Source organism: Mustela putorius, unplaced genomic scaffold (assembly GCF_011764305.1).
Source record: "Mustela putorius furo isolate JIRA1106 unplaced genomic scaffold, ASM1176430v1.1 tig00537227_pilon_pilon_pilon, whole genome shotgun sequence".
In the NCBI taxonomy this organism is placed as follows: Eukaryota; Metazoa; Chordata; class Mammalia; order Carnivora; family Mustelidae; genus Mustela; species Mustela putorius.
This window is the reverse complement of record NW_025422368.1, coordinates 30,625,199-30,697,287: the sequence shown is the minus strand read 5'-3', so window position 1 is coordinate 30,697,287 and position 72,089 is coordinate 30,625,199. Positions and strand designations below refer to the sequence as shown.

General features: G+C 36.1%; 1 non-coding gene and 1 pseudogene across 1 annotated transcript; one reads left to right on the top strand and one right to left on the bottom strand.

Annotated features, from left to right (window-relative positions):
• The first annotated feature begins 15,986 nt into the window (after positions 1-15,986).
• Positions 15,987-34,734, top strand: LOC106006131 (annotated as a pseudogene).
• Positions 34,735-59,052: 24,318 nt separating this feature from the next.
• On the bottom strand, positions 59,053-59,201 carry LOC123390083. Its single transcript, XR_006604726.1, has one exon. It is a non-coding gene; the product is annotated as a U11 spliceosomal RNA (small nuclear RNA).
• Positions 59,202-72,089: the final 12,888 nt, after the last annotated feature.

Below are 72,089 nucleotides of genomic sequence, written 5' to 3'. Positions count from 1 at the left end.
AAGGATCAAAGCATTAATTAGCTTTTGATAGGATATGAGGCAATAACAATTTCCCAGTTTTAGTAAGAACAAAAGTTTAGTTTTTTTCTTCATGACTAGAGATGCAGAAATACATATATTGAAATTTTATATATATATATATATATATATAATTTCAAATAGGACCTGATGCAAAGCAAAATTCCAATAAATGTCAGCTAATATTATTCCTATTACTATCTCAACCTAATGAAAAGGAAACTGAAGGGTAAGAAGCTTAAATAACTTGTCCAAGATCATATACATAGTTATGGATAGAGACAGAATTTGAGGCCAATTTTATGGAGGGCAGATTCAATTCATAATCATTACATTAAAATTTTTCTGCTTTTCCTCCACCTTTCAGTGCATGTGGACTGTGGGGCTCCTAAGTACTGACATTTTACAACCAACGTATTGTTGGTGACAAGCATGGATGCCTGCTTATAGCATTACTTCTGAAGCAACCCAGGAATATATAAATATTTGATAGAATATCAAATAGAACAGAACAAAATTGTTATCTGTGGAGAAGGGAAAGATATTTTAAGGAGTAGCCTGAACAATTCAATTTGCACTGAAATAAAATAAATTTGGACTACTACCACCAATCAAGTACAAAAATCTACGTCAAATAATTCAATGACTTCATGAACTCAGATTAGGAAAGAACTCTTTGTCTGTTTACTTACCTATTTATTTATTTAATTATTCCAGCTTTATTGAGATATAATTGATACATAACAAGGTTAAGGTAGATGTGATGATTTGATACATGTACATGTTGCAAAATATTTACCACAATAAGATTAATTAAGACATTCTTCTCTCACATAATTATTATTGTGTTGTGATTATGGAGAGAACATTTACAATCTCATAGTGACTTTCAAGTATATGATGCAATATGTTTAAGTGTGGTCACCATGTTATTTATGGAACTTCTTTCTCTTACATCTGAGTTTGTGCCCTTTGCTAAGTATCTTTCTCTCCTCCACTCCCTAGCACCTAGTAACCATCAATAACTCTCTGTTTCCATGACTTTGACATTTTAGATTCCATATAGAAGCAATAACATACAGTATTTTTCTTTGCCTGATGTATTTCACTTAACATAATGCCCTAATGTTTCATCCATATTTTCCCAAATGGCAGGATTTCCTTCTCTCATAGCTAAACAGCATTCCATTGTAAATATATACATATACACACTATACACACACACATACACACACACACACGCGCGTGTACACACCATATTTTCTTTTTCCATGTCAATAGACATTTATTTCCATATATTGGCTATTGTGAATAATGTTGAACCAAACATGGGAGTGCATATATCTCTTCAAGATCCTGATTTCTCTCCATTTGCATATATACCCAGAAGTGAGATTGCTAAATTAGATGGCAGTTTTATTTTTAATTATGCTGGAAAGTTCTATACTGTTCTCCATTGTAGCTATACTAATTTATATTGCCACCAATAATTCCCTTTACCCCACATCCTTGCCAGCACTTGTTATTTCTTCTTTGTTTGATACTAAGCATCCTAACAGATATGAGATGGTATCTCATTATGGTTTTGATTTGCATTTCTTTGATGATTATTAGTGTTGAGCACCTTTTTGTATACCTTTGGCCATTTGTATGTCTTCTTTGGGAAAATGTCTATTCATATCCTTTACCTATTTTTAAATTTAATTATTTGCTCTTTGGCCATTGAGTTGAATGTATTCCTTATATATTTGGCATGCTAACCCCTTATCAGATATACGGGTTTCTATATTTCTTCTGATTCCATATGTCGACTTTTCATTTTGTTGGTTAGACCTTTTGCTGTGCAGATGTCTTTTTGTTTGATGTAGTGACATTTGATTTTTGCTTTTGTTGTTTGTGCTTTTGGCATCGTTTCCAAAAAAACCATTGCTTAGATATTATCAAGGAGCATTTTCCTTAAGTTTTCCTCTAGGAGTTTTATGGTTTCAGATCTATGTTTGAGTTAATCCATTTTGAGTTCATTTTTGTGGGCAATATAAGATAGGGGTCCAATTTCATTCTTTTACATGTGAATACCCAGTTTTCCCAATCCTATTTATTGAAAAGATTCTCCCTTCCACATTGAGTATTCTTGGCTCCTTTATCAAATATTAGTTCACCATTCATACAAAGGTTTATTTTTGAGCTCTCAATTCTATTCTATTGGTGTATGGGTCTGTTTTTATGCCAGTGCCATGCTTTTTCCATTATTACAGATTTGTAATATAGTGGAATTTAGGAGACACAATGCCTCCAATTTGCTTCTTTCTCAAGATTGCTTTGGCTATTCAAGGTCTTTGGTTTCCATATGAATTTTAAGATTTTTTTTTTCTGTTATTGTGAAAAAAAAAATACTATTGGAATTTTGATAAGGATTGCACTGTATCTATAGATGTCTTTGGGTAGTATGGATATTTTAAAAGTATTAACTTCTAATCATGAACACTGAATATCTTTCCATTTACTTATGCCTTCTTTAATTCCTTTCATCAATGGTCTGTACATTTGTATAGGTTTTTTTACTTTCTTGGTTTAATTTATTCCCAAGTATTTTACTGGTTTTGATGCTATGGAGTTGTTTTATTTCTTTTTCAGAGAGTTCATTATTGGTGGATAGAAAAGCAACTGATTTTTGTATGTTGATTTTGAATTCTGAAGTATTACGGTATTTTTTAAATGTAAACACTTGTAGTTACAAGTAAAAGATGGACAGGTTTTATGTGAAGTGGTTAGGATTTTCTATATACAATATAGTGTCTTCAGAAAACAGAAATTTTACTTCTTCCTTTCCAATTTTGATGGCTTTATATCTTCTTGCTTGATTGTTCTAGCTGTAACTTCCACCATAATGTGGAAGTTGTTGTATGAGTATGTACCCTTGTCTTGTTCTTGATTTTAGATGACAGTTTCAATGTTTCACCATTAAGTATAATGACAGCTTATGTCTATCATATATGACCTTTATTATATTGACATACATTCTTTCTATACCCAATTTTTTGAGAGTTTTCAGTATGAAAAGATGCTGATGTTTGTCAAATGCTTTTCTGCATCTATTGAGATGATCACAAAATGTTTGTTTTTCTTTTTATTAATACAATGTATCACATTTATTGATTTGTATGTGTTGAACTATCCTTGAATTTCAAAAGTAAATCCCCTTTAATAATGGTGAATGATCCCCTTAATGAATTCAATTTGCTAGTGTCCTGCTGAGAATTTTTTTCATTTATTTTCATCCAGGGTATTGCTCTATAGCTTTTCTTGTTGTGTCTTTTTTATTGTGTTTTTATCTGGGTTTATGTCTTTATCAGGGTAATGCTGGCCTTGTAAAAAACTTTTGGAGTATTCTTTCTTCTTTAACTTTTTGAAAGAGTTTGAGGATTGGCATTGATTCTCCTTTAATTATTTAGTGGAATTCACCTGTGAAAGCATACTAGTCCTGGGCTTGTCTTTGTTAGGAAGTTTTTTGTTTTGTTTTGTTCTGTTTAAAAAATTTATTTATTCATTGTTAGAGACAGAGAGAGAAAGAGAGAGAGCACGCGTATGTGTGCAAGCAGGGCAGGTGGGGAGGGGAGTGGGAGGGTAGAAGAAGAGGAAGAGAGAATCTTAAGCAGACTCAACATTGAGCACAGAGCCTGATGTGGACTTTATCAAAGGACCCTGAGGTCACGACCTGAGCTAAAACCTGGAGTCGGTCACTCAACTGACCGTACCACCCAGGCACCCATTAGGAGGTTTTTTATTATGGATTCAATTTTCTATCTAGTAATTGGTCTGTTCAGATTTTCTGTTTTTTCATATTTTTGTCTTGTAGGTTGTGCACTTCTAGGAATTTATCCACTTCTCCCATGTTGTCTAATTTTTTGGTGTATAATTCTTTTTATTTTTGTGAAATTATGTAACATCTCCTTTTTCATTTATGATTTTATTTATTTAAGTCCTTGATTTTTTCCTTGGTAAGTCTAGGTAAAGATTCGTCAATTTTGTTTGTTTTTTCAATAATCCTATTCTTAATTTCACTGATCTTTTATACCTTTCAGGTTTCTAGTTCATTTATTTCTGCTCTGATATTTGTTATCTCCTATCTTCTGTTAATTTTGGACTTAGTTTGTTCTTATTTTTCTAGTTCCTTGAGGTATAAATGTAGATTGTTTAGTTGAGAACTTTCTTTTTTAAATGTAGGCCTTTATGACAGTAAACTCCACTTTTATCTTTTCTTCTGCTTCATTCTCTAAGTTCTGATAAGTTCTTTTTGTATTTTCCTTTTTTCAAAGTATTTTTTTTAACTGGCTAGCTTGCTTTATTTATTTATTTATTTATTTATTTATTATTGACACATAATGTATTATTTGTTTCAGGGGTACAGGTCTGTGAATCATCAGGCTTACACATTTCACAGCACTCACCATAGCATATACCCTCCCCAATGTCCATCACCCAGCCACCCCATCCCTCCCACCCCCCACCTCCAGGAACCCTCAGTCTGTTTTCTGAGATTAAGAATCTCTTATGGTTTGTCTCCCTCTCTGGTTTCTTCCTGTTTCATTTTTTCCTCTCTTCCCCTGTGATCCTCTGCTTTTTTCTCAAATTCCACATACCAGTGAAATAATATGATAATTGTCTTTCTGATTGACTTATTTCACTCAAGTTCCATCCACATCATTGCAAATGGCAAGATTTCATTTTTTGCTGGCTGAGTAAAATTCCATTGTATATATACACCACATCTTCTTTATCTATTCTTCTGTTGATGAACATCTAGATTCTTTCTGTAGTCTGGCTATTAGACATTGCTGCTATGAACATTCAGGTGCACATGCCCCTTCAGATCACTATATTTGTATCTTTATGGTTAATACCAAGTAGTGGTATTTCTGGGTAATTTACAAGGTATTTTCAAAATTTTTCTTTTTGATTTCATCTTTGATTTGTTTGCTCAGCAGCATGCTATTGGACCCTTACCTGACTGAGCCATCCAGGTACCCTTTCACTCAAAAACTTTCAGATAAACTTACAAATGAGATATGTAGAATAAACATGGTGAGAAGCTGACACATTCTATATATGAATGTAAAGTTCAGTATTTTTTATCATACTTTAAAACCTTTATAGTTAAAATAAACTCTACCATATTACCAAAAAAATATTTTAGCCTGGTTCTTGAATTCTCATGTTTCTTACCTTAAAAAGTAATACTTACTGAACTAGTCAGAGATATTATTTTTAAATGCCCCTTTAACTATTCCCATGATTCTCTTACTGATCATGTGAAACAGCCTATCAAAAAAGACAAATAATGATTCTTGCTGAAGCAAAGGGGACTTTATGACATCACACCCTGAAAAGCCAAAAAACCCATAATCTCTAGTTTGACAGTTGTAAAAGGCATTTCAAAAATTGACTATAGCTACTATGACTTTAGGAGAGTTGGCATATGACTAGGGAAACAAATCTTAAAACCTCTTCTCTAGGGAATGTACTCTAAAAGATTTTATTCTTAATTCATAAATACTGTCACCCTTTCCTTCATATTTAATACAGATTATTGCAAAACATTCCATTTTATTTCATTCTAAAATGAAATATCTCATGTTATATGTATAGAGTTAGCTATTATTCATTATATTATATGAAATAAACTTTGCTTCTAACTTTGTGTTAGAAGTTCAATATCTTTGTGTTTTTATTGTGCTATATAAATTTAAATACTTGGTTTTCATTTTTTTAGTTATAAATGATAATGTTCAGGTATAAGATTTCAATGAGAATTCAGTTTTATTGATACTTCTTGGTTAAGTGAATTTTCTTGTATTTATGTGAAAAGTATATTTACTTCCACTATACATGCCTTTCTTTTGCTTATTCTGAACCTATTTATCATAGTCCAACTCTCAAAAATACAATTTATGTAATAAAAATATTTTTGAAACTGAAAATAATTCTTTTTATTATTGGCATTTCTGTTTTTAATAGAAGAAACACTAATCTTTTGCAAATGGATTCAGACATTGGTGACAGCATCCAACAGAGAAGAAATATTACTTTCAAGCTAGCTCAGTAGATTTGTAACTGAACTAAAATCTTTTGATTATATTGTGGGGGAAAAAGTAGTTTTCTGGTACTGATTTATGGAATATTAACTTGTAGTAACTGACTATTCGTTTGCTCTCCCAATTTGTGATTTACATTTTCAGTATCTTAACAGTGTCTTTTCAAAGCAGAAACATTGGCTTTAATAAAATCAAGTGCATCCATTTTGCATTTCATGGATTGTGTTTTTGATATTGTATTAAAATTCTATCACTAACTCTAAAGCCACATAGATTTTCTCCTACCTGTTTTCTTGTAGAAATTTTGTTGCTTTTCATTTTATATTAGGCCGATTTTGAGTTCCCTATTTTTGGAAGTATATGAATTGTATCTAAGTTCAATTTTTCAGCAGATAGGTGTCCAATTTTTCCAGCATTATTTGTTGAAAATAATATCCTTTTTCCATTGAATTGCCTTTGAATTTTTTTTGTCAAGAAATACATTAAGAATATTTGTTTAGGTCTATTTTGAGCTCTGTCTTCTATTTCATTGGTCCATGCACCTGCGCTTTCACTAATACCAGGCTGCCTAGATTACTGTAGCTTTTAAAATAAGTCTGCAAATCAGTTCATGTCAGTCCTCCAACTTTGTTTCCCTTCATAAATATTTTATTGACCATTCTAGGCACTTTGCCTTCCCATTTACAACATTTTAGAGTCAGTTTTTCATTATCTAACTTATATCTCCTGGGATTTTGACCAAAATTCTGTTGAATATAGCTCAAGTTGGGAAGAATTCAATCCTAACTATTTCATGTTGTACAAGCTATGAACATAAACTATCTCTTCATTTATTTAAGTCTTTGATTTCTTTCATCTGTAGTATCTACCTACAACACTTGTATATATTTTGCTCTATTTAATCCTAAGTATTCAGAGGAAGTTATTATAATGACATTTTAAAAAACTCCAAATTCCAATTATTCATTTCTGATATAGGAAAGATGTTGACTTGTGTCGGTTGACCTTGTATCTTGCCAACTTGCTATTCTTACTTATTTATTCCAGAAGACTTTTGAAGATTCTTTGAGGTTTTCCACATAGACAATCATGTCATCTCTGAATAAAGACATTTTAAGTTTTTCCGTTCTGATTTTTTTTGGAAAGATTAGAAATCTTAAGCAAAACATTTTAAAATTGTCTTATTATACAAGCTAAAGCTCCCAGGATAGTGTTAATATGGATTTTTCTCTGTAATTTCTCTATTTCATTGAATTCTGGCCATTTTTATTTATTTTTAAAGATTTTATTTATTTGAGAGAGAGGGAGCTAGCACATGTGCAGGTATGCAAGGAGGAGGAGGGGAGAAATGGCGGGGGGGGGCGCGGTGCAGGAGAGAGTCAAGACTACCCTGAGGACAAAGTCAAATGCAGAACTCCATACCCTGACCCTGAGATCAGGACCTGAGCTGAAGTCAAAAGTCAGAACCAAATGACTGAGCCAGCCAGGTGCCCGAATTTTGGTCATTTTTAAAATTATTTCTTTTCCCTACCCACTTAATATTTAATTCATTTTTCTTTATTTAGACTCTCAGGGTGAAAACATAGATCATAGATTTTTGTTGCTGTTGTTTTTAATAGACGCATTTAACACAATATATTTCTTTCTTTCTTTTTTTTGAGAAAGAGAGAGCGAGTGAGCTGAGGGGAGAGGCAGAGGGAGAGAGAGCAAGAGAATCTTAATAAGGTTCCATGCCCAGCACAGAGCCCCACCCAGGGTTCCATCTCACCACTCTGAGATCATGAACTGAGCCAAAATCAAGAGTTGGATGCCTAACCAACCAACTGAGCCACCCAGGCATCCTTTATGCAATATAGTTCTATCTAGGGACTATGTTAATTGTATCCACAAATGTTGATATGTTGTATTTTCCTCTTTCATTCAGTTCAAACTGTTTTCTAATTTTCTCTGAATTTTTGCTTTAGTCTATTCTTTTTAGAGTGATCTAAAAGGTTTTTTAAAATGTTTGATGATTCTCCCTGACATCTTTTTTTAAAAATGATTTATAGCTAATTTTGTTATGGTCAAAAAACTCATCTTGATTATTTCTATCTTTAATTTATTAAGACTTTTCTTTCTTTTTATTATTAGGACTTCAAAAATAAATAAATTTTATTAAAACTTTTCTTTATGACCTAGAATATCATCTATCTTAGTAAATTAGTGATGTACACTTTTAAAAAGTACATATTCTGGGATACCTGGGTGGCACAATCAGTTAAGCATCTGACTCTTGGTTTACATTCAGGTTGTGATGTCAGGGTTGAGAGATGGAACCCCACCTCAGGCACTATGCTCAGTGGGAAATCTGCTTGAGATTCTCTTGCTCCCTCTCCTTCTGCCCCTCTCTCCTGCCTTCTAAGTAAATAAATAAATAAATATTTTTTAAAAATAAAAAATTATATACTCTGTTAGAACAGCAGAATGATTAATGGCAAAGTTTCTGGAGGTGAGTGCTTGGCTTTGCATCTGCACTTTACTGCTTTCTAATATAAAATCATTAAAAAAATTAATTAACTTCACTGTAACTGAGTTTTCCTATTTTGAGTTGGAATTAAAATGAAGTTACCTACCTTATCGTATGGTTCTAAAAACTTTTTTTTTTCAATCATATAAACATTTTGGTCCTTTTCTACACCATACATGTTTGCTGTCATTATTTGTGTTATGATTATATGACATTTGCCTTTGTCATTATCATCTGCAGCAGGAACAATTATATCAAATAAACTTGAAAAACATATTGAGAAACAATAGCTGATATGTACACAGAAAGTGAGAAGTACATAAGGTCATGAACAAGGGAAGTGGGTGACTGAAAAAGACATCAGAACATAATTTCAAAGGTAATCATTTTTCACACTATACTTCCCCTACAGCCAATCTCCTCCACATAAAGTTACAAAGAACTCCACGATACACACACACACACACACACACACACACATGCGAATATATATGTATCTATGCATATATATATATAGAGAGAGAGAGAGAGAGAGAGAAATTTGCTTATGATTACCAAATCCACAACTCTTAGCCAAACCTCTTTGAACTCCAGCTGTCTTAAGCTACTGTTCGCTGTAAAGGTATTATTTAGATCTCTCAAAGACTCTTCAAGCTCCACATATCTATGCCTAAACTCATAAACTTTGCCCTGAAATTGCTATTCTCCAGTTTGTTATAGTATTGAACCACTCATCTTCTTGCGTAGGCCAATATCCCTCATTATTAATATATCCGAAAGTCCCATTAATTTTTCCTTTTAAATATTGTTGATTTAAGTATTGTTACATTTGCACATTTTTCTCTTTCCTTAGCATCATTATTTTAGATCAAGAAATCATTGCTCACATGGACAATTATGGACTTTTAACCATTCTGTCATTCATTCTCAATGCTTCCAATTTCATACCTATATTTTAGGCAAAGCAGTCATTACAAACTGCAAAGTTGACCATATTACCCCCACCTAACCATCTACATTATGTAAAAATTGTTTGGCTTTCAATTTCCTTGAAAGATCTTGGTCTGTTTCCCAGTCATGTTTGTTATCATGCTTTCTCCTTTTTTCACATCTCAATCACACATGCCTTCTGCACTCAGTCGATGTTTTCTACTCTTAGCCAAAGTACCTTTGCACAGAATTTCTTGTGCCTGACCTCTGCCCTACTTTTCTTCAAATTAGTAAATTTGAAAAAAAGATTAGTAAAAAAAGGATTAATCAGACTTCAGTCAAATGGTATTCCCTCAGGGAGACTTTCCTGATTTATTTGTCTATGCTCACTTCCATTGCTTCTATAAAATGCAGAAGTTTAAAAAAATGCAGAAGTTTATGCATGTGATCTTGTGATTAATGTCTGTTTCCTCACATATTTTTAAAAGCAAGTGAGCAAGGACAGTGTTATTGTCAACTGCCTTATCACCAGTAACCTGCAAATGTCTGATCATACTAGGCATAAATCATGTTTCTAATATCTAAAAAAAAAGGAATAAAATTCCATTTCAGGGTGGCATAAGTTAGAAGAATCAAGTGTTATTTAAAAGGAAAATAAGCAAAAATTTTAGCATTGCAAGAGTATTAGTAAGAAGAGCAAGGTTCTTGTCATATAATTTTATCTTTGAATTGATATTGTTTACTAAAAACACAAATTCCATTTCCTTAATGAAAAAGAGCCATTATATGGCTCTTAATGAAAAAGAAAACCACTATAGAACCCTAGAGAAATAAAGAGAGATAGAAAGAAGAAACAAAGAAATAAAAAAGCAAAGGAAGGAAGGAAGGAAAGAAATGAAAATATTGAGTTCTGGCCTGACTTTTGCCAAAGAAATCATACAATAAAGTTGCACACAACTCACATACTGAAAATAAGCTCTTCTGGAATATAATTCTTCTCTTTGGACCAATTTCCCATTAACCTGTAACAAATCACTGCAAATAATTAAGTCCATTTTCTTTGAGCTACACCAGAAGCAAAGCCAGAAACACGAATTTGATAGTAAGATCATTTGGGAGATGAAACCACAAAACATCTGTGGGAAAAGCAGCAGCGAGCCTGGGGGATCTGGGAGTCAGTTCAGAATCTGTACTTCAAAATTATCTCTCCCACAAATTAAGGGACCTGGGGTATTTATTCAATGATTTCCTTCAGTCATTGGTGGATGGTTACTCCTGGGGTGGATGTCAGTTCCCAATACTGCTCTGTCTGGCACATGGACAAAGTAGAGTCTAATCATAAGGAAACTTGAATAATTGGAAGATAGACCAGAGTGTACTGCCCTGAGAAAACCCCAAATGATATGGATGGGATATCAAAACAGTCTGCTGCAGACTACTCCTTGCACTCATTCATGTCCTGTAACAATATATTCTTACAGCTCCCATACCACTCATTCAACATGAACTTCATTCATGGCTGGCACTTCTATTGTCTAAGTTTATTATTGCCCAGTGGAGTAACTCAGTCTCTAATTTCCAAGAGGGACAACCATTGGTTATGATGCCTTTTCAAGCTGCTGTTGCTGCAATAGTCCATTATTGGGCATGGACAAAGAAACCATAGTAGATTCTCTGATTTCCAGATATATACTTACTGGTCCTCATGTAGCATCAACCCTATCTCCTGTGATAATACAAGTCATTTTCCCTACCAGTATAGTATGCAAAGGGAGTATCGCTATCTTTGCCTCTCTGTCTCCTGTGAAGAACTTACTGTATCATTTGATAGATGCCTGTTAATGGTCTCTCTAAAAGCCCAGTTGCATTCCAGAATCTGGATCCTGAGCGATATAGTTCTCTGCTGCAGAGAACATGGTCTGCAGAGAACCAGGAACCTAGGGGTCTCTGCTGCTAAATTCTTAGACCTTTCTTCGGAAAAAATTTCCAAAATGAAACTTGAATGCTCATTTTATTTATTTATTTTTTTATTGCTCTTGCTTTGTTTTCTACTCTATACTAGTGGTCTCCAGAGTCAATTAATGTGTTACTAATACCCCCAATATCCTAAGGGGCCCACCTAGCACTGTGTATCTTTCTTAGAGATAAGAGTTATAAGAAACAACAACTTATTCTTTATCTTAGATGGGATATGCTAGATTATTGTACCTCTATAATATTCACTAATAAGGAAATCCCCCGTATTTCTGAAGGGTTTATTTTAGACGCTACGGTATTTTACTGTAGTTCTTTCCATTGCTTGCTCTCTGAATATGATCTTAAAAATGTCATCGGTGTAAGAGAACAATTTGAGGTTTGATAGAATATCCAGATGATCAAGTTTACTTTGCACTACATTGTAACAAAGAGCAAGAAAATAATTACAGCTATAGCATAAAACAATGAAGGTGTATTGCTGTCCACTCCAAAGGAATACAAATTGTTCTGCTCTTCCTTCTTAGGAATGAAAAGAACACATTCACCAAATCAATAGCTACATGAAAGTGCTAGAGGCTTTGTTGATTTGTTCTAGTACCAAATCCATATTCAGTATATCAGCTGAGAGTGGGGCTATCCCTTGGTTAGCTTAAGACTGTATTCTACCATTTGCAAACCTTCAGGATTTTTGGTGAAACAAACAGCCATATGACAAGACTACCACACCCGTCTTCAAGAATAGCTCTACTCACTGCCATTCAACTTGAGATATCCATTGCTTCTGATTTTCTATGTGGGTCACAGATGTGTATGTGGCCTTCCTTACAGTGAAATCTTGACTCTTGCTCCACAGCTAGCCAGTGTAAGGATTCTGTCAGCTGCTAAGTGTATTTATCTTAATGACAAACCCGTGACTAGAAAAATGATCAGTGATTGGTTCTCATACCCTTTGGATCCACTGTGAAGCAAACTTAAGGAAAAGGTGCATTTATCATCTGACCTGCATGTTCCCTACCCCAAAGAAGGATCATAATGGTATTTTATGTTCCTCAGTACTGCTTCAGTTCCTAATATATCTATTAGCCCTTGGAAGATATATTGCAAATCAGAAAACCAGATTGTGATTTTCCACTGTGGTAAATGACATTAGCATTCTGCTCATCAACTGTTTATTGTTTCTGATATTTAGTCAAATAATGACCTCCTTGGCTGCCCATCTCCCTACCCCTAATAACATAATGGTTTATTCACCCTCATCACATATTCCCATGTATTGATGGCCTCCTGCTGGCCATTCCAATCTTGCCGCTGATTATAGTAATTGCATACACCTTGCTGTTGACAATTACATGCTGCTATGTGGCTTCTGGTTCTCTTGAATCCAATCATCTCCACTGATGGCATAGTTTAAATTGCTGTATCTGCCTGCAATGACCTCTTTTGAGGTCCCTTTCTTCCCACAAAGCCATCCTAACCAACTACCCTTCTATGACCACATTAAATTCACTTCTTTGTCATAAAGTTTTCTCAGATTCCACCAGCCAGAATTGGTTGCACTTATGTTTTTCCCATTTTTAGTTTGTACTGGATTATCATATCTTCTCAGGGTCTGTATTAGAGGCAGTGTGTGTTTAACTGTAGTATAAGATCCTTTAGTACAGAAACTTTGTCAAGTTTATCAATTTATACCCTGAATTCTTCTTCCTACAGCCCTTCCTCCTTTTAGGAATGGTTGAAGTCATCTGAATAAAATTAATGCGTGATTTGAGAAAATAGACAGTATATAGTACAAAGATTCTGGATGCTTATATGTTTCAATAATTAATATTTGATTAATTTGTAAATGCTAGAAATTGAGCAATAAGAACAATTCAGAATTGTGATTCTTTAGACCTATCTAAGGCAGGGGCTAAGGTATAGTCTATAAAAATGTATTTACTATGCATGAGAATCTCATCCCTAAAGAATGACAAGTAGAATGGTAATTTATTCGTTTTAATGAAACAATTGATATGTCTTACACAAAAACCCTTCTGCATCTAGTGTATTACATTTTCCAGTGAATAATTTAAATAAAGTAACATGGATAAAGTCCTTGTAATGGTCAGTTTATATATATACATATATATAAATGTATCTATGTATATCTTGAAATGATTAGAGGAAGAACATAACAATAATGATTTCTTTACATTAGCAATTCTGTTCTAGTTTATTTTATCTGAAGATCTCCAAGGCTTTACAAACATTAACATCTCCCTCTTATCCAGTGAGATAAGTATCATTATCCAAGTTTTATATTGAAGTGATGGAGGCACAAAGAGATTAAATGATTTCCTCAAGGTTACCGCCAGTTATGACAAAGTAAAGGATAGAAGTTAGATTTATGAATCTCAGTCTTATGCTTTAACTATCCTTGGGCTCTGTGTATTTGTCACCAAAGACATCCAGATAAAAAACATTGAGAACACAGTAAACAAAGACCATATAGGTAAAAGCCAAATATTTGGATATTCAACATCAAATTGATTAAATAGGTAAAAGCATTAAATACAAATCTGGAAAGCTAACTTTGTTATAAAGAAGGTGATCCATAGTTTGTAATTAAATAAAGCTGGATGAGTTTTATTACTTTATATGCCAGTCAATTTGTATGTAAGAGTATAGGACTGTGCTTCAAGAAAAGCCTAAAAATATGTATGTTTCTATATTTACATCACTTGGAACTTATTAATGTGGGCTTTGGTAATCTATACACCTAATAACCATATCTGGGTAATATGTTTTCTTTGCGATTTGTTTTTAACAATCTATCGTGTCAGATTAAAAGGTTAAATTACTTTTCTCCGTGACCTCTATGTGAAGTAAGAATTGTATTGTGAAAGCAGAACGGAATTTTTTCTTTTGTTCTGGTAAGTCAGGCAAAAGAATTGTCATTGTACAGATTACTTAAATATTCATAAATAAATACTTGTATTATGGATTTGTTTATCTACTGATTATTTATAAGAAATAACATTGATCTCAGGTAACCATTACAAAGTTCTAGGCATTCTTTTCGTTGAAACTGTATGTCTGCACCTCTTGAAGACAATCCAGTTACTTTGGTTTTAATATGCAAGAATCTGAGCGTATATGTGTTTCTCTGTGCACACATGCTTGTGATAGATATTTTTTAAAAGATAGAAAAACGTTTGTATCTACTCCCGCAACTCTTCTCTTTGATCTCAAGAGAGGAAATGTAGTATATTTGAAATTCACAAGTTTTTGTGATTCAATCATTCCTCCTACTGAAATTTTTGACAAATTGTTTTTTGAAATAAATTGCTCTTGGGAGTGGGAGGGCATTATTATTCAATGACCTTCAAAAACTCAACAGAGAGTAATACTTACATAATGTAACCTCACTGCTGATCAGGCTTGAGTCCAATGATTTGATCAAGTAAGTGGAGGTTCTCTTCATCCCTTGACTAGAGGACACATATACTGATGCCTTCCTCTACTTATTCTACCTATCAAACTCCTGCTCCACCTCAAGATAAAGTAGATTCTACCTATTTTCATTTTTAAAGATTGTTTGTTTGAGAGAGAGAGAAAGAGAGTGAGTGAGAGAGAACACACAAGCAGGAGCAGGAGAGCACTAGAGGAAGAGGGAGAAGCAGACTCCCCACTGAGTAGGGAGCTAGATGTGGGGCTCAGTCCTAGGACCCTGGGATCAAGACGTGAGCTGAAGGCAGATGTTTAACTGGCAGAGTCACCCAGGCACCCCTGGATTCTGCCTATTTTCTTAAACCTTACTTGATTGCTTTAGAACATGCTCTCCGTTAATACATATTGCATTTTTATCTATCTGTCTCTCCAATAGACTATAAATTTCCTTATTTCAAGTATGGTATCCTTTTCATATCTCTGCAGGCATACCTCGGAGACACCACCTGTTCAGTTCCAGATTACTACAATAAAATGAATATTGTAAATAAGCAAGTCAAATAATTTTCTTCTCCTGTGCAGAGAAGTTATGTTTACACTAAACTATACCTTAGTCTAGTAAGAGTTCAGTAGCATTATGTCCAAAAAAATATGTATTATAAGGGAAATACTTTATTGTTAAAAATTACTAACCACCGTCTGAACTTGCAACAAGACATAATCTTGTTGCTGGTAGAGGCTGTTCCTCCGTGTTGATGGCTACTGATCAGGGTGGTGGTTGCTGAAGGCCAGGGTGTCTGTGACAATTTCTTCAAATAAGACAGCAATGAAGTTGACTCTTCCTTTCATGAGTGGATTCTCTGTACAGATGATGCTATACATTTCATGCACAGTAGAACACTCTCGAAATGGGAGACAATTCTCTCAAACTCTGCTGCTGTTTTATCAGCTCAGTTTATGGACTATTCTAAACCCTTTCAAAAATCCTTTCAACAGCCCTTTCAGCCGGAACTGCCACCTTCCAGCAATTTGCCAAAATGACCAACACAAAGGGAAAGAGGAGAGGTACCTGTTAAATGTTCTCTAGGCCTTTTAGAAAACATGGAGTTGTTCCTTTGGCCACATACATGCGAATCTATAAGAAAGGTGATATTGCGGACATTAAGGGAATGGGCACTGTCCAAAAGGGATGCCCCACAAATGTTACCATGGCAAAACTAGAAGAGTCTACAGTGTTACTCAGCATGCTTCTGGCATTGTTGTAAACAGACAAGTTAAGGGCAAGATTCTTGCCTAGAGAATTAATGTACACATTGAGCTTATTAAACATTCAAAGAACCAAGATAGCTTCCTGAAGCATGTGAAGGAAGATGATCAGAAAAAGAAGGAAGCCAAAGAGAAAGGTACTTGGGTTCAACTGAAGCATCACCCTGCTCTGCCCAGAGAAGCACATTTCATGAGAACCAATGAAAAGAAGTCCAAATTGCTGGAACCCATTTCCTATGAATTTATAGCATATACATACAAAGAAAATAAAAGACCTCAAGACTGTAAAAAAAAAAAAAAATCCTTTCAATAATCTTCATAGCAGCTTTACCAGGAGTAGATTTCAACTCAACAAGCCACCACTTTCTTTGCTTGTCTATAAGAAGCAACTCCTCATTGTTTAAGTTTTATCATGAGATTGCAACCAATCAAATATAATAATGAAAATTTTGAAAAATGTAACACAGAGACTCAAAGTGAACCAAGGCTGTTGGAAAAATGGTGTCAGTTGATTTACTTCACACAGGGTTGTTACAAACCTTCAATATGCAAAAAATGCAATATCTGAGATGCACAATAGAGCAAAGTACGATAAAACAATATATGCCTGTATAATTATTACATACAAATCCATAAGTGCTACAACTACTAAGTGTTATTCTAAGTTTGCAGAAATGACAAACAGTCTCTTCCCTTTGGGAGATAGAGATCTCAAAGTTTAGCAGAGAAGACAGATGAGAAAAATATTTAAACAGCAATATAATAAGCCCAAATAGAAGTTATTATTTGAAGCCATACCCTAAGGGCGTCAAGGAAAGCTTCCTACAGTAGGTGACTCCTAAATTCGGTGTTAAGGAAGAATCAGGCATGAACCAAGCAGAGGATGAGTGGAGGGGAGCGGTCCAAACAGACAGGACAGCATGAAAGACCACGTTGGTTTATAAACTAGTAAAGGCAGATACAGAACTTAAATTTTGAGATCGGGATCAGAAAAGTTGAGATTGAAACAGAAGTCACAGTTACCAGACCATGGAAAGGATCTTAACCTGGACAACCACATATTTCCATCTACCAGGTTTTTGCCAGTTGTGCTGACACAACTAGAAATAGCATTCCCCTTAACTCCTATGTGTCCCACTTTGGACAGTAAATTCTAAGGTCACTGTAATTTAAGACTATATCCTGATTTTTTTTTTATTGCAAATAGTAAGGAGCCTTTGAAAGATGTTTATAAATATTGATAAGGTCAATAAACCATTTAGAAAGACTAATCCGGCAACTGGCTGGAAGATGACATCCAAGGAAGTGAGATTAAGGCCATAAAAACTAGTACAGAGCCCCCAAAACAAGCCAAGTGAGAAATGATACAGACCTGAGTGGTAGTGATGGTAAACGGGGTCGTAGAGAAGAAATCATTTCAAGAAGTGTTTAGGAAGTAAAATAACCATCAAGTTTGAATGATGGAGAAAAACAAGGAGGAAACCATTAGATACTGTGATTCAGAAGAATAAAGGCTACTAAGTGAAGGCATAGAAATGGAGAAAACTCTAGGATGTGTGCTTTGATGATGGAATAGCATAAAATGGATCGTAATGTGTGTGGCAATAATTGTAAGGTAACTGGCAAAGTTTCTTAGACACAAATATCAGGCAACGTTAATATCAGCACTGTGAAGAGTGATCCTAGAAAGAAGCATGGAATAATCAGGAGCCTGTTTGGACAGGACAGATGTGGGGCACTGGGACAGGCCGCCCAGTTCTGCAATAGCGTCCTGGTGTGAGCTGCCCTGTGAGTCAGGGGTCAGAGCCAGCAAATCTGAGCAGGAATCTGGTAAACAATTCATTATTGAGGCTAAAGATTGATAGCAAGATAAATGAGCTGATGATACAATAGGTAATCGACTAAAACACAGGTAGAAACAAAATAACAAAATCGAGGACTCCCTGCTGGGACAGGGAACAATGAAGAGAGCATCTGTGAATAAAACTGACAAATAGATGATTGCAAAGCTGTTCCTGACCACAGAAACTGGAAGAATGACAAGGAAAGAAGCGGGCAGAGGTAAGACAAAATAAATGAGTGCTTGCTCACTGAGGTTCAATTTCACTCAAATAAATCGGGTGCCTGTGTGGCTCAGTCGATGAAGTCTCCAACTCTTGACTTCAGCTCAGGTCATGACCTCCCTCATGAATCAGGGTCATGATCTGAGTGTCCTGAGATCCAGCGCCCTGTCAGGCTCTCCACTCAGCAGGGAGTCTGCTGGAGATTCTCTCCCTCTCCCTCTGTTCTTCTGACATGTTCTGAATTAATGAATAAGTAAATAAATAAGTCTTTAAAAAAAATTTTACCCAAAAAATTAAACTATCAAGTGCCAGACTTAACAGATGAGCTTGTGAATTCACAGGCAGCGACATCCGCGATCAGTGGAAGCAAAGGCCGAGGGTTTTGCTAGAGCCGCTGTCATTTCTTTTTTTATTTTTTTTTAGTAATTTTTTTTTTTTTAAGATTTCGTTTATTTAACAGACAGAAATCACAAGCAGTCAAAGAGGCAGGCAGAGAGAGAGAGAGAGGAGGAAGCAGGCTCCCCACTGAGCAGAGAGCCCGGATGTGGGACTCGATCCTGCGACCCGGAGGTCATGACCTGAGCCGAAGGCAGAGGCTTTAACCCACTGAGCCACCCAGGCGCCCCCATTTCATTTTTTTTTTTCACACACAATGAGAGCAACAGAAAAGTGAAATTTCAAAATGAGATGACAAAATAAGTGTTGGTTGCTATGTGATCAGGTCTTTATGCTTTATAAGATAGCCAGAATATTCTCTTTTATTTTATGTAGTCATATGTAAGAAGGTAAACAGATCTACTTATTGTCAAATGTGACTGAAATTTTTCAATGAAATAAATTATGCCAATAAAAATTCATCTTCTGGAAGAATATTTTATCTTACAGATATCCTTCCGAATTTTTCTTTCAACAACCCTCATATATTTCAGAAACTTGGTATTCTGCTCCTCACCTAAAAATCCTCACTGCAAGGTGATGTGCTCTATTGAATTACAGTCACAGGTAATAGCATGGAGGAAATTAATAGCTAAAAACTATCATGACAATAAGTACCAAGTAAGTAAGTAAGGTTCGAAAATTACTGAATAGTAGTTGGAAATTTAAAGTAAGAACAACTTTCAAAGTGATATCTGGACGTTAGATTCAAGCTAGTATGTCTAATCTTGGATATGTGCTTAAAAGTAGGATGTTTTGTCACTTAATTTATTAATTTAAAACATTTATTAATTTATTATTAATAATTAATTAATTTAAAGTTATTGGTTAGACATTTATTAATTTAAAGTTATAATTTGTCTAAAAATGGTATATTTTATGTCATACCCAAATGAATGGTGTATTAATGAAACCTCTTATTAACCAGCCACTACATTAACCAGCCACTTATTAACCAGCCTCTACATTAAAACAAACAAAACAAAATGCAAAATGACCCTTTCTGTCATATTTGCAATCAGTCATCTATTTCCAAAATAACTCTATATGGATCTCTAGTCAGGAAAGATTATACACAATGAATTGATAGATTAAGGAACAATAAAGAATAATATCAGCATAATCTATAAATGGTCAACATAATTAGTGTTTGCAAAAGTACTTACTTCAAAATTGGGCTAAGATTTAAGCAAATTAAGTTCCTATGTAAGTCTGAGTTTTTATAAGTAACATAACTAATATGCCATTAAGGCCCATTGTTAGTTTCATTGGGAAATTATCTTCTCATTGCATCTGTCCAGCCTGAATACAATTCATTTTATCATCCCTCATAACTCACTTCTTATGGTTTTATGGAAGTGTATGTAGTAGTTTCACCTCTGGCTTTACCCTGTGTTCCACTACATCACAAACTCATTTAATGGTGATATTAATGATTTTAGAAATCACTACAAATGGTTGGCAGCACCGTTGTCGTTAACGTCTCAAGGGAACCATACAAGTGAGTTTTATCAGCTTGAGGCTGAGGTATTTGATGAAGTAATAACAAACTCGCTCCGAATTGTCTTTCATTACCCTTTATCTCTCCTAGAGAGAATATAACTTATTCAAATTATAATGGCCTCTGTTATCAATGAGGTTTACTATTTATTTACCTGCATCCAGACATGCAAATGCACATGCATTCTGGTATTTCAACCTACCTGTAATGAAATTTCTTCACTATCAGAATCATGCACAATCACAAATTACAAACTAGTTTCTAGTATAATTTGCTTAGCATTAAAAAAAAAAAAAACCTACTCATTCTTTTAATATACTATCTTGATTAAAGGAGTAAAATCCAATCATTAGGGTTGAAATACAATATATGATAAACAACTTTTTTAAAATAAGATCACATTTCAATTAGGAAGTAGTTTTGTTTTTCTCTTAAGCAACATATGAAGTGAAATTGTGCTGAGGCTAACTTAGGTTAAGTGGAGAATTACTAAAGACAGGGACTCCCGCTCAGCACAGATATCCAGGCATCTACTTTTTATTTTAGCTTAGTTATCTTTATTTATGGCAGTAGTCCTTATATTTGTATAAGCTAGGGAATTTCAAAGCCTTTTCATACTCCCTATCAGCTGTATCCCCTTAAGGGTTGGTAAAGTAGGGTAAAAAGTTACAATTATGTGTAATTGACAGAGAGAGGAGATCCAGCAAAGTGCTCTGATAGCCTGTAAAGAGAATCAAGGGAAGAGTGTTCCCTGGGCCATTTCTCTTTCCTCTCTGCCTTGTCTGCTTTTGACCTTGAGAATAACTCTGTCTTCCTTGTCTCTTTTAACATATGTTAACAAACGATGCAAAAAAAAAAAAAAATCTTACAATGAAGTTAATGATGATTCATTCTTACAACGAATATTTATTGACTACTGGCTTCTTGCCACACCTGTTCTAGATATGGAGGATGATATTCTACCTTCACTGTGTTCTGTTAAAGGTAATGTGTATAAAAGCTATGGAAAAAATAGAAAAATCATGTAAGGTAGAAGGACACTGCGAGGGATTGCTTTTAATTTTAAAAAGTGTAATGGAATAGGCCTCAATGACATAGTAATAGACTAGAAAGAGATGAGGTAGTAAAACTACCTTATAGGAAAAAAATGAAGCATTTGTAACAATAACTTCCAATGGCTTACCGTTTTCTATTTTGTGAAATGTTTTTGATATACCATTAGATTCAATCCTCCCAATAACCCTGAGAGGTAAGCAGGACAATTGTGACTATCCCCATCTTGCAGATGAGAAAACACATTTGAAGAAATTAAATGTCACAAGCATACCCTGTATTAATTTTCCCTTTCCAGACCATATTTTAACCCTTTCATTTAACACTCCACAGGCCAATGCATTAGCTTCATTGGAGATTCTTTCAAGCAAATGAAAGTCCCTAAAATTAAAGTGCTAATATTACAGCAGTTGGTGACATCCACACAGGTAGAATCATGTCTGTTCTATTCACTAATGATGTCATTTCATTAAGCACATTAGTGCCCAGCTCCACTGGACTTCCTGATTCTCAAATACACCCATTAATTGTTTTCTGCTTTCTCTGACTAGAAGCAGTTAAATACTTGCCCACATAATCTCTTTTTCTATCTTACCATTATGATATCAGATATTCTTTAAAGTTGTTGTTTTCTCACATTTTCAGATGGTGGACACTATTTTGTCATTTGGGTCTTAACTCTGTCATCCCATTCAGATTATTTATTGTCTATCTACTCCCAACTAGTGTGTGAACTGTCTGTGAGCAGAAATGTTGGCACCGTGATCAGAGTGGTTCAAATTCTCACAACTTGGGGTGCCTGGGTGGCTCAGTGGGTTAAAGCCTCTGCCTTTGGCTCAGGTCATGATCCCAGGGTCCTGGGATTGAGCCCTGCATCGGGCTCTCTGCTCAGCAGGGAGTCTGCTTCCCCCTCTCCCTCTGCCTGCCTCTCTGCCTACTTGTGATCTTTCTGTCAAATAAGCAAATAAAATTCTTTAAAAAAATAAAAAAATAAATTCTCAGAACTTTACACAGCACATTGTAAGCACCTTGCATTAGTTGTTCTAGTGAATAAATATTGGCTTTCAAGTCATCTCACAATTCCAAATATGTACTAAGCATCAGTAACTACAGAAAGTATTTGGAACTAATAAAAGTAATATGCACTATATCAAGTTCTTTTCTTAGCATTAAATTATTTAAATACCCTTACTATTATCATTTTCAGATCAGAAAAGTAAAGCAGGGAGAGCAGGTCTAACAACCAATAACTCTCAGAACCAAGATTTGGGTACATAGTCTTAACCACTCCGCTCTATGAAATTCTTCTTTGACACTATCCCAAAAGATTATGACTATTTCCTGTGAATTATTATGATTATACTTAGTATAATATTATCTTTGAAAGATTATGAATCTTTCCAACACACTGGCAAGTCTAGGCAGTGCCATTTGCATGATTGTTACATGAACATACAAAATAATGTGAATATTACTCAAATTAATTGTGATTAATTAATCACAATTGGGAAGGGAAGGTCATTGTTTTATTTAGAGTACTTTGAATAGCTTATATTTTTCTCCCTAATTCTATTGCCTTCTGCTCTTTCTGACTGGTGAGTAGTTAAATAGTTGCCCACATATTCTATCATTTTTCTATTCACCACTAGAAGAAATGTAAATAAAAGTGTAAATATTTCAAAAAGAATACCTTAGTTCTATAATGTTCATACATAAATATACATTGGAAAGCTTAGATGTGTACCTGGAGGAAGGAGGAATTCCCATCAAAATATCAACGGAAGAGAAAACTAGAAAAACTTCTAGGGTATGTATTTGTCTATGTTGTAAAATTAATAAGAAGGAACTCTTATTTCAACATCATAAATATGAGTTATCAGAGAAATTGGATATTATGGTGCAGGGGGAATATTTATGCAAGACTTTCCCACATACTATAAAAGATGGGACTTTCTTCTTTGCCCTAAAGTGAAAGAAAAAACAGGATCAAGAAAGCCACATGAGGGTATAGACAACGGCATGAAGTCTGAACCTTGCACCCACGATATAGTGTTGGTGAAATAGCAGAAGTGAGTAGTGATCTTTTAGTGATCTCTATTAGTTATTCCAAGTGTATTCCGCAGAGCCCATAAGTAGGATATTAATGTTACACGAAACAAGATTTCTATGGCAGATACATTTTTAAGATGCTTGATGAAAGTCAATTAAGTGTTATTTCTGAAAAACTTCTTGGAACTTTTAATGCATCAATGTGACTTCCAACTATTCAAAAGTCAGTTATGGGTTGCAGGGTTTCCCAAATTAACTTGAATTCGAAATCACATTTTCATAAAAAGGAATGATGTGCCTTAGAGTTTACTTGGGATTGCTAATTATTCTGATTAGTAATGATAGGAAAAGCCAATTAGCTCATGTCATTCACCAGTTGATAATGTATAAAGAGTAGCTAGTGTGGTTGCAATGGGTAGAAGATAAAGGGAGAGCACTTACTTGACAACATTTTGGTATAATTATATTGGTAGTTCCTACAGGTAAGATTCTCTGTATTCAAATACAGTTTCAATTATATTACTATCATCTTAGAAAAAAAAAAAAACCTTATAGTAGGTTAAGCTGTAGTTGAAGATTTTATGATTATTTCTAGGTATGTATTTAAAAGGGGTCTTATAGGCGCCTGGGTGGCTCAGTCGGTTAAGTGTCTGTCTTCCGCTCAGGTCCTAATCTCAGGGTCCTAGGATTGAGCCCTGCAGGGGGCTCCCTGCTCAGTGGGGAGCCTGCTTCTTCTTCTCCTTTTGCCCCTCCCCACTGCTTGTGCGCTTTCTCATGCATGCTCTCTCTGTCTCTCTCTGTCTCTCAAATATAGACCATCAAAATATATATATATATATATATATATAATCTTAAACTAAACAAACAAAAGAGGTCTTATTGTACCTAGATAGATAGGTGTATTTCTTTCGATCCTGTTTTGAAATAATAGTTGTTTGTATGTAACATTAATTTAAAAGATTTGTAAGAAAGTCATTAATGCCTGCAAAAAGGATGTATAATCTAAGTACTATTTTTCAACATAGGAATTTAGCTTTTTAAACCTGTTATCATTCTAAGAATATATATCATTTTATCATGCAGCAGCTTTTCTCAAATGTAGGTATGGATCTCTAGAAAGAAGAAGCATCTGAAATTCTAATTTTGCATACTCAATCTATAAGGGTGTAGAAGATGTCAGACTAAAATTTCTTAGGTAGATCTCTTCCTGTCTCTAGGATTTATGACAATAAAATACTAAAGAGAAAAGTATAACATCTACCTCATGGAATTTTTTGGAGTCTTAGAAAGAAAGAGGATGATACTGAATAAATGAAAGATCAAATGACAAATACAGTAAATAAAAGATCAAATAAATGAAAGATCAAATGAGAACATGGTTACCTCTTACTTTCCACATGGTTCATAAGCAAGCCCACAGGCTTCCTTAAGTTAATGTCCAGAGGAACTATATTAAGGGACCTCTTACCTTAGAATACTGGGTGTGACCTCAAAAGTGATTAAAGGTCAATGACAATGCCTAGCAGAATATTAGAGCAGTTTAAGGCAGAAGGGAAAACACGGTGAAAGCGCAGGGAAGCCATAGAACTTGACCAGGTAGTTAGTACAAATATAGTGTTTGGTGAACTTTTTGGAGCTCTTAAACAGGAAATGAATTTCTTATTTAGGAATTTGCAAACTACTTTGCATTGAAGTAAAACACAAAGAATGTATATATCATTAGTTTGCAGTGAAATTAATCATCATCAAGAGAACACAGCCACATAAATAACAAGTAGATAAACATATAGAGCATTATTGATGCCAGGGAACACCAACCGATCCCCTCGAATCCCTTGAACAACTCTGTTCATTCCAAAAGAAACATTATAGTTTATTTATTTTTTTTAAAGATTTTATTTATTTATTTGACAGAGAGAGATCACAAGTAGGCAGAGAGGCAGGCAGAGAGAGAGGAGGAAGCAGGCTCCCTGCTGAGCAGAGAGCCTGATGTGGGACTCGATCCCAGGACCCTGAGATCATGACCTGAGCCGAAGGCAGCAGCTTAACCCACTGAGCCACACAGGCACCCAGAAACATTATAGTTTAGTTTGGTTTTTTTTCCCCCTCCTTTTGGGCCTTACCTAATTGGAATCCCATAATATGTACTCAATATAAAGAGATTCACCCATCTTATGCAATCGTATAGTGACTGTTCTATTTGGACAATTAATAAAAATGATTACAATTTGTTATTGTAGATCATAGAAAATAATTCTATAAGTTACCCTAATATTAAGACAAACTTTCATTTGAATAAACCAATGACTTTTTTTCTTTATTTCAAATATGGTACTGATAAACAAAGAACTATCCTGAACTCTTTATGCATAGTTATAAAAATTGAAATCAGTATCACATGAACATAAGAATTTTTTCATGTATATAGGAGTGTAACTATAATGTAAAAGGAATGATTTTCATGTATGGTCCATAGGATTCCTTTTGTTTCTTGGCTGTTGGATGATGGAACCTTTTGAAAATCTGGAGATCACCTACATAGATCACTCACTTGAAATCTTTCCATATTTACATACACAACTTTTTGCATTTAATTTCAGAGCATCTGACCACCTGAGAGGATTTGCAAATCTACAGTGTTCAGATGAAGAATATTAACTTTAAAGTCATACTTTAGCAAACATTTGTTTTTGTTTTTCAGAGAGGGAGGGAGGGAGAGAGGGGTGGGGGGAGGAGGCAGGGAAAGAGACAACCCCAAGTAGGTTCCATGCCCAGGGCATGACCCCATGTGGGGCTTGATCCTACAACCCTGAGATCATGACCAGAACCAAAATCAAGAGTCAGAGCTTAACCATCTGAGCCACCCAGGCACTCCTACAAACATTAAAAACAAACAAACAAACAAACCAGTATACAGCAACCAAAATACCCCCACAGAGAACTATTGTTTAGAACAATAGTCTCCTTCTTTTGTAGAGAAGAAAATCATGGAGGTTTTTTTCATAACATGTTTTAAAACATAGGAAGTGGGCAGAACACTTGCCTTTCTGGAGTGATTGAAAATAGGCCACCAAAGCTTAATTAGCCTTGCCTTTGAGTAGTCTCAGATCTATTCTTTTGTTCTACTCTAGTTCAGATACAGTATATTGGGAATCTCTCTCTCTCTCATACTCTTCTAATGTGTAATTTTTGAAAAGTCTTCAGAAATTCTTAGGTTTTTCTCATTTTATCACTGGGTCATTTTTGTGAAAACAGTGTCAGTCGGGGTCCAGTTATAGCTAACAGAGAGTGCTCTAGCTATTTCATGCAAAAAGTTACTTAAAAGGAATACAGTGCTACCAGATCAGTGTTTGGGCACCCTTGAATAATTCAAGAATCACACCATAGAAATGACCACTAAACGGCCCATGACAAAAATCAGGAAATGAAAGACGGACACTGCTTCCCTCAGTTATGACTTCATGATCACAAAATGTGAGCTGGAATCTGGAGATCCCAGAATGACCCCTTCATCTCTTGGTTTGGGGAACGTAGCACCTGCTGTGATGCAAGCATGAAGAGATTCCAGGCTCTGCTGCACCAGCCCTATTCATGGTGGGGCCCTTCTCTCCACTTAGATTAGCTCGGAATTCAAGACTTACCTGATCACAGTTATCAGTACAACCTAAACTACACCCAGAACGCCTGCTACAAGGTAGTACATAAGGAAGACCACAAGGGAGTAGAACCTATGCTGAGCAAGCTTATTTACCTTTCATGCTGCAGCTATCTCGCAGCATTCAAACGGGGCTTCGACTATGCGGATGTGATTATCACAACAGCAATAATTCTCCAAAATGAAGTTGCTTTAAAACCTTTTTTTTTTTTTAAGATTACACTGTTTTTAAGTGTTGGGGCTATTATAAAACAGCAAATAAAGGATATAGAACTGACACTATGGGGGTGCCTGGTTGGCTCAGTGAGTTAAAGCCTCTGCCTTCCACTCAGGTCATGATCCCAGGGTCCTGGGATCGAGCTCTCTGCTCAGCAGGGAGCCTGCTTCCTCCTCTCTCTTTTTGCCTGCCTCTCTGCCTGCTTGTGATCTCTGTCTGTCAAATACATAAATGAAATCTTAAAAAAAAAAAAAAAAAAAAGAACTGACACTATGTGACTGAATCCTATACAGTGAATAACAGACATTGCTCACAATATCTTACTATAGTGAAATTATTTTTGCATTAAATATTGCTTGAAATAAGAGAGACTGAAATTGGCTCAGGCTTACCTTTTTTTGGTTTGTTTTATGCTCTTTAAAATGTGTGTGTGTGTGTGTCCTTCTTGTGGAGGAATTTTTCACTAAAGTAACATTTTTGCAACAAAATTTGATATGCACATTCCAGGTGTCTAGAGAGACAAGAAAATAGCAAATATTCTTTACTTTTTCTGTATTTAGTTAAACTTTTTTCTTACACAAGTTAGGAGTATTGTATTGTAAATGCTATATACATTTTTAAAAACTTTGTCTCTATAATGCTCTATAATAGTGATGTCACATATGTATTCCCTGAAAGCAGATGTCCTATTTTTAATATATAAAAACAAGAGATCAGAATTAAATGTATGTATATATGTTTCTCTGAACTTCTGGGTAGCTGAGCTAAGTATCGATCTGCTTTTTGAACTCCAAAGAAGGACACTCATATTAGGGTTTTCTGTAATTTATGCATAATAAAAGTAATTTTGTTTAAAATCAATAGTTTGAAAAGTCTTTGTAGCCCAGCATGATACAACGGGAAAAGTAAGTTAGCTATTCAGGCATACATCATATTTCAATTGTAAGGTGTCAGATACATCCTTATATTCTCCATTCGTTAAAACTAAGATGCTTCTCTCTCTGCCTCTGCCTCTGCTGTGCTCGCCGCTCTCTTTCTCTCTCTGACTCTCATGAATAAATAAATAAAATCTTAAAAAAACTAACTAAAATAAAAACTCTTTGGTATGTTAATACAAAATGTTTTAGGACATTTCCTTATCAAAGTGACCTCTATCCATTTAAGCCTTGTTAGTAAGTGATAATACTATTTGGTGGATGACCTCACTTAAAATTGAATCCCACCCAAAAATCTAGGGAAAGATTCCATCTTATACAGCCCGAAACTACACGTGGAAAACTTTTATTAAAGAAAATTGCAGACAATAATATAACAAACACAGAAAAAAAATGTAGAGGTATAATAGAAGTTACATGTGTCTAGATTCTCAATTAGAAAAAAAAATATGCTCTACATTTGTCTTCGTCTGCACTCCTGCTCCTCTCCACCTCTGACATCTAGGGATTCCAGGGCCTTGAGCAGGAGGTACCACAGGAGAAGGGCTCTGGCCAGCCAGGCTTGCAGCTGTGTGCCCTTGCTCCCACCCCTGCCCATTTCTGGAGGGTCTCACCTTGAGAATCTTTGGGGTGTGTGTGTGGTGTGTGTGTGTGTGTGTGTGTGTGTGTTGTGGGAGAGTCAAAAAGCAGCGGACACTCTTTCTTCCCAGTGTCATTGCAATTTTTCTCAATTGCTCCCTATGGCCCTCAAGCAATAGCAGGAACCCCCTAGGGGAAGAACTGACAGAAGCCAGGTTGAAATGCAGCCTTTCTAGCGCTGTTGTCCCCAGGGCCAATCACAGCATTTGGAAGCATCAGAACGGCTATTTATCCTTAAATAAGGAAATTCTACCTTCAAAGCTTTTGTAAGAATTACGTAACTGCATATAACATATGTAGAAATGGCAAGCCCCAAGGTCCTCAGAAAGTGGATTCTCCAACCACCTCAGTTCCTTCCTGTCAGGGCCAGCTGTCACAGGACTGTGTTTGCTCGTCCCCTAGTGGCAGACACCCGCACTCACATTTGCCTGAATTGCTCCTACCGCTCTTGTTTCTTGAGACAGTGTGCCCAGAAGGTCAAAACGTAAGATAATATTATGTTCAAATCGGATACTTTGGAAAACCTAATGCAGACCTTATTGAAACAAAAAGAATACAAATACTAGGTGGAATACTCCCCCTAAAAAAGACTATTAAAGTGAGAAAATAAACAGCCTAATTACAGAGAAGGAAGAACACGTGCTGCTTGCCCAGCCTGAATGTAATTTTTGGTTCTGCTTGTCACAATTTCAAGTTAAGTAGCATTATGTTGTTCATGCTTAATTTACTTCGGAGCTGCTTAAAAGGACCAACTCTTGATGTGTTTGTGTTTTCTGGAGACACATCTGTTGACATTGCCTCCATCTTATAGCCAAACTACAGAAGTTGATTACAGCGTCAACCCTCTACTTAGAAATAAGACTGCCAAAAAAAGAAAAAAAAAAGAGAGAGAGAAAAGGAAAAAAAGAAAGAAAAAAGAAAAAAAGAAAGAAAGAAAAGAAATAAGACTGCCTTTAAAGAAACATTTTTTTTCTATATTGCAAAAATCTCCTGTAATTTCAAATATTGCAAACCAGGTTGGAGATATATATATATATATATATAGTCAGATTTACTTCTTTTAGTGTGTGGTTTTTGTTTTGTTTTGTTTTGTTGGTCAAATGTTAAGGGATAGCCACAAGGGGACTTCTTAGTTCTTAGTGCATATTAAGTTAACAGTGTACTTCCTAGATATCCATTGCAGTATGCTCTTATTTTTATTTTTACAAACAGCATAAAAACAAAATTTAAAATTATTCTAGTGGATGCAAATGGACTTGTGATTTCAAAGTTGGATTCTACTAGGAAGAGTACATTTTAACCTGATATATTTTTGAGAGATGAAGAGATTTTTCTAACAGCTTTCATATCTATATTCAAATCTCTCTCTCTTTTAAGAGATTTTATTTATTTGTCAGAGAGAGAGAGAGAGAGAGCAAGAGCACACAAGCAGAGGGAGCAGCAGGCAGAGGGAGAAGCAGCTTCCCCATGGAGTAAGGAGCCCCGTGTGGGACTTGATCCCAGGACTCTGGGATCATGACCTGAGCCAAAGGCAGATGCTCAACCAACTGAGCCACCCGGGTGTCTTTATATTCGAGTATCTTTTAAATGCTGTGAAAAACTTATATAGACTAATTGATCTAATGTTTATTAAATAAAGTTTTCCAAATAAGCATTTTCTAGGAGAGACTTCATGTTGAAATTAAAGAATTAGTTATTTAGTGGTGACTTTATTCCCATTTTCCACTTTTTAAACTCGGCTTATCTTCATTTGTTGTCTTTTACAGATAAGAAACATTCAGGTCAGCAACATCAATAGGTTTTATTACCAAAAGAAACCCCAGATGTTATCATCATCTATTCTGTCAGTTTAATTAGAAATATTGAAATGTGCTCTATCCCTGTTGAGCTTCAGACTCTAGAAAAACCTCGTTTTCCACGTTCTTAAAAATCTTATGCAGCTACTACTTTGGGAAATGAATCACTTTTCACATTTTAATGGGACCAAAGAAGAAGCAATATTTGGGCATTTTTGTTTTCAGACAAATAATCCAGGATGTTTTAGAAAGCAGTGATCACATTTAACATGGATTTTAATCCCATGATCATGGTATTGTAACAGAGGCACAAGCCCCATTTTTTGCCAGCAAAATAAGACAATAAGCTTTCAGTATGTTACAAAATTAAATGGACTGAAAAATTACAGGTGGTTTATTTATTTATTTTTTTATTTTAAAGATTTTATTTATTTATTTGACAGAGAGAGAGATCACTAGTAGGCAGAGAGGCAGGCAGAGAGAGAGGAGGAAGCAGGCTCCCTGCTGAGCAGAGAGCCCGATATGGGACTCGATCCCAGGATCCTGAGATCATGACCTGAGCCGAAGGCAGCGGCTTAACCCACTGAGCCACCCAGGCGCCCCCAGGTGGTTTATTTAAAGAAATTTTTTTTTTTTATTTCACGACCAAATGATTTGTTTTATTTCATAAGTAATGCTTCAGGGCAGTGACTCTACATAGTTCTTTAGGAACCCAAGCCAATGCCCTCTTTTCCTCTTGAGTGAGGGACTTCCAAGAATCCCTGGGCATCACCATTTCAGTCAACTAGAAAAGGGAGCACACATCAGATCTGGGAGTAGTCCAGCATTTCCACTAGAAATGAGCCAGAGCTCAGTCCCATAGCCACAACTACCTGTGGAGGAGAAACTGGGAAGTACAGGCTAGTTATGTGCTTGTGAAGAAATATATCTATATTATGGATAGCTACTAGCATTCCCTGCAAAGACTGTCAATAATCAAGTATCCATCCATATGTTCCTTCCTACGCATGGAACAAGCTGAGACTCCTTTCTCAGGGGAAGACCTGAAGTCCTATGTAGCTCAAAGTCTAAAATCCCTTGATGATGTATGGATTCTCCATCACATTCAGAAGCAGATCCTACGGCCAATATCCTGAAAAGACCAGTTGTCTTCTATTCTAGCATGGAGTAATTGGGCCTCTGACCACTGGGATCACTGAGGAAAGTTGCTTAATTACACCTGAGTACACCCTTTGGTAGAAATTCACAGAGACCCCAGCTCTTGTGGCTCATGAGCTCTTTGTCGTCTTCTCTTCTTCGCCATACCGGGACAAGGTATTGCTCAGATTTTGCAGCCTGATTCTGATTTATAGAAATAGGGAAGCCTGAATAGGTTTTAAGACTTGAACAAACTAAAAGTGTTTTAGAACACAGTGATGGTTTCATTGGTACTACTAGTGGGTTTTTTTTCTAAAATTAATTATATTTTACTATCTTCCCAGATAGTTTCCAACTCCTACTGTTTGGGTTTCTCTTCAGTGTATCTGTTCAAATTAATGACAGCTACCCAGCAACATTGAGTGCATCTAAAGAATAGGTGTAAATGGTAGGGCACACTTTCTATTAATGAATTGTTGAGATACACACACACACACACACACACACATACATATATGATTTCTTCATTGTATTTCTAATTCTGAGCTATATTTTGAATTAGTGAAGTTGAAAAATAGAAAAATTTTGAATAATCTAAGTGTTATAGAAAAAGGTCAGTTCAAGGGTGCCAGGGTGGCTCAGTCAGTTAAGTGTCTGCCTTCTGCTCAGATCATGATCTCTGGATCCTGGGATCGAGCCCTGTGTTGGTCTTGCTGCTCAGCAGGAGTCTATTGCTCTTGCTCTCTCTCCCTCTGCCCCTCCCCACCGCTCATTCTCTCTCAAATAAAGAAATAAAATCTTTTTTAAAAATGTTCAGTTCTTGGGGCACCTGGGTGGCTCATTGGGTTAAAGCCTCTGCCTTCGGCTCAGGTCATGATCTCAGGGTCCTGGGATCAAGCCCCACATCGGGCTCCCTGCTCAACCAGGAGCCTGCTCCCCCCTCTCTCTTTGCCTGCCTCTCTGCCTACTTGTGATCTGTCGGTCAAGTAAATAAATAAAATCTTTTTTTAAAAAATGTTCAGTTTAAATAAAGAATCATGCATACACATGCATATGCGGAATAACTGTTTTATAGATATTTAATAATGTGCATTTACCCAAGATTGTAGAACATCTGATTAATATTCTCTCTAATTACAGTTATATCTTGCTTAATGGCCATATGTATTTCACTCTCTGTACCAGTGTGCACGTGTGTAAATCCAGATCAAGCTGGAGAAGACCAGCACATTTCATTTCAAATATTCTCTAGTTTTCTGTTGCCATCTTAAACTGGAAAACAAGTAATTTAATGGAATGAAGTCACCGAAGCCACAAGAGTGAAAAATAACCCATTAGTAAATAAGGAAAAGACTATCAAATAAGGGAAGAATAAGTTGGAAAGCTTTGATAGGCTTGGGTCCTAGATACAATAAGTGGTAAGTTAAAATATAATCAGCAATATGATATTTATGATACAATAAAATCCTGGCATGGGCACAAAAATAGTGGGTCATAAACAGAGGCTTTGAACTGCATTTTTCAAAACCTTGCTACTGAAACAATCGTAACTGTTATACAAGGGTAATAAATCTGCCACAAAAATCTGATACTTCATAATATCATCTAATGAAATCAGACTGATACTGATTAATTTAAATGTTCATTATTATTATAAGCAAAATCTATGAAGTAGAGAAAGATACTAAGAATCAGGAACAGTATGCAAGTGTGTCTTAGGAGGAGAATAATGAAACACTGCAGATAAAATTAAAAGTCAAAAGTTCTAAGTGCACCCATGTTCATAGTATCATTAATCAGAGCCAAGAGCTGGTGGCAATTTGGATGTCCACTGGCAGATGAATGGATAAAGAAAATATGGTAAATATGTGAAATAGAATATTATTCAGATTTTTAAAAAAGAAGAAAATCCTGCCAGATGCTTCAACATGGATGCACCTGGAGGATAGTATGTGAAGTGTAATAAGCTAGTCCCCCCAAAATAGGTACTGATTATTTCACTCACACGAGGTATCAAAACTAGTCAGACTTCTAGAAACAGAAAGTAGAATGGTGATTGCCAAGAGTTGGTGAAGGGGGAGATTATGAGTTGTTGTTCAATGGGTACTGAGTTTTAGGTTTACAAGATGAAAAATTTCTTAAGCTGTGTGGAACAATGTGCACACAGTTAACACTACTGAACAGTACCCTTAAAATAATTAAGATGTAAATTTTATGTTAATTGTATGTAGTATTTTTTACCACAATTTTCTAAAAAAATGGGTGGAGGGGAGATGGAGATAGATTATGTAATGGGGATGGGGTTTTCTTTTGGGGAGATAAAAACATTTTGGAACTAGATAGAGGTGATGGTTGCACAACATGGAGAATGTACATTTTTAATGGTTAAATTTATATTCTGTGACTATCACCACCACAAAATTTTTTTTTAAAGTGACTATGAAGTTTATGCAAAGTAGTAGCGAAGTTCACACATACTTAAGGCAGATTGCCGGCCAGGCAAAATATAATAGCTTCACACATGGTATAACCATTTAATCATCACACACTTAAGGTGTAGGTGCTATTATGATCCATATTTTACAGAAGAGGAAAACGAAACTGTTTTCCAAGAGCTCGTAGCTCATAGGTCATTCCACTGAAGAATGAAGTGAAACCATCTTCACTAATAGCCTGTCCTCTCTCTTCCTGAGAAAGTGACAGAGTGTAGATGGTCTCCAGAGATGCTTCATTTACTGAAGGAATACTTGTTCCCAATTCAGCCCACGTGACTTCTAATTATAAATCACACGTTTATTTAAACAGTTTGAATGAGTCTCTGTTCTTTGCAACCAAATGACCCCTACCGAGATCTCAAATGACTGATATAGATAGGGGGCCCTTGTGATCAGAACAGGAGTCCAGCGTCAGGGTCAGACTGTCAGCAAAGTAAAGCTGATACTGAGTAAAAACATGAAGAAAATGGGACCGGGGAAGAACCGGCTGGTCAGAATCAGTTTGTTGGAGCTTGAAGAGGAGAAAGTTGTAGTAGATTGAAATTAAGGTTAGCCTGATAGTAAAATTTAAATCTCAGAAATTCTAAATGGAACTCTCACTACCTATATATAGTCCCCAGAAACTAGATTAGAAGAATTTTGCTTTCAGCTGCACGTGCAAAAGTGATCATACTGTTCATATGGGAAACTATTGTTTTGGCAATACTATTTTCTTTCTGTTTTATTAGTTACAGGCTCATGATCTGTCATCCTGTTGAAAAGGTGAGGTCTTGGAGTTAGATTGGTTGGAGTCTAATTTGCCACATTCTAGTCAAACCATTTAGATATGCCACTGAGTAGCAGTCACTTCATATGTGGAATGACACATGTGGAGAAGAATAAAATGGAAAACATGTAAATTAACTACCCCCATGCCTCATTGGTGATTCCAAGTGTTCACTAATATGTTACTATAATAACTATGATTACTACTGTGTATGTAAAATACCTCACCACATAGAAAACTTCCTAAAATAATACTCCCTCGGTGAAAGCAAGTGCCATTTTTTCCCCCACATATACTTATTTAAAATAAGATTCCTGATGGAAAAGGTTCACAGTGATTGATTTTTCAGGAACGCTGAATTTTAGCCTTAAAGTGCTTCTGGACCACTGAAAACTTAATTTAAATATTTTGGGTTTACTGAGACTTAGAGTCATTAATGCTCCTCATTAATATCCCAAACATAATCCAACTGATTATACTTTTACTTCAGACCGAGTTTCCTTTTAAGCATTTGCTGTTTCTTTTGTCACTTTAAACTGTTAGTTGTAACACTCAGGGGGGCATTCTGTGTTCTTACAACTTTGCAATTAGCTCTTAGCTCTCCCCTAATTGCTGCGCCAGCACACCTCTCTCTCCTCCAAAGACACCCTCTTTCCCCTATGATGTGTTTTTTCGCCACAGGCTAAAAGTACCAGTATCTCCTTTTCTAGTCGTAGGAAAACTGCTCTGACCTCACGTTCTTACTCTTTTCTCTTCCTAGTGGCTGATGTTATAAATATTGGGCTTTGGGGTCTCCAAATCTTGGTCCTTCATAACCAAAGCCACATTTTGTAATCCTGAAAGAACTTTCCTGGCTCAAGAAGAGCAGAAGCATATGAAAAATTGTTTTAAAAACTCTTGCCTCTGTTATAAAGGGATAAAATCTGTGCATATGTGAGTGGAGTGTCTATGTATTATTCATGCATGAATGTGTTCTAAATGGTATTTGTCGGGGGGCACCTGGGTGGATCAGTCATTAAGTGTCTGACTTCGGCTCAGGTCATGATCCGAGGGTTGAGGGATCAATCCCTGCATCAAGTCCCACACTGGGCTCTCCACTCGGTGGGGAGCCTGCTTCCCCCTCTCCCTCTGCCTGCTGCTCCCCCTACTTGTGCTCGCTTTCTGAATAAAATCTTAAAAAATAAATAAATAAATGCTTTTTGTCTGCCGTTAATATAATATCCTAAGTGTTCTTTAATTACTGCAAGTATCCTATTCCTTTTTCTACCCTTTTAACTCATAGCCTATGTCTTTTTTTTTTTTTTTTTTTTAATGTGGAGATATTTTGTTTTGTTTTGTTTTCCCCAAGATACAGCTGGGTCTTACTTTTTTTTTTTTTTAAGATTTTATTTATTTATTTGACAGAGATCACAAGCAGGCAGAGAGGCAGGCAGAGAGAGAGAGAGAGGAGGAAGCAGGCTCCCTGCCAAGCAGAGAGCCCGATGCAGGGCTTGGTCCCAGGACTCTGGGATCATGACCTGAGCTGAAGGCAGAGGCATTAACCCACTAAGCCATCCAGACACCCCTGGGTCTTACTTTTTCTGCAATCTGACAATCTTTGCCTTTAACTAAAATATTTAGATAATTAAAATTTAGTGTAATTATATGTGTAAATTTATACTACCTGGCTGTTTATTTTCTATTTGCTTCATTCATTCTTTTTCTTTTCCTCTTTTCCTGTCTGTGGAAGAAATAGTATTTTTTTTTTCAGTTATCTTAATTTTTTATTTTTTATAAACATATATTTTTATCCCCAGGGGTACAGGTCTGTGAATCACCAGGTTTACACACTTCACAGCACTCACCAAATCACATACCCTCCCCAATGTCCATAATCCCACCCCCTTCTCCCAAACCCCCTCCCCCGGCAACCCTCAGTTTGTTTTGTGAGATTAAGAGTCACTTATGGTTTGTCTCCCTCCCAATCCCATCTTGTTTCATTTATTCTTCTTCTACCCACTTAAGCCTCCATGTTGCATCACCACTTCCTCATATCAGGGAGATCATATGATAGTTGTCTTTCTCTGCTTGACTTATTTCGCTAAGCATGATACGCTCTAGTTCCATCCATGTTGTTGCAAATGGCAAGATTTCATTTCTTTTGATGGCTGCATAGTATTCCATTGTGTATATATACCACATCTTCTTGATCCATTCATCTGTTGATGGACATCTAGGTTCTTTCCATAGTTTGGCTATTGTGGACATTGCTGCTATAAACATTCGGGTGCATGTGCCCCTTTGGATCACTACATTTGTATCTTTAGGGTAAATGCCCAATAGTGCAATTGCTGGGTCATAGGGCAGTTCTATTTTCAACATTTTGAGGAACCTCCATGCTGTTTTCCAGAGTGGCTGCACCAGCTTGCATTCCCACCAACAGTGTAGGAGGGTTCCCCTTTCTCCGCATCCTCGCCAGCATCTGTCATTTCCTGACTTGTTGATTTTAGCCATTCTGACTGGTGTGAGGTGATATCTCATTGTGGTTTTGATTTGTATTTCCCTGATGCCGAGTGATATGGAGCACTTTTTCATGTGTCTGTTCGCCATCTGGATGTCTTCTTTGCAGAAATGTCTGTTCATGTCCTCTGCCCATTTCTTGATTGGATTATTTGTTCTTTGGGTGTTGAGTTTGCTAAGTTCTTTATAGATTCTGGACACTAGTCCTTTATCTGATATGTCATTTGCAAATATCTTCTCCCATTCTGTCAGTTGTCTTTTGATTTTGTTAACTGTTTCCTTTGCTGTGCAAAAGCATTTGATCTTGATGAAATCCCAGTAGTTCATTTTTTCCCTTGCTTCCCTTGCCTTTTGCGTTGTTCCTAGAAAGATGTTGCTGCGGCAGAGATCGAAGAGGTTGCTGCCCGTGTTCTCCTCAAGGATTTTGATGGATTCCTTTCGTACATTGAGGTCCTTCATCCATTTTGAGTCTATTTTTGTGTGTGGTGTAAGGAAATGGTCCAATTTCATTTTTCTGCATGTGGCTGTCCAATTTTCCCAGCACCATTTATTGAAAAGGCTGTCTTTTTTCCATTGGACATTCTTTCCTGCTTTGTCAAAGATTAGTTGACCATAGATTTGAGGGTCTATTTCTGGGCTCTCTATTCTGTTCCATTGATCTATGTGTCTGTTTTTGTGCCAGTACCATGCTGTCTTGATGATGACAGCTTTGTAATAGAGCTTGAAGTCCGGAATTGTGATGCCACCAACGTTGGCTTTCTTTTTCAATATCCCTTTGGCTATTCGAGGTCTTTTCTGGTTACATATAAATTTTAGAATTATTTGTTCCATTTCTTTGAAAAAGATGGATGGTACTTTGATAGGAATTGCATTAAATGTGTAGATTGCTTTAGGTAGCATAGACATTTTCACAATATTTATTCTTCCAATCCAGGAGCATGGAACATTTTTCCATTTCTTTGTGTCTTCCTCAATTTCTTTCATGAGTACTTTATAGTTTTCTGAGTATAGATTCTGTGTCTCTTTGGTTAGATTTATTCCTAGGTATCTTATGGTTTTGGATGCAATTGTAAATGGGATTGACTCCTTAATATCTCTTTCTTCTGTCTTGCTGTTGGTGTAGAGAAATGCAACTGATTTCTGTGCATTGATTTTATATCCTGACACTTTACTGAATTCCTGTATAAGTTTTAGCAGTTTTGGAGTGGAGTCTTTTGGGTTTTCCACATATAGTATCATATCATCTGCGAAGAGTGATAATTTGACTTCTTCTTTGCCGATTTGGATGCCTTTAATTTCCTTTTGTTGTCTGATTGCTGAGGCTAGGACCTCTAGTACGATGTTGAATAGCAGTGGTGATAATGGACATCCCTGCCGTGTTCCTGACCTTAGCGGAAAAGCTTTCAGTTTTTCTCCATTGAGAATGATATTTGCGGTGGGTTTTTCATAGATGGCTTTGATGATATTGAGGTATGTGCCCTCTATCCCTACACTTTGAAGAGTTTTGATCAGGAAGGGATGTTGTACTTTGTCAAATGCTTTTTCAGCATCTATTGAGAGTATCATATGGTTCTTGTTCTTTCTTTTATTGATGTGTTGTATCACATTGACTGATTTGCGGATGTTGAACCAACCTTGCAGCCCTGGAATAAATCCCACTTGGTCGTGGTGAATAATCTTTTTAATGTACTGATGAATCCTATTGGCTAGTATTTTGTTGAGTATTTTCCAATCTGTGTTCATCAAGGATATCGGTCTATAGCTCTCTTTTTTGGTGGGATCCTTGTCTGGTTTTGGGATCAAGGTGATGCTGGCCTCATAAAATGAGTTTGGAAGTTTTCCTTCCATTTCTATTTTTTGGAACAGTTTCAGGAGAATAGGAATTAGTTCTTCTTTAAATGTTTGGTAGAATTCCCTCGGGAAGCCATCTGGCCCTGGGCTTTTGTTTGTTTGGAGATTTTTAATGACTGTTTCAATCTCCTTACTGGTTATGGGTCTGTTCAGGCTTTCTATTTCTTCCTGGTTCAGTTGTGGTAGTTTATATGTTTCTAGGAATGCATCCATTTCTTCCAGATTGTCAAATTTATTGGCGTAGAGTTGCTCATAGTATGTTCTTATAATAGTTTGTATTTCTTTGGTGTTAGTTGTGATCTCTCCTCTTTCATTCATGATTTTATTTATTTGGGTCCTTTCTCTTTTCTTTTTGATAAGTCGGGCCAGGGGTTTATCAATTTTATTAATTCTTTCAAAGAACCAGCTCCTAGTTTCGTTGATTTGTTCTATTGTTTTTTTGGTTTCTATTTCATTGATTTTTGCTCTGATCTTTATGATTTCTCTTCTCCTGCTGGGCTTAGGGTTTCTTTCTTGTTCTTTCTCCAGCTCCTTTAGGTGTAGGGTTAGGTTGTGTACCTGAGACCTTTCTTGTTTCTTGAGAAAGGCTTGTACCGCTATATATTTTCCTCTCAGGACTGCCTTTGTTGTGTCCCACAGATTTTGAACCGTTGTATTTTCATTATCATTTGTTTCCATGATTTTTTTCAATTCTTCTTTAATTTCCCGGTTGACCCATTCATTCTTTAGAAGGATACTGTTTAGTCTCCATGTATTTGGGTTCTTTCCAAACTTCCTTTTGTGGTTGAGTTCTAGCTTTAGAGCATTGTGGTCTGAAAATATGCAGGGAATGATCCCAATCTTTTGATACCGGTTGAGTCCTGATTTAGGACCGAGGATGTGATCTATTCTGGAGAATGTTCCATGTGCACTAGAGAAGAATGTGTATTCTGTTGCTTTGGGATGAAATATTCTGAATATATCTGTGATGTCCATCTGGTCCAGTGTGTCGTTTAAGGCCTTTATTTCCTTGCTGATCTTTTGCTTGGATGACCTGTCCATTTCAGTGAGGGGAGTGTTAAAGTCCCCTACTATTATTGTATTATTGTTGATGTGTTTCTTTGATTTTGTTATTAATTGGTTTATATAGTTGGCTGCTCCCACATTGGGGGCATAGATATTTAAAATTGTTAAATCTTCTTGTTGGACAGACCCTTTGAGTATGATATAGTGTCCTTCCTCATCTCTTATTATAGTCTTTGGCTTAAAATCTAATTGATCTAATATAAGGATTGCCACTCCTGCTTTCTTCTGATGTCCATTAGCATGGTAAATTCTTTTCCACCCCCTCACTTTAAATCTGGAGGTGTCTTCGGGCTTAAAATGTGTTTCTTGGAGGCAACATATAGATGGGTTTTGTTTTTTTATCCATTCTGATACCCTGTGTCTTTTGACAGGGGCATTTAGCCCATTCACATTCAGGGTAACTATTGAGAGATATGAATTTAGTGCCATTGTATTGCCTGTAAGGTGACTGTTACTGTATATGGTCTCTGTTCCTTTCTGATCTACAACTTGTAGGTTCTCTCTTTGCTTATAGGACCCCTTTCAATATTTCCTGTAGAGCTGGTTTGGTATTTGCAAATTCTTTCAGTTGTTGTTTGTCCTGGAAGCTTTTAATCTCTCCTTCTATTTTCAATGATAGCCTAGCTGGATATAGTATTCTTGGCTGCATGTTTTACTCATTTAATGCTCTGAATATATCATGCCAGCTCTTTCTGGCCTGCCAGGTCTCTGTGGATAAGTCAGCTGCCAATCTAATATTTTTACCATTGTATGTTACAGACTTCTTTTCCCGGGCTGCTTTCAGGATTTTCTCTTTGTCTTTGAGACTTGTAAATTTTACTATTAGGTGACGGGGTGTGGGCCTATTCTTATTGATTTTGAGGGGCATTCTCTGAACCTCCTGAATTTTGATGCTCGTTCCCTTTGCCATATTGGGGAAATTCTCCCCAATAATTCTCTCCAGTATACCTTCTGCTCCCCTCTCACTTTCTTCTTCTTCTGGAATCCCAATTATTCTAATGTTGTTTCGTCTTATGGTGTCACTTATCTCTCGAATTCTCCCCTCGTGGTCCAGTAGCTGTTTGTCCCTCTTTTGCTCAGCTTCTTTATTCTCTGTCATTTGGTCTTCTATATCACTAATTCTTTCTTCTCTCTGCCTCATTTATCCTAGCAGTTAGAGCCTCCATTTTTGATTGCACCTCATTAATAGCTTTTTTGATTTCACCTTGGTTAGATTTTAGTTCTTTTATTTCTCCAGAAAGGGCTTTTATATCTCTCGAGAGGGTTTCTCTAATATCTTCCATGCCTTTTTCGAGCCCGGCTAGAACCTTGAGAATTGTCATTCTGAACTCTAGATCTGACATATTACCAATGTCTGTATTGATTAGGTCCCTAGCCTTCGGTACTGCCTCTTGTTCTTTTTTTTGTGTTGAATTTTTACGTCTTGTCATTTTGTCCAGATAAGAGTAAATGAAGGGGCAAGTAAAATACTAAAAGGGTGGCAACAACCCCAGGAAAATATGCTTTAACCAAATTAGAAGAGATCCAAAATCGTGAGTGGGGAGAAAGGGGATAAAAAGAGGTTCAAAAAGGAAGAAAGAAAAAAAAAAACAAAAAGAAAAGAAAAAAAAAAGAAAAGAAAAGAAAAGAATTTTTAAAAAAGAAAACACCTAAGAAAAATGTAAAAAAGAAAAAATATATATATTAGATAAACTAGTAAAAATCGTTAAAAAAGAAAAAGGTAACAGTTAAAAAAAAATTTTACCCGAAGGCGAGAAAAAAAAAATGAAAAAGAAAAAATTAAATTAACTGCAAGACTAAAAAAAATCACAGGAAAAAAGCCATGAGTTCAGTGCTTGGTTTTCTCCTCCTCTGGAATTCTGCTGCTCTCCTTGGTATTGAAACCGCACTCCTTGGTAGGTGAACTTGGTCTCGGCTGGATTTCTTGTTGATCTTCTGGGGGAGGGGCCTGTTGTAGTGATTCTCAAGTGTCTTTGCCCCAGGTGGAATTACATCGCCCTTACCCGGGGCCGGGGTGAGTAATCCGCTCAGGTTTGCTTTCAGGAGCTTTTGTTCCCTGAGCGCTTTCCGTAGAGTTCCAGATGACGGGAATACAAATGGCAGCCTCCTGGTCTCCGGCCCTGAGGAGCCGAGAGCCCAGGGCCCCACTCCTCAGTGCGCCCTCAGAGAACAGCGCCCAGTTACTCCCGTCTGCCTGACCTCCGGCCGCGCTCCGAGCTCACCGAGCCTGCGACCGGTTCAAGGTAACACGGAGCTGTGAGCTTACTGTCGGCTCTGTCTCTGTAGCCGGCTTTCCCGTTCCAATACCCGCAAGCTCTGCGACACTCAGACACCCCCGATCCTTCTGTGACCCTGCGGGACCTGAGGCCACGCTGACCCCGCGTGGGCTTCGCCCCGGTTTAGCCTCTGGAGCGATGTCCCTCAGCGGAACAGACTTTTAAAAGTCCTGACTTTGTGCACGGTTGCTCCGCTGCTTGCCGGGAGCCAGCCCCTCCCCCCGGGGTCTATCTTCCCGTCGCTTTGGATTCACTTCTCCGCCGGTCCTACCTTTCAGAATGTGGTTGTTTTTCTGTTTCCAGAATTGCTGTTCTTCTTCTCTTCGATCTGCCGATGGATTTTCAGGTGTTTGCAATCTTTAGATAAGCTATCTAGCTGATCTCCGGCTAGCTGAAGCAGTCTCAGCTTGCTACTTCTCCGCCATCTTGACTCCTCCCAGAACTAGTATTTTTTATGACTCCATTTTGTCTGTTTCTTTTGTTATTATCTTGATTGGTCTAGGGTTTATAGTGTATACCTCTAACTGAATATATCCACCTTCCTACGCTTTTATATCAAAAATGTAACATAAGGATTTCACATCAGTATAGTTCCATTCTCTTCTCCTGGCTTTTGTGATACTGTTGTTATATGTTTTAAGTTGCATATATTATAAATCCAAGAACACATTATTATTTCCATTTTATGAATTAGCTTTTAAAGAAATTTAAATAATAAAAAGCTCTTTAGCCATATAGTTCTTTCCAATGTTTTTTACTTCTTATGCAGATCCACATTTCCACCTGGTATTTTTTCCTTTCAATTGACAGGAGTGTTTTATGTCTGACAGAGTTTATTTATCTTCCTTTATAAAATTTATTTTTGCTGGATATAGAATTCTATGTTGGCAATAATTTTTTTATATTTTTTTCTTTCAATATTTTAGAGACGTTGCTTTAATTTCTTCTTACTTATGCTATTTCCAGTGAGAAATCTGTCATCTTTATCTTATTTCTGTAAGTAATATGTTTTGCTTTGTTTTTTCTTCTGGCTGCTTTTTAAGATTCTCCACCGAGGGAGGAGCCCAGTATAGGACTTGATGCAAAGATCAATCCCACCACCCTAGGATCATGACCTAACCCTCAGGGCACCTGGGTGGCACCGTCAGTTGAACTTCCAGTTCTTGGTTTCGGCTCAGGTCATCATCTTAGGGTCATGGAATCAAGACCCGTGAAGGCCTCCATCTGCACTGAGCACCAAGTCTGCTTGAGATTCTCTCTCCCTCTCCCTTTTCAAAAGTTTCAAAAATCTTTTGAAATCTTTTGAAAAAAGACTATCATTCACTTGGAGCAATTTGATTATGTACTTTAGTGTAATTTTCTTTAGGTTTCTGTGCTTAAGATTTATTGAGCTTCTTGGGAAACATGATTTTATATATTTTATCAAATTTAGAAGATTTGCAGTCATTATTTCTCAAGTGTTTTTTCTGCCTTCCTGTTCTCTACTTTCTTCTGGGGATCACCATGATGCATATATTAGGCTTCTTGAAGTTGTCCAAAATTCACTTTTACACTTTAACCTCTTAATTGTTTTCTCCTGAGTGTTTCATTTTTGAATGTTTTTATAGTTATGTCTTCAAGTTCTCTAATTCTTTTCTCCTTCAATGTCATCTGCCATCAATTACACTCAGTGTATTTGTCATATCAGAAGTTGTACTTGGGTCTTTTTATTATTTCCTCTATGTCTCTAGTTAACTATTTTAACACAACTGCTTTTATATCCTTTTTCACCAAATGTAACATATATGTCAGTTCTCAGTTAGTTTTGATTGTTTATTTTCCTTTTTACAGGTTATATTTTCCTGAATCTTTGCATGCTTCATCATCTTTAATTGGATGCCAGACATTTTGGATTTTACCTTGCTGGGTGCTGGATGGTTTTTTTATTCTTACAAATATTTTCACATTCCATGCTCATATGCAGTGTTACTCAGAAATAGTTTGATCTTTTTGTGTCTTATCTTTTATGTTTGTTTGGCAAGACTAGAGCATTATTTAGCTTAAGATGAATTACTCACCACTTCTAAGGCAAGACCCATCTCCAAACTTTATCAAAGTCCTAAGAGTTATGAGATTTTTCTAGTCTGGCTGGTGGAAATAAGCACGATTCCTGGCCCTATGTGATCACCATGTACTCTTTAAGACTTTCATATGTTTCTGTCCTCTCTATGAATAGCTTCCCCAATCAGTGCTCTGTTGATTACCTCCAGAGACTTTTAAAGAGTTCTCTTGTGCAGCTCTTTCTTTCCTATTCTCTGTCTTGTGAATGCTAAATGATTTTCCCTTTTTGTAATGGCCAATGATGAACATATTTTCAAATGTTTATTTTCTCTTGGTATATCCTCTGTGTGAAATGTCTGTCTACACCTTTTGCCCGTATTCTAATTAGGTATTTGGTTTCTTAATGTTGACATTTAAGAATTCTTCATATAGCATAGTTAAAAGGATTTTTTTGTCAGATATGTGACTTGCAATTATATTATTTTGTCCTTTCATTCTTCTAACAGGATTTTTACAGAGCAAAGCTTTTTACTTTTACTGAGATCCAGTTTATTGGAGTTCCCTTTTATGGATTGTTTGTTTGATAACAAGTCTAAAACTCTTTACCTAGTCATAGGTCCCAAAGATTTTCTCCTAATTTTTTTTTTTTTTAGAAAATTTGCTGTTTTTTATTGTATATTTAAGTTCATGGTTTGTTGTTGTCTTTTTTGTTTTGTTTTGTTTTTGTTTTTGTTTTTTAGTAGGCTCCATGCCTAGCATGGAGCCCAACATGGGGCTTAAACTCAGGACCCTGATAGCAAGACCTGAGCTAAGATCAAGAGTCAGACCCTCAGTTGACTGAGCCACGCAGGCACCCCCATGATTCATTGTGAGTTAATTTTTATAAGGTGTGAGGCTTATGCTCTATTCTTTTTTTCTTATGGATGCCCACTTCCTCCAGCATAGTTTGTTGAAAAGGCTCTTTCCTCCATTGAATTGCTTTTGCATCTTTGTCAAAACCCAATTGGACATATTATATGGGCCTCTTCTGAGCTCTCTGTTGGAATGCATTGACCTCTATGTCTTTCTCTGCCAATAGCACATTGTCTTCATCACTCTAGCTATCTAGGGAGCCTCAACTCCAGGGAGAGTCACTCTTCCCACTTTATTCCTCTTTCTCAAAATTGTTTTGGCTATTATAGAGCCTCTCTTTCAATATAAATTTACAAAAAACCTTCCTGTGACTACCAAAAAAAAAAAAAAAAAAAAAACCAAAAAACTTGCTTAAGTTTTGATAGAAGCTTTTAGGCTATCAACCAATAAAAGAGCAAGGACATCTTACCTATGTTCAGTCTTCCATGCACAATCACTTCTCAGCCTTTTGGCTAAGATCAAGTGTAGTCTTTCAATGCATAAACATATCATTTACTACCTTTAATACTTTTTTCCACAGACATAAATTTAATCTATCAAATAAACATCATCATTGAAATGCATTGTAGTTCAGTCATATAGATCTTCAATCCATTTGTTACCTTGCCAAAGAAAATCTTCAGAAATACCAACCTACCATTTTAGCATCTTGTTTAAAACCTATAAATGCATCTCTACTTTTGTCTCCATGAAAGAGTTCAAAAATACTTAAAAATCTATGAATCCCTACCTGTATCAATAAATACATTAATTGCTTTATCTTGGTACATTATAATTTTTATGAGCATTTTCTTGCCATACACAAATAGTGCTGAATACTGGAATTTTCCCTGAAGGTAATTTCTACTTTTTTTTTAATCAAAAACATTTCTTATAAGCAAGCTGCTATGGGAAAAATATACAGGATTACCTCTCATAATATTTCATCGTATTATTTTATTTCTATCTCGAATGCTCTACTGATATTCAGAAATCATATATCTTTGGTATAATTTAATAACATATTAACATATATATATATATGTATAAAACCATATAATGGAAGTGCTAATTGTAATTTGTTACAGAGGACATAACAAAATTTTACACTATTCTAACACATTTTTTAAAAGTTATTACAAAAAGATAAAAGTACTTTAGAAAAAAATCTTACATATCCTTGAATATAATTTTTAATTTGTTTATGTGAAAATGTATTAATAGCTATAGTATGTATTCATTAGTGATATACATAGAGAAACTTAATGAAATGTGAGAAAAAGGCAAAAAATAACATAAGATTTGTAAAATAGATTTACATGGTTAGCTCTAGTGGTTCTTAAGGAGAGGATGTAGATGAAAAACATTTCACTGTTATTAAACTTTTTTACACATGCTTAGAATATTTTATTAGGTTCAAGTTTAGTATGGTAGGTTAACAACAGTTGAAGTATATGTTTTGATTAAAGCAAAGAACATTATTCATCATAGTTTTAAAAGTCCAGTATTTTTCACATTATTCCAAAAAGATAAAGAACTACATTAAAGGCTGCTTTTACATATAGATTATTTACAATTAGATTTCAGATGAAAAAATGCTTTCTACTGCTGAATACACACACACACACACACACACACACACACGTGTGTACACTTTAAGTCTTCTAGTATATACTGTGTTAAGACATTCCATTGAAAAGGAATAAGGAACAGGATGGTTCGGGATGAAAACTCTTTAAAAGTTTTTTATTAAATTTTGTATAAAGTCTGTTGTGAACACTGGCAGAAGAAAACATTGCCTCATGTTTCAAGACCAACTACTGAGAAATGCAATGAGGCTAATATTAAATAGTTTGAAATTCACAAGCATCATCATCCATCATGCTGGAGTAAATAGGTTTCAGATCTAAACTTGAATTATGATTTGATTAAGGTAATTGGGTTGCCCTCCTCTTAAAATGGCGGGTTTTTTCCACAGAAATGAGGAATGATCTGTGCATCAGAAAGAGATGTTCATATCCATATCCATACATGTACATGTACACGTACACATACACATATACATGTACCAAGAGTTAGGATCAAAAGAAACAATTTCTTTTTATGGAGAATAATTACACAAAATAAGTGTGCGATCATCTTTCCTTTTATGCCTTTACAATACGAAATTAGCCTCTAAATCTGATGTATTTGTATTTTACCACTCTATTCCCTCAGAATTTTTATTTTATGTTATTTTAAATAAACTTAATTTAAAAGAAATGGAAAGGGTATACAGTGTAAAAAGCATACAGCTTGATGAATTTGCAGAAATGAAACCATAATGTTACCAGCATCAAGATAAAAAAAAAGAACTGATGATCTACACCCCCAAAGCTCCTTCTATTGTCTTCCAGCTACATCACCCAAGTGCACACACTCTCTGCACCCACAACAGCATATAATGTGTGTAATGTATGTGCACACTCTTGTGCTATGTTTTGTCCATTCAAGTTCTGTTTGTGAGATTCTTCCATGACACCGCTTCATGTCATTGTGGGTAAATGTGGTTTATTTGTCATTATTATGTTACACTATTCCATTGAGTGAACAGACCAGAAGTTATACATTCTAGTTCATTTGAACATTGCAAATGTTTCCAGGTTTGTGGCTTTGGAGAATACTGCTGCTCTGAGCATTCGTCTTCATGACTATTTGGGCATGGACATGATTCAAATCAATATTCAGTAATGGCAAGAGGAGGGGCCATTCCTTTCATGAAGTCTTCATCAAATATATGTTTCTGTTTTGCAGGAGCTGTTGGTAGGAATTTCCTTTCAGGTTAAGGGAGTACCTTGCTACACCTGATTTGTTAAAAGGTTTTTTTGTGGGTGATTTTGGGGGACAGTACACTGTGGAAAGTACACTGAATTTTGTCAACTATCTCTTCTGTAACTATCAAGTTGATTGAATGAGTTTTGTCCCTTTTAAAATGTGGTGAGTTGTATGGATTATTTTTTTCTAATTTTAAACCAACCTTTCAACCCTAAAATAAACTTTAGTTTGTTAGATTTTCATATGTGTATGTGTATGTATGTACATATACATACTAAATTTTAAGTAAGTATTTATATAGTGTTCATAAATACACACTTATAGACTTCGAATATATGCATATATATTTTTAAATTCTATTGGTATTCTTTGTTGAGATTTTTTTTTTTCCATTTACGTTGCTCAGTAACTTTTGTCAGTAATTTTCTCCTTTTAAATTCCTTTGTCAGGCTTAATTAAACACAGAAACTTAGAAAGTGTTCCTGTTTGTGTGACTAAGTTACTTCAAGAGTCATATCATTATTCCATTTGATTCGACTTTTTTCCAATTTCTACCACATTTCTTTCATTGATCTCTCAGTTATTTATTGGCACTTTGTTTCATTTCTGAGAAATAGAGAATTTTCTGATTATCATTTAGATGAATTTCACTATAATCAGAAACCATGCCCTCAGTAATTAAATCATTTAATTTTAATAACAGTGCATGGTTAACTTGAGGAAGTACTATATATGCTATGGAAAAGAATCCATATACTATCTATATGCCTAACAGGTTAAATTTCTTAATTATAATAAAATCTGTACATTTTCTCTCTCTCTCTCTCTCTTTTTTTTTTTTTTGCTTAATGTGGTCTTCCATTAGGATTATGCATTTGTCTGTCTCTTTGTTTTCTGTCAACTTTTGACAGATTCTTCATATTTTGAAACATATCTTGAAATACAACAATTTAAGTCCTTCTTGCCTTGAGTCCATTTTTTGGGCTGTTTGGCTTTCTTCTGATTAGTGTTTGCATGCTTTGTTGCTTTCCATCTTCTAAGAATGTCTTACATTTAAAAATATTTCTTGTAACCAGGCTATAGTTTTCTTTTGTTTAGGAAGTCTGGCAATCTATGTCTTCTATCTTTGGTTCAGTTACATAAAAACATACATATTGATGTATTTGGGTTTTTAAATATATCAAAATTTTTGTGGCATTTAATTCATTTGTCTTGTGATTTTATCTCCCTTTTCTTCCCTTCTATGTGTAAATCAAAAATTGTTATTATTTAGGGGTTCCCAGGGACTCAGTCAGTTAAACATCTGCCTTTGGTTCAGGTCATGATCTCAGGGTCCTGGGATGGAGCCCACATTGGGTTCCCTGCTCAGCAAGGAGCCTGCTTCTCCCTCTCCCTCTGCCTGCCACTCCCCCTGTTTGCGCTCTCTCTTTCACTGTCAAATAAATAAATAAAATCTTTTAAAATTTTTTATTATTTAGATTTACCTTGCTAGTTTTCTAAATTATCTTGTACTCCCTATTTAGTAGTCATTACATATTTTTAAAATATTTTGTATTTGACACTTCATAGTCTAATATAATTATTTTATTTCATTTTTTTCTTTTTTTAAGATTTTGATTATGTATTTGAGAGAGAGTTAGGGAGCGAGAGAGAAAACATGAGCGAGGGAGCAGCAGGCAGAGGGAGAACCAGGCTCCCCTCTGAGCGGGGAGCCTGGTGTAGCGTTCAATCCCAGGACCCTGGGATCATGACTTGAGCCCAAGGCAGCTGCTTAACCGACTGAGCCATCCAGGCACCATTTTTTCCACTATCTCAGTAATACTAGACCCTAGGAAACTTCAACTTTATTTACCATTTTTTATCATATTTCATGGAGATTTAAAATTTGTAAGACCTTACATTGTTTTGTAAATCAGTATTCAATCAATATTCATTTGTATTTGCCCTTATATGTGCCCTTTCTGGGGGTTCTCATTCCTTCTTGCATAGCTGTGTTTTCTGCTAGAAAGTCCTTTTGCCTGAACAACTTCACTTCCTATTTCTTTTGTTACAGATTATCTAGTGACAATTTGTCTCAATTTTTGTTTTTCTAAACTTGTGAACTATTCCTCAGTTTTTAATTGTTCAAAAACGATTTCATCTTTGCTTTTGAAAAATATTTTCACTGGATATATGTGATTGCTAAGGTGAGAGTTAATTGCTTCCAGCACTTTGGAGATTTAATTCAATTTCTTCCAGCTCCCATCACACCCATGGAAAGGTCAGCCATCAGCTTCCTTGTTGCTTTGAAGGAAATGTGATTTTGTTTCTCTGCCTGCTTTTATTTTTTGTTATTTTTGATTTTCAGTACTCAAACTGGGATGTACCTAGGTAGAGTTACCATTATATTCATACTGAAAGAGTATTTTGGTACTTCTTGAATATGTTTTAACTAATTTTTCCAATAATGTATTGTTCTAATTTTGTTTGAATTCTAACGGTTCCGGTTGATTTTTTCCTTGTATTCTATGCCCTCTACTTCTGGACTTCATCAACAGTAATGCTTTTAAGTCTATTTCTACAACACTTTTTTTTTTCAATGTTCATAATTTTTCTGTAATACAAATGTTCAAATATTTTCTATTGTCATATCATTTAGTTCTCTAATCTTATACTGTATCTAATTTAGTATTAGATGTTTCTAGCCACTTTGGTTAAATCTGTCTAGCTATTATCTATCTATATATGTCTATCAGCATTTACATAGATGTCCATTTATATTTTCTGTTTCCTTTGGCTTTTGTTCTTATGATCCTAGTTTTTGACATGTTTTTTAACCTCTGACCAAATTCCAGACACTTTGTTTCTAAAATAGTCTAGAGGCTTGTATGCTATTTTCATGCCTTATTTTCTGTATCTTGGAAAGTTCTCTCCTTCATTTCACAGATCAGATAGAGAAGAGGCTGATCATCTTACTCTTACCAGAGATTATGTCAAATCAAGGCTGGGCTGAAGTTTAGTAAGGCTGAGTCCACCTCTGATTTATACCGCTTCCCAGGTTTCTGTTTTGTTTTTGCTTTTACTTTTAAATAAAAATAGTATGTATTCTGTGGGGTTTTCCTGTATCAGTGAAAACCTCTAATCTCTATCCTCATGAGAACAGTAACAGTCTCGTACATTCTTCAAAATTCTTCTGCAAAACTTTAGACCTGTGCTCCATGCAACCTCAGCATTTGGTAAATGTACTGAAGAAAATTAACTATGAGCTATGTATATGAGCCTGTAAATTTCCATTCGTAATTCTTCTGTTTTCCCCATCCTTTCTCAGTAACCCTCCTCTGGGCTTTGCGGTAGACTTCCAGCTGCCCCAAATGCCTTGCCTAGTAGATGCCCTGGGGGTTTCGGGTGTTCAGGAAGCCATCCTTTGAGTTTTTCTCCATTCAGAATTCTCTCTGGTTCCTTTTGTCCAGAAACTGTCTACTGTTTAGTTGTGTTTTGAACTTTAATCTGTTCAATTAATAGAATATCGTTATTGTCTTACCTAGTCACTATTTGTCTAGACTCAACCACATTTACAAAATATCTGAGGCATGACTGTACCTCTTGGACTTCCATTCTGGGAAGATTTTTCTTTTTCCTTTTTTTTTTAAGATTTTATTTATTTATTTGACAGACAGAGATCACAAGCAGGCAGAAAGGCAGGCAGAGAGGGGGAAGCAGGTTCCCTGCTGAGCAGAGAGCCCGATGTGGGGCTCCATCCCAGGACCTGAGTCAAAGACAGAGGCTTAACCAGCTGAGCCATGCAGGCGCCCCTAGGGGGGACGATTTTTCTTTGGATGATAAATATTAATTATAACTTAGTAGGTTTTCTGCTGTGTAACTGCAGAGTTTCTAGGTGTTACTCTGTTCAAATTTGAAATCTAAATAAGAAGTAGACAATTGTAAAGATGATTAATGAATACAAATTCCCAAAGTTAGTTTGGAACAAAAATAAGTTGTGTTCAAAATGAAGTACAACATGAATTGTGTCTTTGGTCCGAGAGATCTGGTGTTAGTTTGTAACTCTGAGACCCCGTGAATTTAAAAGTCTACTTTCTTCTCATCTCTTTGTGAAACCAAAGCTAATGATGCTGCTCTTTAAAGTACAGCCAAATCCATGTTAATCGAGTGCAGATTATTATGGAAGCTATAATAATCACAGAAAAATTGATAATGACTTGAATCAGTGTCTGGCTTGTTAATTGTAAAAGCTTTTACTATAAAAAGAAATTACTTAACAACTACACTTAACTAGTTATGAAGTTTTATTAGAAATAGAGATTAATGGTTCCTATGGTATCTAGCGCAAGATATAAAACATCATTGTGTTTAAAGTAAAACTGTGATATTCAGATGTTGATAATCTACAACCAGGTAAAGATTTGGAAACCATAATGTTTCACTTTTCTTTCGTGTTTCATATATTTAAATGATTTTATTAACAAGAATATAGTGAAAGAAGCTTTCTGACTAATAAAACTGAATATTCAAACATTATCCTCTCCAGCAGATAAGATTTACTGAAAGAAATTCTATCTCAATTCTACCAGCTCAAACATTTTAGAATCCCCTTCAATATAGAATAAATTTGATACTTTTTTATTACATATAAAGCTTAAAATTGAAGTCTTTCAGGACAACCAATTCAGTGACAAAACTTCTCCTTTTAGTTTAGCTTTCTGATAGTAGACCCTTTCAGGAAAATATATTCCAGTAAAGAAAGGTAAGTGAGGACATAAGAAACATGTGTGGACTGGTTTTTGTTTGCTTTATATTACATGAAGTCCTTCAGATATACTCTCTGATTTAATGCCTCCAATTCGATGAAATAGACATTGTTATTTTTATTTTCAAGGTGTGACAACTGACAAAGAAAGGTATTGAGCAGCCGGTAAGGGTGAAGGTCTAATTTGAAAAGAGGTGTGTCTAAATTTTTCCACCCGCAAAGCATTAAATGTAAACATAACAGAGACAAATAGAAGGGGAGCAGTTTCAAAGAACACAACGAGAATGAGAGCCTCAAAACAGCTTCATTACCTTCACAACTCTCTGGTGAGGCACATCCCTAGATTCCAGAAATCCAATGATCCAATGATCGTTTGTTTGTTTTTCACCTTTTTTCTTTCACCATATATGTATATGTATATAATTTTACTTAGAAGTAACCATCAGGAATGAACTAAGAGATCTGGAATGGAGACAGAAAGAGAAAAACAGACAGAAAGAGAAAGAAGAGGGAGTGTGTGTGCTTTGGGTATATTTGGTGAAGTTTACATGACTGTGACTGTCACCCCAGTTAATACCAAGACTTAACTTTAATCCTTCTCAGGGACTTTGCATCCTGTAATTAGATAAGCTCCAGCAGGTTGACACAGGAAGGCAATACAGAAAGCATTTCAGGCTGTGGTAAGGATTATTGACTTTAAGTGATGGCTAATTTACATTTTGCTTTTGAGAAAACTTTTGTGATCTACACAAGGAAAAAACAATAAAGAGAAGAAAAGAGGACATAAAGAAAACGGATAAAGGAGAAGGGGGGAAAGAATAAGAAATTACAGGAAAAAAGAAAGAAAACCAAAAGAAGAGAAAATTTACAATCCCAAGGCATTTTTATACCGCTGGTATGTCAGGGACAAAGAGCAAACTTCTCCACCTCACTGTTTTATATGGAAGTTTCTAGCTGAAACTATGGAGTCATTCATAATAATGGATGATGAAGAGTTTGCTTCATCAGAGCAGGATTAAATCAGTCTCCAATGTAATATAAAAGAAACAGGAGATAATATTATAAAGCTGGAATTCATGTTTTGAGAGAGAAAAACGTTTTGGATGAAATCAGAAAGGTTAGTCAGGAATGGGGACTTCTGCAATATTTAGAACTTCATGGAGATGAGCAAAGGTAGGTGGATTTTTAACATATTTGACTCTGTGACATGCTATATACATTCTTTTATTTCAGAATGTATTCACCAACTCATTTGAGAAATTTTAGTAAATTCAGTGTTTACTAAATTTAGTAATTTAGTGTTTCGTAGACTCCAAATCAATGACTCTTTTGAATGTTACTTGATGCTGAAATGAATCCCAAGACCACGTATCTCTACCCCAGCAGCAGAAATATTACATCAGCTTCCGTTGTATGTGCCCCGCTGACCATGAATTCTTTGGTAACGGGTATCAGATGTTGTGGTACTCATTTTCTCAGTCCTTCCTCCTCTCTGCTATAGGTGACATGATTCCTTCTTGCATGGATATACCCAGGTATATCCATGGGTAGCCCCAACTGTGACCTCAGTCAATAGGAATTTAAGAGACAGCCAAGGTTTCTTATTACCATGTGAGAGAACCACACATGCATGCAATCTATTCTTTATCTAAAATGTGCAGTTGCTTATGTAACTCACTATGTCTTCCTCCTTGTGCAGCTAAGGACTTTTATGTCAAGATACTCTTCTAAGGAACTAGGGAAACTGTTAGGTCCTAGTATGTGTGAAACCATAAACTAGAAAACATCCATACAATGGCTACCACAGAAGTACTTTTTGCAAATAGTATGTATAAAAGATTTTAATTAGAACCTAGTGGATGTATAGATTAAATTACTTCTAGGGCATCTGTTCTATTTTTAATTCCAAGCTCTCAATTCGTCAAGAAATATATATTCCACTAATAATAAAAACACTCTTATTTCAAGACTACAGTTAAATTATCGGTTGATAAAGTTTATTTTGTGGGAACCACACTAGGTGTTCATCTCTTTTATGGTTGTGTTCAGTGAGTACTTCTATAAAAGTATTTCAATTGATCTAAGAGTCTTACATCTTTAATTGTACTATATAAGTATGTGGTCCCTGTTTCAGTTTGAAAGAGTGAAAGAACATTTTGGTGTTCTTTGGTGCCTAGGAAGGGAAAAGTTTTACTCTAAATACCAGAGAATTATTCTTCCGAGTGGAGACAGCCACCCATGTGCCCATAGCTTGTCATCCTCACTTGTCATACTGGTGAGGCCTTTCTCCTATGTGCTTCCTAATCTCCATATAAGATTATGGAGGATTCTTGTATATATATATGCATATATTTTCTCAGTCCATGTATATATATATGCATATATATATATACACACACACATATATATAATATTTATATATTTATATATATAAATATATATAATCCTCCCAGGATAGATATAGATAGATATAGATAATCTGGGAAGATTCTAATAGCAGCAGCTAACACATTCTATGTATTTCCTGTTAATTCAACAGTAGCAAAGAAGAAACCTGGAATTGTTCATTCGTCCTTGATATATCTGTATGGATATATCAAAATGAAACTATCTTTACAAGGAGCTTTCTTGCAAACACCATCACCTTTAACTACATATAATACAATTGTATGTTCACCATTATGGCATTATACTACTACAGAGTGAGGTAAAAAAGTATTTTATCAACATTTAAAACTGCTGAAAAACAGCTGACTCTGGTGCACCAACAGAAAGCCAAGAATAAAGAGTATGACAACCCAAATACTAAAATTCCTTACTCTCGTACAGCTGGTTCTGCCATGCAAAACATACTCTCGTTATTGTCCTCCTTAATCCCCAGAACTCCTGTGAGATATAGGGGGAAATAATGTCATTAAAAAAAGGTGAATTTCCCAACATGAAAAATTGTAAAGGCCAGCTATCCAGTATTGTGCTTTCAGTTAATAATACTGTACCATACACTTAAATACTTGTTAAAAGATTGGGCTCCTGGGCGGCTCAGTTCATTAAGCATCCCACTCTTGATTTCAGCTCAGGTCGTGATCTCAGGGGTGTGAGATCCAGCCCAGCATGGGGCTCCACACTGGACATGGAGCTTAAGATTCTCTCCCTCCCCCTCTGCCTCTCTTTACCCCACCCCCACCTGTCACTCACACTCTCTCTCAAAACAAAGCAAAAACAAAAACGGAAAAAACCCAACCCCCTACAAATGTTTAAAATGTATGAAAAGTACTTAAATGTACAGTTGCAAAGGTAAGAAAGTGTCATGCAGAAAATTATCTTCACACAAAAGTAACCTCCAAGTACAAGTACGCTACCAGACAAACTACCCTAGAGATGAGGGACCAGAAAGGCTCACAGAACAAAATGAATGACTTGAGCTAATTTAGAGCACACAGCACAAAGCAAAGCAAAAGAGATGGGTGCTTAACTGGCCAAGGATATAATGCAATTAAATTGAAAGGACACTACCTGATTCTTGGGGTTTGCAGTGTTCGTGGTGTGAGGATGGTATGAACAGGAGGACAAAAACAGGTCTGAATGTGCCTTGCAAGGGCAGAGGGCTCACGGGGCCATGATGGCAGTCATCAAATGTTGGCTGAATTTAGATTGCAAGAATATTGAATGTCTCATGTATATTCAGTGTGTCATGAATATTTAGTGCCCCTTGTGCCTCATGTATATTTAGTGCCTTGTGAATATTAGTTAGGTATTTCTGCTTTCTCCCATCCCTTTCCATAGTCAGATATATGATCCACTTTATCTTTCTAACATGCACCACAGTTTAACATGTAGGTTACTCTATTCATTCTCCTTTCCTCTGTAGCAGAATGAGTTTTCTGAAATATAGAAAATGAATTTCACCATAAGAAAAAAAATCTCCTAAGGACCAAATGTAGAAGATGCTGAAAAGCAAAGAAATAATGGATAAGCAAAGGTACTATCATACCTTTGATAGTCCTGGAGATGGTATAAGTTGGAAAGTAATTTGGCAAGAGGTATCAAACATCTTAAACCATTGCGATTATTTGACATTTTCTCCTATTCTCGAATGTTATCTTACTTACATAATAATTCTATGAAAAAATACATGTGTAATAACACATATAATGTGTGTAATAACACATATAACACATAGTATAACAAAATTGAAAAAGCATAAATATGTAACTGTAGAACATTCATTAAATAAGTGTCATACCTATAAAATAAAATGACCAAACCAGGTGATTATATGGAAAATGTATAGTCACATACATGGTTAGAAACATGAAGTAAAGTTTTATAAATAACTTTGTGGAATTCATTAAATGTATAAAACTAAAATAGATAATATTTATATTAAGTATGCACACCTGTAAAATTAACATATATATTAATTGAATAACTAGTTGAATACCTTAAAATTTCCTACAGGTCCCATTAAATAAAAATAATTTGTAAAACAAATCCTGAAATATTAAGTATTTCATGGCAAAAAGATATAAATATTATTTCAAACGACAGTTTTATGTGTGTGCCTCTTTGTGTCTTAAAGGAGTTAAAGAGGCATAATTTCCCTGTGTATATTTCTTTTCTTCTTCTTTCCAATTTCAGTAGAAATTTAAAACATGAAAAAAGAACTTTAAAACCTCCAGGGAGTGTATTTAGTCCTTAAGACCAGTGAAATAAAGAGTACCCCAGAGGGAGTAAAAACTCTTACCAAAAAGTCAGCTTGGACGAGGCATTGAAGTAAATGTGATCCTTATTTTTTTTAACCTTTATATTTTTTAAAATTAGAGTATAACGAATAAAATGCTGCCTATAATTCAGACCCAGGTCAAAATAATAGGTCTTATGGAAAAAAAAAGAAATTACTTTTTTCATAGTTTTAAGTATATGTCCATGTGAAAACATAACATTTAAATTTCAAAAATAATTTTTGACATAAATTTACCTTTGTAATCAAGTGGAAAAAAAAATATATATGTATATGTATGTATATAACATAATGGTACAAGAAAATTAGAATTCATTTCTCCTTTTCACATAAAAACATAACTGAAATAATTTAAACATTTAAAGAAAACATTATAGAAATGTAAACTATCCTACATTTTGATATAGTTTTGACTATTCTAAATTTGAAAATTTAGACAAAATCATAGGATGTATAACTTAGACAGAACTGAACAATATGTGGAAAAAGGGAACATACATATATTTTCTTGTTCTCTCCTCAAAATTTAGTAATAATTAAAGAATTATGTCAGAAGAAATGAATAATGCAGAGTTATCTAAAGCATTCTGCTGTGTTTATAATTTGATTTGATTTTTTAATAAAATATATTAAGTCTACACAGTGCCATGCACATAGATAGAAAAAAAAAACAGATTTTTCATGCATAGGATCTTGATACATATTGACAAATTAATTTTCCCTAAAGTTTAATAAATGTGTATGCTACCAGTAGGGTGCAGGAAATGCCAGACTCACTATCCTGGTTTTGGCACTGAATATTATTCTCATCTTAACATTTACCAATATGATAGACAAGCCCAAATGTTTCAGTATTTTTATTTTAATTATTTTGGTTACTAGAAACTTGAATAATTTTTGATCTGTTAATTGGTTATTTATATTTTCTTCCTTGTGGTCTTTACTCATTTTATGTGGAGTAACTAATGTTTTTAATTTCCTTTGATTTATGAGATTACATTAAGTATTGAAGACATCTCACTTATTACCTCCAAAGAAATATGTTCTGGAGGGTCACAAATTTTATTTCATACCACAAATCCAATATTTCAATTTTTGTACATTCCTATATATCTTTAAATGTTAAATGTATTTCTTTTGCAGCTCTAGACTTTTATTATTTTTTTTTTTTAAGGAGCACTGGGACCCAGGATTACCAGCTGCCCAGGTACCAAAAAATTATGCTTCCGAAATCTCTTGATGTCAATTCCTCACGAAGAGCAATGGAGCTGTCCTACATAATATTTTGCTTTCAATACAGACGTGAAAAAGAATACTTTTCTGTAAAGAGGAAGAGGGCGGGGCGGGGCAGGGCAGAGGAAGAGAGAGAGGGAGAGAACCTTAAGCAGCTGCATGCCAAACACGGGGCTTGATTTCACAACCTTGAGATCAGGACCTGAGCCCAAATCAAGAGTTGGAAGCTTAACTGACTGAGCCACCCAGGCGCTGCAGAAGGAATAGTATCTTCTTCTCTCTCTCTCTTTTTAAGATAGATTTGTTTGAGAGAGAGACAGTGCATGCATATGAGTGGGGAGGGGGCAGAGGGAGAGGAGAAAAGGCACATTGAGCAGACCCCCCACTGAGTGCAGAGCTAGACCCAGGGGTTGATCTCATGATCCTGAGACCATGACCTGGGCAGAAACCAAGAGCTGGTTGCTCAGCTGACTGAGCCACCCATGCACCCTGAAAGAACTTTCTCATTAGCTTCTGTGCAAAGGTAGACCTATTATAATGACCTTTGTTATATTTTTTAATCTTTCTAAGGCTATAATAAACTTTAAATTAGTTGTACATGCTTTGCTAGTTAAAGTATATTTACACACTACTTCTGTACCGTGTCTGTACATAGTGTCAATTTATTTATCTCTTTACTAAGGCTTACCCAATTACACAAGGTGGTACAGTCTATTTTGCAAATCCTGAAATGACAATAACAAATGCAGAAAAAAGAGTGGGGCATTTTAATATCAAGCACTCTCCTACCACAGTAGGTTATCAGGGCAAACTGAAAATTTCTGTATCTGCTTTATACAAGATATTATTCTGTACTTGAATAATCCTAGAATTTAATCCCTTCAATAAATGTTTTTTGAGTATTTATTACATTCTTCAATGGTGCATGTTAATGTCCTCCTCTACTATGGGTGTCACAAGATTATTATTATACATATATCAAAGATTGGTTTTTCTGGATTTGTATTTATAAAAACCTGAGTATATCCACAATGGAGGACAAGGGATATGATGAACAAGGGATATTCCATGTGTTAAGAGACAGTTACAAAATACCCCAAGTGCTATGTAGGGAAAAATAACCACCAATACTACACAGAATGAAAAAGGAAAAACAGGAGACTATTTGGCCAGAGTATGCTGGAGATGTTTATGGAAGAAGAAAAAATTAAGCTAAGTTATTAGATGATGTTCCTCTTCTAATAAAGGACATAATTGATTCTGAGAATATTGTCTCCATTAATTGTAAGAAAATCATACCACCAAGTTCCTATCAGGATATCAAAATGAAATAAGGCTTAACCCACAATTTGAAATAGGATTGTGAAAATATCACACTCTGAAATAAATGCAAAAACAGGTAACAATAGGTTGGATAAGTGATCTGCACAAATCTTCCTAGAAGTGTCAATGTGAGATCATTTCTGGATAGCAGATGATAAAGTAGGCAAATTATTCTTTATCACGATTCCTTAGTGCATCCCCAAAATGAAGATATTGTAACATATTGTGAAAAATAAGATGTGTGTGGGTGGTTCAGTTGGATAAGTGTGACTCTTGGTTTTGGCTCAGGCCATGATCTCAGGGTTGTGAGATCGAGCCCAATGTGGGGCTCCATGCTAAGTGTGGAGCCTGCTTAAAGATTCTTTCCCCCTTTTTCTCTGTGCCTTCCTACCTCTCCCTCTTAAAAAAAAAAAAAAAAAAAAAAGGAAAAAAAGTGTTATTGTAAGTTTTCACAACAAATGAAGAATATGGCAGAAAAAAAGAGATGAAATTTTCACTGAAATGACCATTTAAAGCCAGTTAGAAATTTTATCTTTATATGGAATGTGACACTTAGGACAGCCAGACAAGGCAGCACTCTGTAAGTGATTTTTCCCACTCACTGTGTGCTCACCGTGAAGATGACTCGTGACTGAAATGTCGGGCTTCCTGAGAGCAAATATGTTTATGCGCACGTAAACCTTACAATGATACTGTAGATGCTTCTGGATTCCATGTTAACACTTTTGGCTGTTTTGTTTTGTTTTGTTTTTGTTTTTTTCCTGCCTGTTGAAATGCTCATTTCTTAGTCTCCATAGAGCAGGGTGGCTTTATGTCCTGACCAGCCCGGGTCAGAACCCATTAATGTCCATCACCTCACTATCTTCATTACTAGTGTCACTCTCAGAAGAACCAGTTTGGAGAAGATTTCCTGTGGTGACACTCTTAGTTACTTCCTCCTCAGCCGGTGAGTGTTCCTAAGGCTTCCTGTAGTGTGCCTTTTTTTCTTCTCACTACATTCAAGCCTTAACATCCCTTCGTAAGATTTTGAGTTTCTTCGCTGTGCATCGAACTCTTCAAACTACAGTCTTACAGAGATTTGTATCTGGAAACCCAAAGTGTTGTGTTCGTCTGCCTGCATGGATATTCCAGGGACATCATAAACTCAAAACCCCAAACTGCATATATGCTTTTTCTTCCTACTGCACTTACTATGTCCGTGGAAAGTGTCACAATCCACCTCATCTCAGGCCTCCCTATCTTTTTTGTCATATAAGCAACCATCAGTCCTGTCAAGTCTGCCTCCTCTGTAGCTCCCTAATTTGCTGCTTCACTTTTTTTTTTTTTAAGATTTTTTATTTATTTGAGTGAGAGAGACAGCAAGCGCTAGCAGGGGGGAGGGGCAGCAGGAGAGGGAGAAGCTTACTCCCTACTGAGCGTGGAGCCCCCTGTGGGGCTCTATCCCAGGACCCTGAGATCATGACCTCAAGCCAAAGGCAGATGCGTCCCTGCTTCACTTTTTAGACAATATCACAGCAGTTGAAAATATAGGCAGGTGAGTCAGAGAAATGTGGACTGGAATCCTTGTCTTACCACTTACTAATTATATAAAGTATTTAATTACTGTGTTGAAGTTTTCTCTTTTGTCTGTTTAAGGATAGTAGGAGTTCCTACCTACCTTATAAGGTAGTTTTAAAATTTAAGTGAGAGAATGCTTAGAAAGCACTTTTTATGGCACATAGTGGTTTACTAAATATTAGCTATGGCTTTTAATATTGTTTTAATTATGATGAGTGCGACCCACTACCATCTCAGGACTAGATCCCTACAACCACTTCTGACTATGGTTTCCCATCCCTACAACCACTTCTGACTATGGTTTCCCAGATTTCACGCTTCTCTTCGCATTGCCCTTCTTTATCCTGCAAGTAGAATAATATTTTAAATACACACATGTGTGCCCATCATTCTCCTGCTCAGTGGCTGCCCACCATGTTCAGTGTAAATACCAAACCTTTTATCGTGATGCCGCCACCATTCCTGACCTGTCTCCTGCTTACCATGCTAGCTTTCTTGACTCCCCCTTTAACAAAAAAGGTTTTTCAAGCTTGAGTGTGCCTAAGAAGTGCTAAAAAATATATTAAGACTAATTCCTAGGATATGCCCACAGATTTTAATTTAGTAAATCTGGAGTGAGGCCCAGAACTCTGCATTTTGTTAAGTTTTTATTTAATTTCCAGTTAGTTAACAGAGAGCAATGTCAGCTTCAGATGTACACACAGCAATTCAACCCTTCCAAACACATGATTCTGCATTTTAAATTAACTCCATCCCCTCCCTCACAGCAAACACCCTCTCCCCAGGAGATTCTGCTATAGGGAACACAACTTTGGAAATCTTGTCTTAAACTCCAAATGCCTTCATCAGCATTTTTGCCGACCTGCCTCTTATTTTTTACTTTCACCTTAGCAGTTACTTTCGAGGAAGCAGTAAGTTGAGTTTCTTTTATTATAATTCTGTGCAGAAAAGCAAATTTCTAATATCAGTTTGGTATCCTACACAGGTTTTTGTTTTGAGAAGATAATTCATTAAGTAAAGTTGCTACTTTTCCCGGTCTATATTAATCCATTGTTACCTTAATGTTTCCATTTCTCATGGGTTTGGTTGGTCAGCGTGAGGAACACTTTCCTGAAAGCTGAATCCTCCGAGGCAAGCGATATAAGTGACATAATTAATATTTACAAACAAAATATAGCTCCTTACATTGAATATATCTTGTGAAGTATTGCCTAGACACGGAAGAGAAAGGAAACACATCTCTCTTACGTTTGGCTAATTTTCGACAACATCTGGGATGAAACAGGACCATTCCCTTTCCACATCCAATGGCTTTGTAACTTTTATAACAACAATGTCATTTCTGTTCACAGCACTACTCAACTATTTAAGACATAGAACTCATGAGAATAAATTTTACCAATTGTTATTTTCTCCTTTACAACAAGAGTAATCCTTCCTGTGCACTTGATTTTATTTAAATTTTACTTTTTGATCTGTGCTCATTTTCCCTCAGGTCATAAGTAATTTGACAGCTAGGTGTGTGTGCATGTGTGCTAGAGAGAGAGAATTTGGTGTGATTTTTTTTTTTAAACACTTCCCAGTAAAATCTCTAAGATTTTGCTTTTATTCTCCCCACATTTGATGGATACAAACATGAAGATAAGAATCGTGATAGGCTGTTGAATAGTTTATCTGTTTGTAGTTTAGCTTCAAATATATGACTCTAAAATTCAGAATAGATACATCACTTGGTGTAGTTCAGATAATTGATTCATAAGTCAGCTACATCAGGCAGGTTTTGATGGTATCTTTATAAATAGGCCGGAGCTTTCAAATGCTTGATGGTATCTCTCATGCTGACATGAAAGGCATTTAGAGGTTGGAATATGCTACCGGTACAACTTGCATTCTAGATACAGTTCACGAGGCCTATTAACTTCCTATCGTACATGGAACAAAATATATCACTGAAACTAATAAATTTAATGGTGATACAAGAAATGCTTTTATAACTGTGTTTTAAAGGAGCAGGGTGAGATAACGACTTTTATATTAGATACTTAGAAGTAAAAACACAAGCAATTTTAATGTTAAAAATAAAAGCAAAAGTAATAACAAAAGAAGAGGGTTTAAAAAGTCCAGAGACATAGCCGCTGATGCACACTGTCAAGATGGTTTCCTACTGGTTTGTGAGTTAGACTGAGCCTGCCTTTGCAAAGTTCATACACTCAGTCTGTCTTCATAATTCCAGATGCATGCACGCATCTTTTATCCTAAAACTGGGTAAAGGATTAGGAGTTTCTGTAATGAGATATTTATGAAACAACTGTAAACATAAAAGTTTCCGGGCTAGAAGAATATATGAAACATTCGTGGGTAATTCTAAGCAGGTGCCCGCATGCTATAAATTTCTTTATATTTTTTACTGTTACTGAGGCCAAGCAGTCTGTTCCCCACACTGGGCCATCATCTTCCCTCTGACTGCTGTCCTATTCTGACTTTCCAGTCGGCTCTCAAATCCATAGAGGATTTTTTTCACTGAGCTTGTAATACTTGCTCTAGGTGCTGCTCCCCCGGCCAACACACATACTCTACTCTAAAAATAGGCACCCAACCCCTATCATCCTAGAAGATATCCATACTCCTTTGAAGGAAATTAGAATGTATCACTTCAAAATATGTCACTTTGGCAAATTAATTATTTTTAATTCAGGGCACTTAAGAAACAGGTGAAAGGACAGTCAGGCCTTCCTTTTTCTGTCAAAGAAGTTCCTTAGCAAATATAGTCTAAAAGTCCACAACAGGAAACACACTGGGGAGAATCCCTTCCAGTGTCTCCAATGTGTAAGGTGTTATTTTCAGAAGGAGAAACTCTCGGAGCATAAACCATGAAATTACATGAAGGGCTGGGAGCAGGTCTTCAGGTACTTGGTGTTCCAGGAGACCTTCCGCTGGAGGACAGAGCTGTAGTGGCACCTGGCGTCCCACATGGAGAAGAAAGACGCCCGAAAAGTGTTCCTCCTGCCCCCAGCAGTTCACAAAGGGGGCCTTGCAGAGTCCCAAGATCAAGCTTCACCAAGCTGCCAAGCCCCACGTCTGTCTCCCCTACCAAGTGCTTCGTGTCCCAAGGGAGTTGCAGCTGCTGGAGGCTTTTGAGCTCCCTGTGGAGAAGCTGTTCATGTGCAAGGAATGGGGGCACCAGCCTGGAACAGAGACAGCCTGCACTGGAAGGAGAGGCCATCTGTGTGTGAGTTCTGCAGCCACAACTTTACCCGGGAGGCTGATCTCAATCTGCATCTACGAATGCACATGGGCAGGAAGGCCTTCCGGGGCCACCTCTGTGGCAAGACCCTCTGTACCCAAGCCAACCTGGACAAGCACAACCATACCCACACGGGTGAGGCCTTTCAGGGGTGAGTTCTGGGAGTTCCCCTAAGAGTTCTCTTAGGGAGTTCCCCTAAGAGTTCCAGCTGAAGTCGGTGGCCAGCAGCCACCAAGAGTGTCAGCCCCACTTCTGCCAGCAGCTGGGTGTGCACATCGGAGGGACCAAGGTGGTGCAGAAGTCCAAGTGCACTGAGCGGGGCTCTTGACAGGTGCACCTGAAGAGTCGCATGGATATTCGTGACCAGATGGAGAACTGCAGCCCACTGGAACCAGCTCACTGAGGACCGTATGAAGATGATGGTGGCTATACTCCAGCCACCTGGAGAGCTAGAGCTGGACTCTGCCAAGGTCATCCTTAAGTCCCTGCCCAGGACGGCCTGGCCTCACAGTTCTCGGGTCAGAGATAGTGCGGTGGTGGAAAGCTTTGCAAACTCAGGCGGCAGGCGGCCCTCGTTCATCACCTCTATCCTCCTAGAGTACTACGACGCAGAGCTCCTCCACCCCACCACAGCCTGCCTGGCCCTGGACCCCAATAAACCACACCACTTTGGACTGGGTGTGTGTTTGGGGGGGGGGTGGCGACAAAGTGGTTTTGTTCCATGAATGCTTCTCTGGTGATCTTCGCATCTTTGCTCAAAAGATCTGCTCAAAAATTCCATAACACTCATTTAAAATAGCTCAGAATCTTTCTCCCCAGCCATTCCTGCCACATGCCTGTCCTTTTTGGCAGACTAACTTTTCTCTCTGTAGTCCTTATGGATTCATCTTTATCCAACATCCTGTCTAATTACATATTTGGTTTATCACTGTGTCTTCCCACTGAAATATAAGCTTTATGAAGGTATGGAGTTTTATGCGTTGTTTGCTGCTCTTGCTCTAAAGCTTAGAACAAAGCCTGGCCCATAACAGATTATTGATCAACATTATTTTATTTGTTTTTAAAGTGAATATACGTGTAGGTTTCACACATACTAGGACCTAGTGGTTCTCCAGTTCCTAGACGAGTACCTTGACATAAAGGTCATTAGCTGCACAAGGAGAAAGACATAGTGAGTTTACATAAGCAACTGCACGTTTTTTTTTAAGATTTTATTTTTTGAGAGAGAGAGAGTTCACAATTGAGGGTAGGGAGAGGGAGCCCCAAATGGGGCTCTATCCCAGGACCCAGGGATCAGGACCTGAACTGAAGGCAGATTCTTAACCAACTGAGCCACCCAGGGGCCCCAGCAACTGCAAATTTTAGATAAAGAACAGATTCCATGCATGAGCGGTTCTCTCACATAGTAATACAAAACTCTTGTAGTCTCTTAAATTCCTATTTGATTGAGGTCATAGCTGGGGTTACTATGGATATGCCTGCAAGAAGGAATCGTGTCATCTGTAGTACAGAAGAGGGAGGATTGAGAAAATAGGCACCATGACATCTGACATTTGGTATCAAAGACGTCGCTGTCGTCGGAAGCACTTACAACTGATGGAGTCGCTGCTGCTGGTGATGAGCCTTCTCGAGGTCCATTTCAACACTGAATTACTTAGAAAGAGTCACCAGTTTGGAGTCCACAAAACACTGAAAAGTGATTTATACTAAAATCTCTCACATAAGTGCCTGCAGATAAAATGCATTCAAATTTCATTCCGTGAGTATGTTACGGGCTCCAACTGTGTGCCAGGCACTGTGGTTAAATCCTGTGGAAGTGATAATGAACAGGACACACAAATAATCCACATCTTGGAGCTTGAAGTCATGTGACATGGGAGTAATCATCTCCTAAAGACTGAATATTCCTTCTGTTGTTTATAATAATTGCATATTCTTATTATTGTTTATAAAGTTACACTTACATTTATGAAAAATGGTAAATTGGTTTCCAGATTGCTTGGAAAGGACCACAAGGGATGTTTCCAAAATGATGGAAATGCTCTAAATCAGGATTTGATGGCAGTTACACAGATGAATACCTTTGTTAAAATTCACAGAACCAGGGCTCCTGGGTGGCTCAATGGCTTAATGTCCTCATGTCCCCTCTCATCCATTACTTGTGCAATGGAGAAGGCTACATCAGGCAGCCCAGCGTTGGCTTTCTAGCTCAGTATTGCACTTGGTAGGGTTGCTGGGGCTACTGCTAGGCTGCGGCCCCAGGCAGGGGGAGAGGCAGATGACGAGATGACCTGCTGCACTTCCAGCTGGCTGAAGAGGACCACTCCCACTTGGGATGACATTGGGCCTCCCCTGCAAAGAGTGTACTGTCCTCCAAGCAAAGCAGTCACACACAGATGGCCATGGGTGGAATTGTTTGCCCAAGAAATTTCTGGCCTTTCCCTTTCCCTTAACTGCATCAGGGAAGAATCCTTATCTCTGGCTTGGTTTCCACATGAGGTTTTTTTTGAGGAAGGGGACTGGGACAAGAAATTTGTCATGTAGTTAAATAGGCAAGAGATCTTATTAATCCAGCTTTGTTTGAAAGTTGCTTGTCCAACTGAGCCTTTGGCTCAGGTCATGGTCCTAGGGTCCTGGGATCGAGCCCCACATCAGGTTCTCTGCTCGACAAGGAGCCTGCTTCCTCCTCTCTCTCTGCCTATCTCCTCTGCCTACTTGTAATCTCTATCTGTCAAATAAATAAAAATCTTTAAAAAATATTTTAAAATTCACAGAACTGTGCACTTAAAATATAGGCATTTTATTTTATGTATATTAACTTGATCAAAGATACAAAAAGTACATATTCTTTATTTTTTTCCAAATTATAAACATAGCACGTTCTTGTGGAAAATTGGAAAAAGAAAATCCACCTGTAAAATAGTAAATCTATGTGATTAATAAGCTTTGGGATTTGACTTAGATTAAAAAATAAAGATCTATAAGATCTTAATAATAAGGGTAAACTGCTGGGGTTTTTGTAATTTATAGATAATCCATATAATCCCTAATTTTTTACTGTAAATCAGCTCAATAAACTCTTTCAACATTTGTAAATCTAAAATAATCTTTAGGGGCACCTGGGTGGCTAAATTGGTTAAGCATCTGCCTTCAGCTGAGGTCACAATCCCAGGGTCCTGGGATAGAACCCTGCATCAGGCTCCCTGCTCAGTGGGGAGCCTGCTTCTCCCTCTCCCTCTGCCTCCTTCTCCCCCTGCTTGTCCTCTCTCACATGCTCTCTCTCTGTTAAATAATTAAATAAAATCTAAAAAAGAAATAAAAATAATAATCTTTGTCTTTTAATTACAAAAGTGATTAATGTTCATTTATAGGAAATTTGGAAAACACAAAGAGATAGTCATCGAAGAGCTAATGATCATTTGGTATATTCTTTTGTAACCCTTTTTCTGTGATACATTTGTACATAAAGTCATACCTACCTGTACTTTTGTATCTTGCTTTTATTTTTATTACCAAAACACAGGCATCTCCCTGTATAATTCAAAACCATTTGGAGAAATGATTTAACATGTGTATAGAATTTTCAGTAGTATTGAGGGAGGAGGTGGAGAAAAATGTTTAGAACCAGCTACATTTATTCGTGAATTCCAGCTCAGGCAATAACTGGCCTTTGATCTAGATTAATCTTTTTAATTCTGTTCAGGTGTGTAAAAGATATAAGCCATGTAAAATAAGATAACAATATCTCCTTTGCAGTGCACTTCCTATCTTTTTATAAAATATGTTTACGCCGTCTAGCACTGTGCTACATACCTAGCATATACTCAAAAAAATGATTATATAGTCCACATAACTATTTTTTCTACTGTAACTAGCTTGACCATATTCTTAGACAATAGTGTTACCGAAATTTTTTCTCTGCTTTAACAAAGTCTACTTGAAATAATTTGTTTTTCTGATTATTCACAGCCTAGATTTCTATAAGTATCATTTTAGCCATTGATAAATAACATCACATATATCATTCTATGCATATAATTAGACCTACCACAATTGCTTTTATATTATAGCCTTCTAGTTCTTAAATTCTTAATTTTAATTATTCTGTATTTATTAGAACTGAAACTTTGATAATTTTTAAATAACACTAATTGTGAATATTTTTTCAGAACACTTGCATATCTGAAAATATTTCTTTTGCCTTCACATTTTAACTAGAGTTCAGCTGTCTTTTTAACTAGAATTTTGCCAGTTACCCTCAAAACTCTTTAGAAGTTTTACTTTTCTTTAAGTAACTTCTGTTTATATAATTACAAAGAAATTTAAGTCAGCTGAGTTTTTTCAATTACTTTTTACATGCTTTTACTTTCTGAGAGACTAATATATGTATCTTTTTCTTTTTTTTTTAAAAGATTTTATTTATTTATTTGACAGACAGACAGAGATCACAAGTAGGCAGAGAGAGAGAGGGAAGCAGGCTCCCCACCAAGCAGAGAACCCGATGCAGGGCTCGATCCCAGGACCCTGAGATCAAGACCTGAGCCAAAGGCAGAGGCTTAACCCACTGAGCCACCCAGGTGCCCCTGTATCTTTTTCTTAAAACACACCAAATCATATTTGAGATGTAGAATTTTATCTGTTTGTACTACCAGGATAGGGATTATTGCTTCTGTGGATTTCTAAGTTTATAGTCCAGGAATAAGTATTATCTACTATAATGACTATTATTTTAATTATATTCTTCACATCTATAATATTTACATTATATGTTTTTTAATAAATTTATTTATTTGTCCTTCTTCATGGTCTTAAAAATCTTCTCTTGTTTTACATCAATGCCATTTAAATGATGTTCTGAAATGCCGATTCGATGCTTCCTTACCAAAAATGCAGATTTTAAAGTCTGCTCTAGACTTTCTATTCTAGTTCTATTCTAATTTTTATTTTTAAAATTATTTCTAGATATATACTTTCCCCCTTCCAATTAATATTGCTATGTTTTTGTCTTAAGGAACATTTTCAAAAGTCCATTATTTTTAATGTATATGTATGGTGGGGGGATTTATCTGTTTGTTTGATGTCTCTTGATCCCTATAAAAAAAAAGATGCTCTGTGGTCAGAGCATATTGCCAACATATGGTGCACCTGTCTTCTCCTTATCTTATAACCCTCTTAATTATTATTTTGGGAAGGGAATGGTATAGCTCTCTCTCTCGAGTCTCAGCTCCAGGAGTCTGGCTATTGTGCCCAACTCAGCATAATTTCTATACATAATCAGGGTTGATTTAGTTGGCCTTGAGAAGTGGTACCCAAACTTGCCATCATCATATGTAGTGAGTAACAGGACACAAATTATTTTGTTTTGTTTTCCTTTTAAAAAAATACAACATGCGAATCATAGTAAATCAAATCTCTGAGCCTCTGCCCTAACATTTCCAGCAACCAAATCTCTACTTCTCTCTGTGTTTGCCTTTACCCATAAACACTGTCCTGGCCAAGAAGCAGTTTGCCACTCCCACTCTTCTTATTCTTCTGCCTGTGAATGTTTAAAGGAAAAGAAGGTATTGGTAGTGGGTCCTAAGTGAGAGAAATTAAGGGATGTGGCTATTTCAGAGAACCATGTTCATGGAAGGAAGAGAAGATGGCCAGTTTTCCAATTAGGCAAAGCTGTGTATACGCTTTCTTAAGGAAAGGGCAGCATATTGTAGCTATCTGTACCAGGCAAATTATGCATTTTCAGTAAAGAAGGTAGCACAAACATAAACCATGATTTTTCCCTCATTTCAGTTCTCAGTTCACTTAGTGAAACACTGAGCTTCTGCTGATTTCTGTTATATGAAATTTCAATGCTATTATAAACTGTCATTATTCAAATTAAAATTAGAATTTCAATAGAAAATTGGAAAGTGGCAGATTCAGTCATCCTAACTAGTCAATGTCTCAGTGAAATCCTCATGATTAAAAAATATATGCCAGTGTGTACAAATTAAAGTTTTTTCATAGATATTCCTTACTAGTGGTTCTCTAAAGGTAAAATAAAATTACTAAAGCTATGTTGTTTTATATTTTCCTTATAGGGGAAATTCAATTTGCTTAAAGATATTCAGTAAAAGAGCATAATCAAAGTTCTGCACTTATCTTCCATCATTTTCCCTCAACAACCTCTGGTGTCCTCTACTAGATAATTGACACAGCCACTGGTGTTAAAGAAAAAAAAGTAATATAAGCATTTGCTGTTCTAGTCCCGATTCTTAGAAGACTGTCACAAACCAACATATTTATTTCAACAAGACAAAATGTGGTAGGAGAAAATAGATTTTTTCAAAATATCTTTTTTTTATTTTACATATAGTTTCTAAGTTGGCATGTTAGTCACGTTATAAAATAAGATACCCAAAGAACATATATTTTGTTTTTGGTAAAAAATTCTCCTTCTGTGAACTTTCCTCCTAGTTCAATTTTCTAATACTTTATAGATGTCCACTAATTCTTCTTCAAATTCTAATGTTTGCTGAGACAAATGGGAACATTATCTCATAGTATCTGTTGTATTTCCATTTCTTCTGAACTGTTCAATTTCATTTTTGTCTCATGCCCACTTATTTTAACTATAATGCTAAGCTGATAAGCAGCTATTCATTTTATACAGCTACAAACCAATTCTTTTAACACTTATATGCACCCAGTCATTCCCCATTTTATAATTGCACTATTTTTTTTTCCTCCTCTAAAGGGATCCATCCTGGAATCTGTCACCAATTTTGTAATTTTGAATGCAACTTTTCTCACATATGTTAATCCTCCTTTTTAAAATTATTTTGCTATTTTCTTTATTTCTTTGCCATTATTTCA